At 39.0% G+C, this 72089-nt stretch overlaps 1 protein-coding gene and 1 non-coding gene across 2 annotated transcripts; one reads left to right on the plus strand and one right to left on the minus strand.

The window, feature by feature from the left end:
* Positions 1-36234: 36234 nt before the first annotated feature.
* On the minus strand, positions 36235-39651 carry LOC104218516 (uncharacterized). The gene is made up of 5 exons (XM_009769034.2): positions 38269-39651; positions 38024-38146; positions 37162-37331; positions 36919-37081; positions 36235-36820 (listed from the first exon to the last, which is right to left on the minus strand). The coding sequence occupies exons 1-5, from the start codon at positions 38938-38940 to the stop codon at positions 36653-36655; spliced, it is 1296 nt and encodes a 431-aa protein (XP_009767336.1). The 5' UTR covers positions 38941-39651; the 3' UTR covers positions 36235-36652.
* A 13950-nt stretch (positions 39652-53601) lies between these two features.
* Positions 53602-53675, plus strand: TRNAI-UAU (transfer RNA isoleucine (anticodon UAU)). The gene has a single exon. It is a non-coding gene; the product is annotated as a tRNA-Ile (tRNA).
* Positions 53676-72089: the final 18414 nt, after the last annotated feature.

Here is a 72089-nt window from a genome sequence, read left to right on the forward strand (position 1 = left end):
ACTATGTATAAATCAGATACATCATAAAAATTATGAAAGTTGAACAACATTGTATAAAAATTGTATTTAAGTGGTATTATATTATAGTTGTATATAACTGAGTAGAAATAATGTACGAAAATTGTAGATAAGTTGTATAATATATAATTAGTGGTATGAAATTTATGTTTACTATGTATAAATCAGATACAAAATATACAAAAGACATATTGTATAAAATATGTATAAAAATTGTGTTTAAGTTGTATGATATTGTAGTTGTATATAACTGAGTATAAATAATGTATGTAATTTGTAGATAAGTTGTAGATAATTTAATTTCCTATCTCCAGCTAGACACTAGTCATCCTCAGCAAGTCTTGGTTTAATTTCCTATCTCCAGCTAGACACTAGATAGTTTAAGTTGTAGATAATTAGGGTTGCTCTTGGTGTTGTAAACACCAAGAGCAACCCTAATTATCTTCCACAATCTTCGTTTTCTTGTTTTTCCTTCCCCGATCTCTATAGAAGAAACTTTTTGGGGGAGAAAAATGGAAGTCCATGTTTGCCTAAAAAAATTGAAAATGAAAATGTCCATGGTTGCTCACGGACCAAACTTTTGATTCTTTCTATGTTTCACTGCATCATCACGCTATCTATTCCTAAAAATAAACTCTCCTTCTGCTGAAAAGGTCTTCCCACTTACCCTTCTCTTTTTCTTCTTCTTCTTCTTCTTCTTCTTCTTCTTCTTCTTCTTCTTCTTCTTCTTCGTCAAGCATATCATATAGCTAATAGAATCAAGTCATCAATAGCTACAGCAAACCCTTTTAAGAAAAGAGTACCCTTTCAATTGTTTCAGAAAAATGGCGTACGTGGATCATGCTTTCTCGATTTCAGACGAGGATATGATGATGGACGGCTCTCATGCCGATAGCATTCGCGGACCGATGAAAGAGTTCGCTCTTGTCGTTTACCTTCTTGTCTTTGGTACCCTTGGTATTGTTCTCATTATTTTCATGGCCATCAATAAGGTTGGCGGCGATACTGCTCATGGTGTAACTAAATCCCTTAATTGAAGGCACCAATAATGGATTGAAAGCTTTTTAAGGTGGAATGTATATATTTTGTAAACAAAACTTGTGTAGGTAGGGTAATTAACTAAACATGAATATTTAGGGTAATATAGTTTACTATATGGCATAAGAATGTAAAAACTATAACAAAGGGAACGATATTAGAAACCAAGGACTTGTCTAAAACTGAAGCATCTAATATAGGTTCTGAGCTTCTTTTTCATTTTACTTCCATGAAATTAATCTGGCAGACACCGCTTTAGATAAAGGTGTCAATGCGACCCCATTTTGCAAAATATGTATCCAACTATTATATGTATCAAACAATATGTAGGGGTGTCAATGGTTCAGTAAGACGGTTATTTTATAATATTTGTACCATAATAATTTTTCGGTTATTCTATTTTATATAACCATAATTAGACTTTTTGAAATTGTCCCAATCATCTCCGTTTCTCTTCGGTATTGGTACGATTCGACTAATTTGTCAGTATTTTTTTAGAAATATCATGCAAGAGTCGCTAGTCGAAGTTAGAATGTGATAAATGCGTATTTGTATAGGACTTTGGCAAAACACTCAAGAGATTTCTAACTATTTTAAAAGTGATGATCAAAGGACCATGAAATACATCTATAATAGAGATTCATCCCACTATTCTATGGTAGTGTAAACCAAATTAGGCAAAACACAAGAGAAATATAAATCATACGAATGGAAAGATACTAATCAAGTTGGGACTCAAGAATAGAGCTAATAGAAAAAGAGTATCCAGCAAGAGAAATTCATACGAGAGGAAAGATATTCAATACCTTGTGGCTTGCTACTGAAGATTGTTGGAATACCTAGTTACTTGCTACTCAAGATGTTGGAACTAATTTAGTTTTGATATGATTAGTAGAATAAGTTTGGAAGTTGGGACTTTGGATATTATTTATTTGGTCACTTGTAGCCATTTCCATAATCCCAAGGCTCAAGAAAAATAATTAAAATAATTAATGCTTTGTTAGTTTTAAATTTAGTATATAAGATATATTTTTTATATATAAATTTTTCGGTACGGTTCGGTAATTTTTTGGTTTATTTTTATAAAATTTAAAACTTACACTATTATCCGGAACGATAATAAATTTATATAAAAAGAAACGGTTTTATTAAAAGAAACCTAATAATCGGTTCGGTACTGTTAAGTTTAGTTGCTTTTTAAAGATCCATTGACACTCATTACTGTACGGGATGAAATTGGTTGGTTACGGGTGGCTGAATAGCGAAGTGACACATGGAACTGAGAACAGACGGAAGTTGAATCGGTAAATAATTGACAATGATCACGAGGTACATAACCGATACAAAGTGAATCCCGAAGGAAGCATAACCGTTGGAAAATATTCGAAGGCTTGACATCGAATAGCATTAAATGAGCAGCCATTACAAAAAACAATATTAGCATTCAAAGCCAGTTGTTATGCACCCATCAATGACACTTTTATTCGCATTCAAGAACAGCTTGATTTTAGGATCTTCTCTCCCTAGGAATGGGTATAAATACCAGATTCACAACTCTTGTAAGGAGCGACAGATTTTGCACAAAAATGCTATAATATACTGTTTCAATCTCAATCAAAAGCATTTTAATCATTGTTTTATCATTGTTACTATTCTTGCTCCAGGAAAGACCGAGCTCATAATCGGGCTCGCTATCTTTCTTTTGATTTCAATCGCTAATCCTATTTTTGGTATATTTCTTTATTTTTTTGGATCAAATTGATTCGCTTGTCTATAAACCACGTTACAAATTCAACTGTACCATTTTACGGGTAAACAGTTTGGCGCCCATCGTGGGGGCACAGACAACTGTGTAATTGTTTGGATACATTCGTTTACTACTAACAAGTTTGGTTTCTTTCCTTAGTAACAACTAGATATGGCAGCTAACAATGTCAATAACACACACAACATTGAAGCACGCGTTGAACAGGAAGAATTGTCCCAGCATGACGACTTAATCAGCGAGACCCACAACGAAGAGGCGAGACAACCCTAGTTCATGAAGATCAGTACCCTTGACATGTTCGGGACCCAAATCCTGATGATGCAGAGGAGGAACATGTCATAGAGATGGTCAAACTCTTGAGGGAATAATAGAGAGCAATCAAGGATCACCTCTTAAGGCAGGATCAGGTGATGATGGAATTAAAACAAGCTTTGTCAGGTGCTTCCAATACCGAGCATTCAATTGATTCTTTTGAAATTCTTTTAGATTCGTTCATTAAGTCCTATGCTGGAGCAAGAAAGGGTCATGCTAGAAAGGCAGACATATTTAGAATTTTGGAGGGGAAATCCGAGCTGCTGTGCAAATTTGTGATCCGGTTCCAAAAGAAAAGAATGTCGCTACCGGCGATTTTGGACGAGTGGGCAGCAGAGGCATTCACGAAGGGTCTAAACCCACTAAGTTCTAATGTCTCCCGAAAACTGAAGGAGAGTTTGCTCGATTTTCACCACATGGGCAGATGTCCACAACCGCTACGAGTCAAAGATAAGGATAGAGGACGACCAACTTGGCTCTTCGGTTCCAACCAAGGGATGGGGTCATGATAAAAATCAGGATAAGTTTAAAAATGACTCGAATGCAGATCGGAGGTCCTCTAGAGGTCGTTTCCTACCATATGAGAGGACGGATGGGTGCAATAGTAACGAATTTCAGTCATCATATAGGTTTGCTCCCGATAGAAGTGTAGATCGAGGCCGAAACAATAGGCCATTCCAGGAAAGAGAGATGTCGGGGTCCTGAGACTCCGCATATCCCAGGTTGTCAGATTACAATTTTAACATTAGCTTGGTAGAATCGGTGTCGGCAATGAGAAATATCAAAGAAGCCCGGTTCCTGAAGCCAATCTGATCGGACCTAGCCAGAGGGATCCTAGTTTATGGTGTGAATACCATAAGACTCATAGCCATAAAAATGGGTACTGGTGACATCTCTGTGAGGAGGTGGAGACGTTGTTAAAAAATATCCATCTTAGAGAGTTTTTGAGTGGCCGCGCCAAGAATATTTATGATCGAAATCGAGACAATGCGGAGCCCTCAAATATAGTAGTAGAGTCACCTCGGATGACATTAACATTATCATCGGAGGAAGCAAGTTCAATGGGGTAACTTTTTCAGCAACAAAAAAAACAAAAATATTGGTGACTCACGGAGAGAGAGACCGGGAAATCTCGGAGGAGGACATAACCTTCACGGAGGAGGATGCTGGCGAACTTTCTGCCACACAATGACGCTTTGGTAATCTCTTTCAATGTATTAGATTTCAAAATTAAGCGTGTTTTGGTTAACCCAAAAAGCTCAGCCAACATCATTCAATGGAGAGTTCTGGAGCAAGCGAAATTAACCGGGAACATCATTCTGGCGACAAACCTCCTTGCTAGCTTCAACTTGACAAGTGTGACAAACCGATGAGAGATTTTGTTACCCACTCACGCCGAAGGCGTAACAAATACCACCATGTTCGAAGTGGTATATGGCTATATGGGCTATAACATGATCCTCAGAAGGCCATGGATACACGAGATGAAGGTCGTACCCTCGACATATTACCAATTGCTGAAATTTCTGACTCCAGAAGATATTAGGAAAATAAGAGGAGACAAACTGGTGGCAAGGGAGATGAACGCGGTGACCATTTCCAGCAGCAAGAAAAAAGAGTCCAACATATAACAATTACAGAAATTGATGCCTTTTGCCTTTCCAAATGAATATGATAAGGGAGAGGAGTCATCAGAATCTTACCAGGTTCTGAGATATTTCCAGGTACAGAGGAGACCAATGCGACCATGTCGACCGCGGAGGAGCTTGAACAAGTGACTTTGTTCGAAAAGTTTTTGGAAAGAAAGTTTCATTTGGGAACGAGGTTAAATCCCGAGCTCAGGTTAGAGTTTATAAAAAAAATTAAAGCTAACGTTGATTGTTTTGCATGGTCACACTGGGATATGACAGGTATCCCACTGGAGGTAATAGTCCACAAGCTCAGCTTGGATCTGAACTTCCCACCGGTTAGGCCAAAGAAACTCCTAATAGCAGAGGTCAGGAACAGATTTATTAAAGAAGAGGTAACTCGACTACTCAATATCGGTTCGATCCGGGAGGTAAAGTATCCAGAATGATTAGCCAACGTAGTTGTAGTACCTAAAAAGAATAACAAATTTAGGATGTGTGTAGACCATAAGGATTTAAATAAGGCGTGCCCCAAAAACTCATTCCCGTTGCCGAACATTGATCAGATGATTGATGCTATGACCGGGCACGAGCTAATGAATTTCCTTGATGCTTATTCTGGGTACAACCTTATTAGGATGAATCCGAAAAATCAAGAAAAAACTTCTTTTATCACAAACTTTGGCACGTATTATTATAATGTGATACCTTTTGGGATTAAGAACGTCGGAGCCACTTATCAGAGGCTCGTTAATAAGATGTTTGAAAAGCAGATAGGAAAAATGATGGAAATGTATATTGATAACATGTTACTTAAGTCTTTAAATGCAGGAGATCATTTGAAACATCTCCAAGAAACTTTCGACATTCTAAGGAAGTAAAATATGAAACTCAACCCCGAGAAGTGTCCCTTTGGGGTCGGCTCCGGAAAGTTCTTGAGGTTCCTTGTCTCATAAGGGATTGAAGTTAACCCTGATAAATCCATCGAGGACATCCCGGATCAGCTAACAAGCATGAAAGAAGTGTAAAGATTGATCGGAAGGTTGGTAGCTCTAAGCAGGTTCATCTCAAGGTCTTCGGAGAAATGCCACCATTTCTTTTCTCTTTTGAAAAAGAAGAATGACTTAGTATGGACTCTGGAATGACAGCAAGCATTGAAGGACCTAAAAAGGTACTTGTCTAGTCCTCCGTTATTGTCAAAATTGGGGGAAGATGAACAACAACTAATTAATTTAGCGGTCTTAGAGGTAGCGGTAGTGTTGTTCTGGTCCGAGAAGATAAAAGTATGCAATTTCCTATTTATTACGTAAATAAAATACTGTCGGGAGTAGAGAGGTGATATCCGCACCTAGAAAAAATGGCCTTAGCTCTCGTGATTGCTTCTCGAAAGCTTAGGCCTTACTTTCAATGTCACCCAATAGCCGTTGTGATGACCTTTTCCTTAAGGAACACCCTTCGAAAGCCTAAGTTGTCAGGCCGTTTGGCTAAATGGGCAATGGAAATTAGCGAATTCGACATTGAGTACAAACCCAGGACTGCAATCAAGTCACAAGTTTTGGCCGACTTCAGTCAGGGGGTAATGCCTTTGGCTGCTAAAGAAGCAGTGTTGGTGTGGGTAACGACATTAGAGTTTGGACCTTGTTTATGGACAGAGCATCCAATGTAAAAGGGTCCGGTCACAGGGTCGTTTTGATCACTCCTTCAGGGAAGGCCCTAAGGTAGACCATTAGAACTGTACCGTTAACTAACAATGAAGTTGAGTATGAGGATTTGGTTGTAGGACTTGAACTAGCTTGGGGGATAGGTTCTAAGGTCATTGAAATAAAGTGCAACTCCCAGCTGGTGGTAAACCATGTGTGATTTTCGACACAAAGGAGAAATGCATGCAGCAGTACTTGAACAAGTTCCAAGCGTTACTTACACGATTTAAAGAATAGAAAATTGTCCACATTCCGAGGGAAGAAAATGTGGAAGCAGATGCATTGGAAACTTGAGGTCATGCACGAAGATGAAAGGATCTGATTCCAGTACGGTCTTCCAACTACTGCATTCAGTGTTGGATGTGGACGAATACTACGAAGTCAATTCGACCAACTTAATTTAGGAATGGATGAATGAGTTAATTGAATATCTCACGCATGGTACATTAACCGAAGACTCAAAGGCGTCTCGAGCACTACGAACCAAAGCAACTCGCTACTACCTCGTAGATGGGCAGTTCTATAGGATATCGTTCCAAGGACCATTGGCTCGGTGTCTATGGTCCTCGAAGGCAGACTACGTGATGAGATAAGTCCACGAATGAGTTTGTGGAAATCATTATGATGCAGACTCATTAGTTCTAAAGTTGATCAGGGCAGGTTATTACTGGCCTCGGATGGAGCATGACGCAAAGGCATTCATAGAGAAATACGACAAATATCAACGTCATGCATAGTTAGTGCACCAACCATCAGGGCTTTTGCATTCGGTGGTGTCTCCACATCCATTCATGAAATGGGGAATGGACATAGTTGGACCTTTACCATCAGGCCCCGAAAAGGTAAGATTTCTCTTGGTTTTAACTGATTATTTCACTAAATAGGTTGAGGAAAGTCCATACCAAAATATTAGAGAACGCAAAGTAAACTTCATATGGGACCACAAAATCTGCTAATTTGGAATATCGAAGGAAATCGCATGTGACAACGGGCCGCAATTCATAGGTTCAAAGGTTACAAAGGTTTTCGAATGGTTAAAGATCAAAAGAATCACTTATTCGCCGTACCACCCAAGTACTAATGGAGAGGCAAACCGACAAGGTAATTATTCAAAACCTTAAAAAGAAGTCAGAAAATGCCAAGGGAAAGTGTCCCGATGAGATATCGAGTGTGCTATTGGCATATCGGACAACGGCGAAGTCAAGCACGGGAGAACCTCTATTTTCTCTCGTATACAGCTCGGAAGCTCTGATACCAATGTAAGTGGGGGAGCTGACTTTATCGTTTTCTCGATCAAACAAAGAGGTAAACAATGAAGCGTTGCTGGTGAAGTTGGACTTGCTTGAAGAACACTGATACCTAGCATACGTAAAAATGGTGGCTCAAAAGCAAAGGAAGAAAATGAATTATAATCACAGGGCAAATCTCCGTTATTTCAAAGTGGTGGATTTGGTTTTGAGGAAGGCTACTCAGAGCACTCGGGAAGTCAACACCGAGAAGCCAACATGGGAAGGTCCTTACCGGGTTTCAACTATTACCGATAAAATATCATATGAATTGGAAAATCAAGACGGAGTCAAACTACCTAGCAATTGGAATGTGACTCACCTCAAAAGGTATTACTGTTGATGATTTCTTCCAACACTAAAAGTATGTGCTGCACTTATTTTCCCTTCGACAAGTTTTTGTACCAATCGGGTTTTTTTGGCAAAGTTTTTAATGAGGTAGCAACGAAAAGCATACTACGAAGGAAGCATCATCGATAAAAGCAAGACCTTTAAATATCAAGGAACTAAAATTCTCACATTGATGGAAAACAACTATGTGGATGGTTAAATAATCTTTGGCTCGATGACAAGCCTCACCTTCCATTGTTAAAAAAGAATTATTTAACCGTTCACAAGTTGTCTCCACCAATGAAGCAGCAATATGGATACAAGACTTCCAGTTTTCGAATTCGCATACTTCACATTTTGAACATTGGGGGTGGGGGGATAATATATGATACGATACCAAGAGTGCCACAAAAACCGAGGGTTAAAATTCTCACATCGATGGTAAATAACTATGTGGATGGTTAAATAATCTTTGGCTCGATGGCAAGCCTCGCCTTCCAATGTTAAAGAAAGATTATTTAATCCTTCACAAGTTATCTCCATCGATGAAGCAACAATATGGATACAATACTTCCATTGTTCGAATTTGCATACTTCGCATTTCAAACACTTGAGAGGAATAATATCTGATATGACACCAAGAGTGCCACGAAAATTGGGGACTACGAAAATCGAGATAAGTGTTTCATCAAGACCGGGGACTACATGATCAGCCTGCAGTTATAAGTTGTACAAGTAGCCACATGTATTGACAACTTTATTTATTTAAGCAAATGAATGACAATGTACTTTTAAAGATAGTGGGAATACAACAAAGTCCTTTTATTTTTATCTTATTTCTTGTCCAAATGATGAGTTAACTTTATCGTTTGAAAGTTAACAAAAACTTCAAATGCTTGTGTCGGAATGAATATGAGACGTCCTCTTCAAGAGCACTATAAACATAAGGGTCCTCTCTTATGAAATACTCACAGTAAAAGGTTGATTCTAAAGGAGATTATGTTCGGAATCAAAAGTTATCGGATGAAGAGATATACCCCAAGCTTTATCAATCAAACGAAAAAAGGATATTTTATGCACAATAATTAAGCAAAAAATTCTTTTATTAAAGTGCCAAACTCAATAAAAGTTTTGGCATGATTACAAAAAATTTAAAAAAAAAAATTATACATCATTCATTATCGGCAGAACCCGAGGGGAGAGAAGGATCTACATTTCCCCTGGTAGAAGAATGTGCATCCACTACCGGTTTGGGGCCTTCATCTTTTTTAGTCTCCCCTTCGGTTCCCGAATACTTGGAGCTGGTATTCGAAGAGTCAGTTGTAGTGGGCCGAGCAGGAAGATTTTTGTGAGCAGTTAACTCCAGTTCCCAAGCCTTGGCAATGCAATCATCAATATCAGCAATGCGCACTTTGGCCTCCTCCAAAGTCTTTCTCTTCGTATGATATATAGCATAGGTCTTCTTGAAGATGAAGGAATCTTCTTGATCCTATAGTTTTGCTCGGAGCTTATCGGTTTCGGCCTGGAGCTCCTCTCTTTCAGCCTTTATAGCTCTAAGACGGGAATCAAGTTTAACGTTGGTACTTGAGTGAAGCTGGTTTTTCTCCATGGACCTCTTAAGCCTCTCTTCCATTTTGGCCCTCTTCTCCTTGGCGGTATTGGCCTCCTCGGTTTTGGAGCATAAGTTGGTCTTCAAGTTGTTAATTTGTTCCTCGAAGGCATACTTGCGCTCGGCAGTGGCGATCATAGCATCATGAAATTCGTCCACTTAGCCTTATCCTCTTGAAGCTTTTCATGTAATTGGGAACCTTCTTGTTTGTGGGCCAATCTATCTTTCTCGGTTTGATGCAATCGAGCCTCGAGCTCTCCTATCTGGTGAACTTTAGCCTCCAGCACTGGGAGACGCATGGCAAGTTGACTCCTTTCAACCAAAAGTTTATCCTGCTCGGAAGAAAGTCCTTGTTTATCAAGAATTAACCTTTGCAGGCCCTCGAAAGTAAGGAGGTTGGTGATAACTAGGGATTCTAGTATGTTTTATGCTCATTTTTGCTTGAGTTTGGACTAAAATGTGTACAAGTATTCCCCAAAAGCTAACTTTTGTGCTTGTTTGCAGTGTTTGGTAAAAAAGGGACAAGGATGTCATAATCAGCTCAAAAAAGGAGTGAAACCTGCACAAGTTCAAAACCAAGTCAAAACAGTGCTACAGCGGAAAATCCACTGCGACCGCAATCCTTTTATCGCGGTTCGCGATGGCAAGGGTTCAGAGAGTTGTCATTTTTGGAATTCAAGCTACCGTGTTCCGCAGTGATTTTATGCAGTAGCGGTGCCTGCACCACGACATCGGTTAGTTTACCGCGGTCCGCGGTGAAGGAGTTCAGAGAACTTGCAGTTGAGACAAACATTGAAAACCGCGGTTCGCAATGAATTTTATGCGGACGCGGTAGCCTCGCCGCCGCAGCGGTCCAGTTTTCGCTGTCAGCGGTACCTCCGTCAGGGACATTTTTGTCTAGAAAATTTAGCTGTGTATAAATACTTTCTTTTCAGATTTTTAGGGTATCTTACGCTAGCAGAGCACGTGAAACACCGTATTTGACTATTTTGAGTAATTTTGTAGCTTACTTAGCAATTAATCTTAGTCTCTTAGCTTGTAATTACAACTTATGGATTATTCTTCATATCAATCTATGATTTCTTCTTGAATTATGAGTAGATATACCCATTAGCTAGGGTTATGGCTCAACCATTGGTATTTAATGGGTCTTTTATTTTAGGGCATAGATTTTTATGGGTTAATGTTATTTGACCTCATTTATGTGTTCTATGTTGAATTAGTGGTTGCAAACACTAATTTGTGACTTTTTGACTTAGGCTCTTTTTGAGAAAGAGAGACAAAGTCTAGGAATTTCAGGCCAACAAGGAATTGGGGTGTATTTAAGAGATTGATAGCCCCAATTAAAGGGTTAAACCTAGAGATAGTAATACCCAACTTGAGCCAAAATTGCTTGCACAAATTAAACACCCAATTGAGCTTGAGAAAGCCAATTAGGGCAAGGTCACTCTTACTACCGAGAGGTGTAGAGTGAGTAGCTTCGTGCATTGGCTATATCATGATCCCAACTATAACATTATTGCCCTAAGTTCTAGATCCCGTTAGATACTCACCTAAGAGTAAGTCACTTCCCTAGTGCCTCTTTACCTATTTAGAAAACCCTACAAACATATATACTTAGCTTAATTTCATACATTATTAGCATAAAATTAGAAGTAGCAAACAAACAAACAAACAAACATGATTGGAAGTGTAATCAAGAGCACTACACACTGCTAGATTAGATATGGATCCAACTTCAAACATTGTAGTAGCTCCATGTGGATTCGATCCTGACCTTCTCGGGTAAAAGTTGTATCGAACGCTCTCGTCACTTTGTAGTGGTGTAGGGTTGGACCCGATCAGTTGGCTTTAAAAGGTTTAGGGTTAGAGTTAACATGGCAACATGTAAGAGATAAAGAAAATAGAAGGGAATTAGGATAATACCTGCACCGCACTATGCATGTTGGTGTTTATCAGGCACTCCCCAAAAAGGGATCCCATCTTCTTCCAATCCTTATCTGAAGCCAGCGGCTTTAGATAATTAGCAAGCTCCACCAGCTTGGATAAAATATGACACCCTTTCAAAACCGAAAGAGTGGCACTTCGCCTCCCTCGAGGATCTTGGGAAGGGGTTGAGTAATTATTCCCCAAGTTCCCGTGGTCAGGGGACCGAGGGGGAGAATCATTCCTTTCGTGAGCAGCTGGTACCGATGGAGGTGATGCAATTAGAGCTGGTGGCGAAGAAGCAGCGGGTGTTGATGGGTAGGAAGCTGCCAGTGTAGAAAGAGAAGAAGCAGATGGGGCAGAAGGGTTAATGGTTGTTGCTAGCTTAATGGTTGAGGGCAGAAGAGACTCAGGGTTCGAACCCCTTAGACTGAAGACAGCAATAGGGTCCGAGAATCAAGAATTGGTATTCTCGACCAGGTCCATCTCACCCCCAAAGTGCCTGAATTTCCTCTGATGGTGGGTTTTGAAGCTCCCCCGGTTGAGTATCTGGTTGAGCTGATAAAGATCCTTTTCTCCTTTGAAGGGAAGCATCTTCATCATTAGCTTCCCCTTCGTCAACGAGGATCACTGTGGCCGGCTCAGTTGGTGTCTTCTTCACCCTCTTCTCCTGAGTCCCAGCCGAAGAAGAACGTCTTCTATTTGATTTCTTGTTCGTGGACTAGGGACTTTGAGAGGAGGCACCCTCACCAGAGGCTCGGGCAGATCCACGAGTTATGCTCCGGGCAAGGGAATTTTGAAACACCTCCCTATCCTTCTCGAGGTCATCTAGGGCATCAACTTCGAGGCAGGTGACGAAACCCCTCGGAAGCCCTATGTAAGGCAAAAATGGAGTTAGCAATTTATTCATGAGAATTCTTGTGTTCAAACAAGGATAAAAGAAAGAAATACTTTGGCTTAACATGGTGTTTGTCCTTCCACCAGTATTTGTGAGTCATTACCTTCCACCGTCGGGATTCCGAAGTTGTAATGCCTAACATTTTTTGAACCCATTGGTCCAGACCCGGAACCCATGGTAGTTCCTAGAAGGTAGCTGAAACTAAGGGTGTTAAATGGGTGGGCCGGGTTGGTCCGAGGTGGGAAAAAATGAAACCGGACGGGTTTAATCCGGGCCGGTTACGGATTAGGGTCTACCGGGCTTAACGGGTCCGGGCCCATCCGGGTAAAAAATAAACCGTAAGGGTTACGAGTCCAAGGGGCTGGGTTAGTATTTTTTTTTTGTATTTTGTATAACTATTATAATTTATATTAATATAAAGTAAAAATATAAAGAATACAATAAAAACGGAAAAAAAATTGCACTTATAAATTGCAAGTGTTACTTGATTGCACTTTAGGTGAAGAATGAGAGAAAGATAATTGAGAATATGAATTTGAGAAATGAGAGATGAGTGAAGAAATAAAGAAGAGGGGGTGTATTTATAGATTTTCAAAGGGCTAAATTAGTAATTTCAAAAAGTGTTAATTCTAAAAAATGGCCCAAAAAGGACTATTTGTGCAAAACAGCCATTGGGCAACGAACTCTTGGCCTAGCTGACCGTTGCCAACAGTCAGAAACATTAAAAAAAATAAAAAAAATTGAAAGACTAGCCGTTAAACCGGTCTGGTCCGGGCCGATTAACCGGTTCTACAATGATTAAAGTTGACCAGGTTTGACCAGTCCGGTTTACCGGTTGAACCAATGTGAACGGACCAACCCCTTTATCCCAGTAACCCAGCCCACCCGGCCCCCTATGTACCGGTCCGGCTTTCAACCGGTCTGGGCCGGTCCGAAAATGGATTGACCCGGCCCGTTTAACACCTTTAGCTGAAATGAAGGAAATAGAAATCAGCAAAATAGAAAATTATATTTTTACGAAGAAATGAAGCAAATAACCAAAGACTTACGAAAAAGGTTCCACGACTCGAGAAAAGTTAGAGTTGTGGTCGAGATAATATATCTGGTAGCAATAACGACGTACCGTTCCATCCATCTACGGTCATTGTAATTATCAACATTAGTGAAGAGGGCGTGGTGACCACGCTTGCTAAAGTTTAATACTCCCCCACGGAAAATCTTGGGAGACTAAAGGTTCATCATATGTGCAAGAGTTAGGGATTTCCCTAGTTTCAGTGCGCAATTGACGAAGGCAAGCCACTGTCTGCCATATAGATGAGCCTATTTGTGCTAAGCAGGCCTGATATCGGTGGCAAAATTCTAAAATTATTGGGTCAAGCCCTTCACTCGACCCCAAAGAGAATGGACCCAAAGTAAAGGGATACATATAGACCTGCGTGAATCCCTCCTTTGAGTAAGTAACTTGCTCTTCCATATCTGGGGCGTGGATTTCAATATTGGGGCAGTTGGAGTCCTCCTTCATAGTTGGGATACTAGAAGGACGAATGGAGGAGGGGTTCCTACGAACTGGCCAAAACCGGCGGCCTTGAGAAGTTGTAGGAGGGGTTTTTTCTTGAAGGTCGTTTGCTATGCTGAGATAAAGTGGTATGATGGTGTTAACAGTTGGAGAATCAAACTCAACGCCAGCCTCCTTAGCTTTGTTTTTCTTCGGACCTCCATGGAAGAGAATGTGAGCACGTGTTTTTTGTCCTATATGAATTACTCCTATAAAATTCAAGAGAATAAATTTTTCCATTATTCGCAATTTTATAGGATTTTGTGAGAGTTGCGCTAATGTTTGCATTTCTATGCATGTTTATTTCTGTTAAAAATCATGAAAAAGACAAAAATACCACGCATTGCATTTAGGGTTTATTTTTACATTTTTGAGGTTAATTAGTGAATTAGTTGCATTATTAAAATTAAAAATAACAAAAAATTTGGCTTACTTTTACATTTTAGCCTTTTAATTTAAAATTAGTGATTTTCTCTCTTAATTTAGGAGTAATTAATTCTTATAAATATTATAGTATATACTTAATTTTTTCAAATTAATTATTTTAGGAGTTTTTATTTAGATTTTAATTAATTAAAATAGGAAAAGAGAAAAATTGAAAAAAAAAAAAAGAAAGGAAAAGAGGATTAAAAATATGGCTGATTTTTATTGGACCAATTGCTAAAGCCCAAACACTTTTTTCTCACCAACCCGCCCCAGCCCAGCTAGTAACCCGGTCCAATTTCCCCCTGTTAGTTGAACGACGTCGTTTCTCCCTTAAAATCCCGGCCGTTGATCTCCATTGATCAAACGGTTGGGAACTAAGGCTCCCTTTGATATTTAAGTGTCAGAACCGGTACCCCCCCAGTCAACCCCCTCTCACTTCACCTTCTCTGCAGAAACCCTAGAGACGCCGCCTTGAAACCCTCTGTCGGCGGAGACGCCTCAGACCATCCCAAACACCACCAATTTAACACCCTAGATTCCCCGTCACCACCTCTTTTATAATATCCAAACCGATTCCCTCAAATCCCCGCATAGGTGTTCGAATCTTAGATCTAAACTCTGACCCCAAAAACCCGAATTCAACCAAACCACCCCAAAACTATACCCCACACTCTTCACACTCCTCTGAAACCTAAACTACCATCACCTTCCCAAAAAACCCCACCCGTTTGTCCCAATTTGGAATCTGGTTCCAAGAAGAAATTGAAAACCCTATTTTGCTTCCCTTCTGAGTTCAAGAGGATTTGAGGATTGATTTGGGGTCAAAATTTATGCCAGATGATTGTTCTTATCAAGAGCAATTGATTAGTACCAATTCTGGCACATTTCAAAGTTCACCAAAGTTCACATATCATCAAGAACCGGCAAACTTTGTTCATACATGCAATAGGTATTTATTTTCATTTCCTCTTCCCATTTTTATCCTTCTTCTCTTCGTCACCTTTTCTCTTCTACATCACTTTGGTTTCCCCTCATTTTTTCTGTTTCTTTGATCAACAAATGAAGCTTTAGGTTTTAGATTTTGTTCTATTCGTATGTTTAATCAGTAGTGTTAAGGCTCATTAGTGTAGGCATCTTCATCAAAGTTCAAGTGTTCCATTTCTTTGGCTGGGTTTTGTTTTTGTTTAATTACATGACTTAGATTTCGGATTTTAAGTTTGTTAATTAGTTTTTTTGCTTAATCTTTAATAATAGTCAGTTAGTTTAGGGGTAATGTTTGAGTTTGCCATAAGGTCATTAGGGTTCCAGTTTTCAATTTGGGTTTATTTTGTGTTTAATGCAATTGAAATCAGCATGTTAGTATCATTTGATTCCCTGTTAATTGGCTGGTTTAATTGCTTCAAAGGTTGAAATAGGGCATTCATTGGTTGTTTCTTCCTAAATGTCAGTTTCAATTGCTCAATTGTTGGTTAATTTCTTATTTCATTTCATGTTAAGTCTATTTAGGTTTTAGAAATTGACACCATTTGATTATGTTTGCCTATGGTTTCTGTTAGAAGATTGTTTGCCTTGGTTTGTAAATGCATAGGACTTTTAGAGGGTTAATTGAATAACTAGGAACTTAAGGGGGTAATTTGGGGATTGTTAACCTGAGAGAATATTTAGTAACTGATTGGAAAGCTTCTTAAAATGTACAGGTGCCCAAAATTGTTAGCATAAGAGGCTAAAAAATGAAAATATCTGAAAGGAAAGGGGCAGCTGTACATAAGTCAGTTTTAAAAGATGCCCTATGAGAGGTATTGGAAAAAGAACCTATTTCCTTGACTTGGAAGGCACACAACAGATTTCTGTTGTATAAATAAGGCTTTCCCCTCACTCTTCATATACGAAAAACAGACCTGAAAATCTTTTCAAAAAAAATCTCTCAAATAGGAGGCTTTTCTCTTATTCTGGGTGAAAAGAAAAAAAAAGAAAGAAAGAAAAAACTGAACAATCTTGTTGGTATTTCTGGGTTTTTGGAGTTCTTATTACTTGAGGCTGAAGCTGTTTGCTGACTATTTGCTTCCTTGCTCTCTATTTGTCGAAGTAGCTGTGTTTTATTTGATATTTTGGAGCAGAATTTCAGGCACTAAGGTACACATCATGGCCTTATGCCAAAATACTTTTAATCTTGACCTCACATGAATGCTAGAAGTGTTGTTTGAATGATAGAGTGTATATCTATGTTGATTCTTGTTTCATATGCTTGAAAACATGCTTTTCTTGTGCTTCAAATACCTTAGTTGATATCTGTTAGGCTTGAGCTCTAAGTACACTGTTTTTTATCATTCATGTCTAACATTTTGCTTTATGGTTTGAGTTGTGAGTATTGGCCAGGGGTCAGCATGTGTGAAGTATGGCTCTTGTTGGATTTGATCTCAACATAATCAGATCCATGAGAGTTAGAAGCTGAAATTGATATTATTCCTATGTGGGAAGAGCTGGCAGCTTATGGAGGATTACAATCTAAATGTAGATTTGGTTTTAGTGGTGTTGAGTAATTTTGTTTGTTATTTCATAGGACAAGGCTTATTAATCTCCATTTACTAGTTATTTGTTCTTTAATGATTCAAAATTTTGTTAAAATAGTACTGAGCTTACATGTAAATTAATGTTATGTGTATAAAAAGTCGTAAGGGTCAGAGGTGAATGCTTCAGTTAGTTTATTTGGTGTTTAAACATGCTGGTAATACCAAATGAGTTGTATAATGATTTAGGTACTGTTGACTTTTCCAGATTTTGCCTCTATGTTGTTTTGCCATGTTTGGGCCTAATGCCAGGCCCAAGAATATTCACCCCATCCCTTTTTCTTTTCCTTGCACTTTTTGTTTAATGGATTGGTTTGGCAACTAAAGCCCATCGTCCTACTGGATCTTTATTTGGCTTGATATTAATGTTGTGTGTAGTTGGCACCCATTCTGCGAGATGGGCTCAATTTCGAGCCCAGTCCAATGCATGACTCGTGAGTCCCAGTTGGTCTGCAACTGGTTCATTCTCTATCGAGCAATCAAAATCACTTAATTGCCTCAATGTGTGGCTGTAACTAGGACCTTAGATTAAAACTTCGAGTTATATAAATTTTGAGTGGATTCACCAAGAGCCTTATAGTTTACTAATTGGACGTAGTTATGTTAGAGCGAGGTGTGCCATAGTAATTAAATCACTTATGGCCCTCATTAATTTTATAGCCTAGATATAAAAGAAATGAACTTCGTAGTTTGCTTTAGGCGCGTTGATTATATAATTATCACGGCTATACTAAAATCCGGGTGTACATTTCATGTGACCCGGTTCTAATTTTCGACAAGGTTAAATAGAACGTGCCGTGAATCACGGGTGCATTTCATATAGCGTGGTTTTCGACGTGTTTTAAATAACCTTGAAATAACTCTTTAAATAAATAAAAGCGGCAAAAAAGTAAAAAATGCACGTATGTTTAAAATGTGTAATTAATCAGATAATTAGGCCAATGTTAATAGTTGAGCGACCGTGCTAAAACCACGGAACCCGAGAATGCCTAACACCTTCTCCCGGGTTAACAGAATTCCTTACCCGGATTTCTGTATTTGCGGAATATAAAACAGAGTCAATCTTTCCTTGATTCGGGATTTTTAACCGATGACTTGGGACACCATAAATTATCCCAAGTGGAGACTCTGATTTAATAAATAATCTCGTTTCGATTGTCACTTAAATTTGAAAAACTCCCTTATACCCTTTCGGGTGTAGGGAAAAGGAGGTGTGACAGCTCTGGCGACTCTGCTGGGAACTGAACCCAGAACTTTTGGTTCAGGGTTCAGAATTTGAGCTTAGAATAACTGTTATAGTTGGCTTTTATTTATTATCTGATTTTTTATATGTTTGGGCTTAATGTGCTAAATGTTGCCTTTTACCGCTTTGATATTGTTGAATTGTATATAAATTGTTATGAATCCCTCCTCTCTCTGAGTCTTCTAAATAATTTGAGAAGGGTGCACTTCGTGTAGCTTCTCTTCTGTTAGATTCATATCCCAATTTTAGAACGAGGTTCGGACAAGTTGCGAAGCCGGTAAAACTTCTGTATTCCCGGTACGCTGCCCCCCCCCCACCTCCCCGGCTCGAGTTGTCCGCTCATGTAAGCCAGGTCTAGTAACAAATAAAGCCAGGTTTTCAAACCTAGTATAACATAGCCTCATGTCGGATCCCTAGTAGGAACGCTTGTTTGCATCACGTGCATTTGACTTTGGGGACTCAACACAGGGGTTGGGTCCATCTAGGACAAGTGCACCCGAAATCAAAAGATCATCCTGATGCATTTTACTTGCTACTTGTACATTTATTTGACTCGGATTACATGCTGATCGACTTTTGGAATAGGAAAAAATTAAGAAAAACCAAATTGAGGGGAGAGAGAGGAAATTACCCGCATGTGAAAAAAAACCTGGTGTCCAAAATACCCCGAAACTCTACCAAAATTTTCAAAAAAAAAAGGAAAAAAGGCTATTTCAAATGTTTATGCTTTCTGTTGCGTCAAAATTGATCGAACTTTGCAAGTTTTATTCTCACCGGATGTGGGATACGCAGACAACCCTCATCGGGTCCAACTCCATTTTTGCAAAATAACCCAAAAAATATGAAGTGTCACTATTTTGTCATAAATGAATTAGGTGACCCGTTCTTGTCTAAAATAGCCAAAATTCCCCAAAAAGACGCCGAAAGGTTGTTTTTGCAAGAATAGCCACCTAGGGTCCTTTTCAAATTTTGGTTGATTAACAAACACAACCCTAAAATTTTGTTTCTTGAGGTGCTGAAGGCTGTGGTCGCAAAAGTGTTTTGTTTCAAATTGCAGTTTTCGAAAATTGGTATTTTCTCTTGGGTCAAAGTAAAACGTGGTCTTTTAACCAATCACTTTAAAATAAATGTGCAGGATGAGCACGATTGAAAATGAACATTTCACAGTCCTCGAGGAAATCCCATTAGAACTCCATATGTGGTGGAATGATTTGGGGGAAGTCAGCCGAGATACTGTGGTAAAAGCCTTGGGCGGTCTTGTTGGTCTCCTGAAGATTAAGTCGAGAAAGGATATAATTGAGGCGTTGATACCCTTTTGGGACCCAGCGCATAATGTGTTCCATCTTGCTGATTTTGAGCTAACCCCTACGCTTGAGGAAGTATGGGGCTATGCTGGTTTTGGTGCGAATCTCAGAAATCAATACCCAGTGGCACTTAGAACGGTGACTCCTCATAAGTTTCTGGATCTTCTAAGCATCAGTCGGGAAGTTCAAGACAGAAATTTGGCTAAGGGATTCTGCACATTCTACTTCTTATACCGACGTTACAGAAATCCGTGTGGTTTTGAGATGCCAGATATAGGTTTTACTCATTCGGGGAACAAAGATAAGTGGGAAGCTCAGCGGGGACTGGCTTTTATAGTGGCATTCCTGGGTGTTTTGATTTGCCTAAGATAGGATGGAAACATAGAATTGGGGCTTGTGAGAATAGCCGACGTCATGACTAAAAGGTCTAATGGAACCATTGTAACGATGATCTTGGAGGAGATTTACCGAGCTCTAACTGTTTGCCGAGAAGGAGGAAAGTTTTTTGAGGGATGCAATATGCTTCTACAACTCTGGATGGAGGAACACCTCTGCCACCGTCCGGGGTACATGAACTATGGCATGACCGGTCTTAAATGTATTGAAAAACATGAAAAACGGGTGGAGGGCCATGAGTTTCCGGATAGTACGGAAGCATGGTTCGCACATTTGAGCTCCCTGACCGCAAACAAAGTTGAGTGGACATTCGGGTGGCTCCCGGTCAATGAAGCCATTTACATGTCGGCTAAAGTATGTTTTCTTCTATTAATGGGTCTCCGGAGCATTCAGCCTTACGCCCCGCACAGAGTTCTACGCTAGCTAGGTAAGTACCAGACTATTCTGCATGATGAGGATTTGAGTCGGCAGGTCATCGAACTGGGACCAAAAGCAGCTTCCCCGAAAGAAAGGGTGCGTCGGATTTGGCATCAGTGTAGGTTCTTAGAGCCAAAAACTCAGGTACGGGATCTGCCCAGAGGCGAGTTGGAACCTAGTTACACAACTTGGTACGGTAAAAGGTTTCAAGTCCATCAAGAGCCCAAACGGCCCGCCAAAAGGCCCCATGTCCATCAATTCATTGATGGAGCGCAAGAGCAATGGGATTGGTTGGCAAAAGAGGCAAGCTATAGAGCCACAATAAGCAAATTGGAGGGACATATTCGAGACCTTAAATTTGACAAAAGAGTACAAGTCGTTGCTGATGAAGGGGAGAAAAAGAAATTGGCCCAAGAAAACAAGGCCCTTCAAGCACAGATCCAAAAAATGAAAATAGCTGCTGAGAATCAGGAAAGGAGCTGAAAGGATGAAAGACTCATAAGTGGTCTTAGGAGGAAAATAGCTGAGTGCGAAGATGATTTGGAAAAATCCGAGGGTAATCTGGTGAGAGCCCGGGCACAGTTAGCGAAGAACGCAGAGGGAGGAGCAGAGTTTGTCCAGCAATTAAAAAGGAAATATGAGGGAGAAACCACCAATTTGAAGGAAAAACTAACTACCCTTGAGAACGAGATGGCCAAACAAACAAAAAGCTTCAAAGCAGAAAGAGAACACTGCTATGCCCTGATGTTGCAGTTAGAAAAAGACCTATAACAACTTCAAGAGAAAAGTCATACAGCTGAACAAGTTTTGGGGGCCAGGTCTCAGCAGATCGGATGGTTGCTACAAGAGAAGGGTATTATCAGAGAAAGGGTTAGGAGCATTGCGGACTACATTGTGATGAAGTGCAATGAGTGTGAAGACATGACCAGGTCCATGTTCTTCGCTTCTGTTATGATTTTTGTCCGACAGATCATGGATGACCTATTCCGCCTTCAAGAAGATATGGCGCATAGGCTCGCGGCGAGACTGACTGATGTCCTGCGGGCCCCTGGAGAAGTTGAGGCACTTATGTATTCATGATTTTCATTCGATTCTATATTTTTATCTTTCTTCCAGAGTCTGTTAGTCCATTTTTCGAGTCTGTATTTTTATTTCTTTTTTTGGAGTCTGTTAGTCCCCCTTTTCGGGTCTGTTAGTTTTTATGATTAAATTCTGTAGGAGAAGTTGTTGTGATCATGATGTTTTTTATTTTATGAAAATTTGAAAACCCCAAAATATTTTTTTATTTATTTTATTTTACACTTATTCCCAGAACTACGCTTGGTCTGATTCATGCGGCGTCATGATATGTAGGCAATTCCCATAGGATTCGATCATAACCGTGAAATGAAAAAAAAAGTAGAGGAGAGAAAACAAGAAAAACTGTGGGGAAAAAATAATGGCAAAATAAGAGAGAAAAAGTGAGAGAATAAAATAAAAAATAAAAAATAATAATAAAAAAACAAGAACCAAGCAAAGAAAAGCAGGAATGGAAAAGAGAGAGAAAGAAATTGCAAAACAAAAATTAGTGAAAGCCGGGATAATGCAAGCGGCCGTTCAAATGCATAATAGAAATGGTTAACTGCTTAGGTGCATTGCATCCCCAACGTGCGGTTACCTATCTGTTAAGCTCTAATCGCTAACGAGTTTGATTGTTGTCATCCAATCAAGGCAGGTGGTTAGTTTGTTTGGCATTCTGGAAACTCACCCGTACAACACCAGGTCCAAAGACAAGTTGCTCATGGCTGGCCAAGAACTGGATGCAAGTGTCATTGATCCGTCAAGGGAGGGGGAAGAGTCTGATGTTAATCTGAAAGAGGAGTTACATAAGTTGAAACACCAAATGGTAGAGATGTACCAGGCATGGGTGAAAGGGCATCCACCACCATCATACCCTGCTAACCTTGCTTTCGTCCCGCCACTGGCTCAATCCCAAGAACCTCTCACTACTGATTCATATCTGGGCTTCTCCATTTACCACCACTACCAAGACACCACTTTCCAAACCACACAAGCACCACCAGCTAAACCAATCCCATACCCCCCTCCACCAGCTACCCCTATTTTCGTGGAACCCCTGCCTGCTACACTCTATCGATCCTCCAGTGAACCCTTATTCGAGACCCAAGATAACCAATACTATCCCCCGGAGCCTACTTTCAAGGCCCCAGAGCATTACTCCTACACTCCTCGTTTCGACCTCCCTACTGAGACTGAGAAACCACTTAAAACCCCAGAGCAGGAGGAGATGTTCAGGAAGGTAAGAAGCCTGGAACAATCATTTAGAAATATGTAGGGATTAGGAGGCCAGGTGAGCGTAGCCTACAAAGATTTGTGTCTATTTTCCGATGTTCAGTTGCCTGTTGGGTATAAGATGCCGAAGTTTGACTTGTATGATGGCCATGGAGACCTGATGGCCCATTTGAGGGGATTCTACAGTAAAATGAGAGCAGTTGGTGGGAAATATGAGCTGTTGATGGCGTACTTTAGCCAGAGTCTGAGTGGCACGTCATTGGAGTGGTAAACTCGTCAGGATCATAGCATATGGTATACATGGGATGATTTGGCCCAAGCATTCGCTCGTCATTTCCAATACAACATCGAGATTGTTCCAGATCATTTTTCTCTTACTAAGATTGAGAAGAAGCCTAGTGAAAGTTTCAGGGAATACGGTTTTCCCTGGAGAGAACAAGCGCCAAGAGTTAACCCCCCGATGGAGGAGAGCGAAATGGTAGAGTACTTTCTGCAGGCTCTGGAGCCTACCTACTTTGGCCATCTGATATCGGCCATAGGAAAGTCTTTCAACAAGGTAGTGAAGATGGGTGGCATGGTGGAAGAAGGGCTCAAATCAAGCAAAATCATGAGTTACTCGGCCATCAAAGCAACTACCCTAGCCATTCAGAATTGTACTGGAGGAGTGATCGGAAAGAAGAAGAAAGAGGATGTGGCAACAGTTGATTCAGGATCATGGTTTAGACCCAAGGGCCCGTCACACCATTATACCCAGCCTCGACCTCATTACCGAACCTACACCCAAACCCTAGACAATCCACCCCAGCATTACTTCCCATCACCAGATCCTCAGATTTTTGTCCACCATGCCCAGACATATACTCAACCTCCTGCCTATGCACAATGGCGTGCCCCACCACCACAAAACACCTACCCAGCTCCATAAAATGCTTATCTACCCCCTCCCCCCCACGAGCCTACAGAAACCCTAACGGCCCAAGTTTCTGACCCAATCTAGCATTCAAAAATGAGAGGTTGCAATGAAAGAAAACTTTCACCCCGTTGGGGGAGTCTTATACCAGTTTGTTCCATAGATTGAGGCAGTTGGATATGTTGAGGCCAATTGAGTTGAAATTGCCAAACCCTCCTCCAAAGAATCTTGATTACTCTGTGAGCTGTAAATATTGTTCTAGTGCTCTGGGGCATGATACGGAGAAGTGTTGGCAATTGAATAATGCCATCCAGGAGCCCATTGACACAAACCGGATTGAAGTCCAAACTCCAGAGGCACCCAACATCAACCAAAACCCATTGCCAACCCATGAGGGAACAAACATGATCGAGATAGTACACAAGGGGGGAGCCCAAGAAGCTTTCACAGTCTGTCATGATGATTTGGTCCAGTGAGGTCAAGCCAGTCAAAAAACCAATGGTTGAAGGATCAGTGAACAAGTTGAGCATGACAAACGATGAACCATCTATGGTAGTTAAGAAAAGATCCCCAAGTGATGTTGTAGCAAAGCAAGAAAAGTCAAAAGTGGTCGTGCCAGGGTTGGCAAATAAGCCCATCATAATTGTAGAGGGTGCCCGTACAGATCCTGTCATCATTAAGCCTGTAGCCCAATTGTCGGTAATCAGCACCAAGGCTATCCTATGGAACTGTGAACGGGTGATAGTGACCTATAAGGGAAAGGAAGTGAAAGAGGAAGTCAATGAGGCCCGGGGATTAACTCGTTCAGGGAGATGCTTTGCCCCAAAAGAGTTAAGGAAAGCTAAAACATCCAGAGATAATCCAGTTCTAGTAAAGAAAGCAGTCACTGAAGAAGAGGCGGAGGAGTTTTTGAGAAAAATAGAGGTACAAGAATACTCCATCGTGGAGCAGCTGAGAAAGACGCCTGCCCAGATTTCTTTGCTATCGTTGTTGATCCACTCAGATGAGCATTGTTGGGCCCTAATGAAAATTCTAAACGAAGCTCATGTCCCCGACAAAATTTCAATGAACCAACTGGAGAAGATCGCCAACAAAATATTTGAGGTGAACAGGGTCACCTTCTCTTATGATGAGTTGTTTGTGGAAGGTACTGAACACAACAAAGCTCTCTATCTTACGATAAAATGTGAAGATTCTGTGGTCACTAGGGTGTTAGTTGACAATGGTTCCAGTGCAGACATCTGCCCTTTTTCTACTCTGAACAAGTTGAAAGTTGATGATGAGAGAAATCACAAGAACAACATATGCGTCCGAGGTTTCGACGGTGGAGGAAAAGACTTGGTCGGTGATATAGTGCTTGAATTGACAATAGGACTGATGGAATTCACCATGGAGTTCCAGGTACTGGATGTAGCCGTATCTTAAAATTTATTGTTAGGTCGGCCTTGGATACATGCCGCCAAAGCAATCCCGTCCACTTTGCACCAAATGGTCAAGTTCGAGTGGGATAGGCAGGAGATCGTCGTGCATGGTGAGGAGAAATTATGTGCTCACAGTGATGCCTCCGTCCCGTTCATTGAGGTTGAAGATGACAAAGGGCCTTGGGTCTATCAAGTTTTTGAAACAGTACCGGTCAAGAAGGTTCCAGAAGGGAAATGAATTCCAACTCCAAAGATAACCTCTACATCAGTCATGGTGGCCTCTGAAATGCTAAAAAATGGCTTTGTGCTAGGTAAAGGTCCGGGTGCATCCCTGCAGGGTATCATACAGCCAGTGTCCCTCCCTGAAAACTTGGGTACATTCGGTCTTGGTTCAAACCTACAACGGCAGATGTGAAAAGGGCTAAAAGGTTAAAACAGAAGGTGTGGGAAATTCCAAAGCCTATTCCGCGTCTCTCCAGGTTTTTTGTCAAGCTTGGTGCCAGGAAACGCCCAGTGACGACAGTTCCAAGTTCTGTGGTTGGCATTGATGAAGAGTTAATTGAAAGGTTCCAGAGGTTGTTTGATGATGCAAACATGGTAGAGGTTGGAGAAGGTTCTAGCAAAGCAGACGTGCAGTTTGTCGGGCCGAATGTAAATCTTAACAATTGGAAAGCTACTCCTCTCCCTACTCTAAAGGAGTCTTGGTAGTTTGTTTTGTTTTCCTTTCTATCTGGTTCATTCCAGGGTTGTGACCCAGATTTTTATTTTCCGCTTGTTGATGTACAAACTCTGTTATCCTTTATTTTTCAATGAAATGCAATTTCCCTTTTCCATCATTCCTGATAGTTTCATATTTGTTTTCTTTTCTTCTCTGTACAGTTCTTTTTATGCTGGTTTCAATGACATGACATGCATGAGGAATCTTTGGCTAGTCTTAAAAGTCAATCTAATTCTGAAATAATAATCCAAGAAATAGAGTGTGATGATGAATCGGAATATGATGAGGATGAGGCCTTTGAAGAGATTAGTAAGGAACTAAGTCATTTTGAAGAAAAACCCAAGCCTAATCTGAATGAAACGGAAGCAATCAATCTAGGGGATCCAGATAATGTCAGATAAACTAAGATAAGTGTCCATCTTGAGCCGCAAATCAGGGAAGAAATAATTAAAGCATTGTTCGAGTATAAGGATATTTTTGCATGGTCGTATGATGACATGCCAGGCTTGAGTACCGGTTTTGTGGTCCACAAATTGCCAATTGATCCAGCATTCCCTCCCGTTAAGCAGAAGTTGAGAAAGTTCAAAACTGACATGAGTGTGAAGATTAAAGAAGAAGTCACAAAGCAGCTTGATGAAAAAGTCATTCGAGTCACGCGGTATCCCACGTGGTTAGCCAACGTTGTGCCTGTGCCAAAGAAATATGGTAAGACCAGAGTGTGTATTGATTACCTTGATCTCAACAAGGCAAGTCCGAAGGACAACTTCCCACTGCCAAATATCCACATTTTGATTGATAATTGTGCCAAGCATGAGATTAGGTCTTTTGTAGATTGTTATGCGGGGTATCATCAGATTTTAATGGATGAGAAAGATGCAGAAAAGACGGCATTCATCACGCCATGGGGAACATACTGCTACTGGGTCATGCCTTTTGGTTTGAAAAAAACTGGGCAACTTACATGAGGGCAATGACTAACATATTCCATGACATGATACACAAGGAGATTGAGGTTTACGTGGATGATGTGATCATAAAGTCCAAGAAGCAGTCTGATCACGTCAAAGATTTGAGAAAGTTTTTTCAAAGGCTCCGTAGGTACAATCTCAAGCTCAATCCTGCAAGTGCGCATTTGGTGTTCCATCGGGAATACTCATGGGGTTCATAGTCAGTCGGCGGGGCATTGAGTTGGATCCGTCAAAGATTAAAGCTATCCAAGAATTGCCACCACCAAAGAACAAGATCGAGGTGATGAGTCTGCTAGAGAGGCTGAACTACATCAGCAGGTTTATTGCTCAGCTCACTACAACTTGTGAGCCCATCTTTAAGCTGCTAAAGAAGGATGTTGTGGTCAAATGGACTGATGAGTGCCAGGAAAAATTTGATAAGATCAAAGAGTATTTGTCGAACCCACCTGTGTTGGTCCCGCCAGAACCTGGAAGACCTTTGATTCTTTATTTGACAGTCTTGGATAACTCATTTGGTTGTGTGTTGGGTCACCAGACTTCACTGGCAGGAAAGAGCAAGCTATCTACTATCTCAGCAAGAAGTTCACATCTTATGAGGTTAAGTATACTCCCCTTGAAAGGACATGTTGCGCCCTAACTTGGGTAGTACAAAAGTTGAAGCATTATTTGTCATCTTACACTACTTACCTCATTTCTCGCCTGGATCCTCTAAAGTATATCTTTCAAAAGCCGATGCCTATAAGAAGGCTTGCAAAATGGCAGATCTTGCTCACAGAGTTTGACATCATATATGTGACTCTGACGGCGATAAAAGCCCAAGCTTTGACCGATCACTTGGCCGAGAACCCGGTCGATGAAGAATATGAACCATTGAGAACTTATTTTCCCTATGAAGAGGTGATGCATATTGACAAAGTGGAGCAAGTTGAAAAACCAGGTTGGAAACTTTTCTTTGACGGAGCCGCTAACATGAAAGGTGTCAGAATAGGGTCTATGCTTATTTCTGAGACAGGTCATCATTACCTTGTCACGGCCTAGCTTCGTTTCTACTGTACCAACAACATGGCTGAATACGAGGCATGCATTTTGGGATTAAGGATAGTCGTGGACATGGGAATCCAGGAAGTCTTGGTCTTGGGAGACTCGGACCTTCTGGTGCACCAGATTCAAGGAGAATGGGAGACACGGGATTTAAAGCTTATACCGTATCGAAAATGTCTACATGATCTTTGTCAACGATTTCGATCAATAGAATTCAGACATATTCCAAGGATCCATAACAAGGTTGCCGATGCTTTTGCTACATTGGCGTCAATGTTACACCATCCGGACAAAGCTTATGTTGACCCTCTGCATATTCAAGTTCGTGATCAGCACGCCTATTGTATGTGGTTGAGGAAGAAATCGATGGTGAGCCATGGTTCCATGACATCAGGATGTATATTAGGATGGGGGTATATCCGGTACAAGCCGCAGGTGATCAAAAGAGAACAATTCGGTGTTTGGTTAATGGATTTTTCTTGAGCGGGGGAGTCTTGTACAGAAGAACTCCAGATCTTGGGCTGTTGAGGTGCATCGATGCAAAGCAAGCCACGACTATAATGACCGAAGTACATGTCGGAGTTTGCGGGCCACATATGATCGGGTATGTTCTGGCGAAGAAAATTCTTCGAGTGGGGTATTATTGGCTCACCATGGAACGAAATTACATCAGCTTTGTGCGCAAGTGTCATCAATGCCAAGTACACGAAGATTTGATTCATTCTCCGCCATTTGCATTACACACAATGTTCGCACCATGGCCCTTTGTTGCTTGGGGTATGGATGTCGTCGGACCAATTAAACCAGCAGCATCCAATGGACACAGGTTTATTCTGGTAGCCATTGACTATTTCACTAAGTGGGTGGAATCTAAAACTTTCAAATCTATAACCAAGAAGGCAGTGGTCGATTTTGTTCATTCGAATATCATTTGTCAGTTCAGAATCCCAAAGGTGATCATTACAGATAATGGTGTTAATCTTAACAGTCATTTGATGAAGGAAGTGTGTCAACAGTTTAAGATTACACATCGAAATTCCACCCCGTACCGCCCCAAGGAGAATGGAGCAGTCGAGGCAGCCAATAAACATATAAAGAAGATACTTCAAAAAATGATGCAAGGTTCCAGGCAATGGCATGAAAAGTTGCATTTCGCATTGTTGGGTTATCGCACTACTATTTGCACTTCAGTAGGTGCAACTTCTTATTTGTTGGTATATGACACTGAAGTAGTGATACCCGTGGAAGTTGAAATTTCGTCCCTTCGGATTGTTGCTGAAGCCGAAATCGATGATGATGAATGGGTCAAAACCCGTCTGGAGCAATTGAGTCTGATTGACGAGAAAAAATTAGCAGTAGTGTGTCATGGACAGTTGTATCAAAAGAGAATGGAAAGAGAATACAAAAGAAGGTGCGTCCTCGGAAATTTGAAGTGGGTCAGCAAGTATTAAAACGCATCCTTCCACATCAGGCTGAAGCAAAAGGCAAATTCGCCCCAAATTGGCAGGGCCCGTTCATTGTAACAAGAGTATTGTCCAATGGTGCTTTGTATTTAACAGATATAGAGGACAAATGTGTATATATGGCTATCAATTCTGATGCAGTCAAAAGATATTATGTATGATTTCTTTGGTTTAAACTGTGTTTGTTTGTACTTGGCATGTTTTGAAGATTGAAATGATGAAGGCATTTTATTCTGCTATCTAAACACTTTATCCTTTGTTACCTCTTTAAGCCTTATTTATTTCCTTTATACCCCCCCCCCTTGGAATCAGTAGCAAAATTCAGAAGCACGAACGCAAAAGGAAAGTAAAGAAGAAAAAGAGAAGAGAAAAGAAAAAGAAAAGAATGGAAAAGAGTGGAAAAAAAGAGAGATAAGAAAAAAGAAAAGAAAAGGAAAAGAAAGAGAAAAGTACCAAAACAAAGCAATTCCTATGACATAAACTACGTTCGACCTGATTCTTTTTAAGGATACGTAGGCAGCCTCACGGTTCGATCCCATCAAAATAAAAATTCAAAAGTCCCCAAGCAAAGAAACTGGGGCAGAAGTTGTGGTTGTTGCAAGAGATCTGATTCCAAAAGTTGTAATTTTGAACTCATTCAAATTGTTTTGAGCCTTTCTATATCCTTTCTTTCTAACCCTATCCAAAAGCCTACATTACGGCCCAAAGAAAGACCTTCCGATCAGTCTTCGAGAGATGCCAAGTCGAGCAAGTAGAGGTGTGATTCATATCAGGGGAAACACTCTAGTCTAAGCAATAAAAATGAAAATGAGAGAGTCTTATTGGTGAAAACCTTCTTGGGTACCGTAAGGCAATGGAAAACTGAGAGAAATTAAAAAATGAGAGAGTCTTACAGGTGAAAACCCTCACGGGCACCGTAAGGCGACAGTAGGTTTGGGATGAATAAATGAGAGAGGGTTGCTGGTGAGAACCCTTCAGGGCACCGCAAGACGAATAAGGTTGTTGACTTTGCAAAGGAATCGGATTATGGGAACCCCAGGGATAAAGTGTGAAGACTGAAAAGGATTGACCGAATGGACTAGGCTGTTTAATCCGAAATGCATGTCATGATCATTGGTTCCAGCAGCTTCACTCAGATAAGTCCCTTTTTCCTTACTTCCTCAAACAGTCCTTCTATTTTGATTTTTCTTCCCTACTCATAACTCTCGAAGTCATTGCATTTCATTTCTTTTGGGTTTATATCTCTAAGGTTTTTCCCAATGTTAGCCTTGTTTAAGCAAGTAAGAAAGGATTTCAAAGCTTACTACCAACTTCCAAAATTGCACAAAGCAAAGTGCGGCCACAGCTTAGCAGAAATAGCATGATGCGAAAGTGAAAAATAAGGTGTTAACGAAAGTTCAGGCGGTCGAGTGGTTTGTGAACCTTGTGGGAGATACAAAGGTTCAGGTAGAAAGGTCAGAAATGTATAACAACGGGTTGGGTGTAGAGCACTCAGGTCATCCAGGGTCCTGCGGTTGAGATTCAGTCAGAAGTTAAACAATTCTTAGCCAGTTCAAAGCAGCCAGAGTAAAGCACGGCAATGGGGAGGCCACCTTCAGCAAGAAAGCCACAAACTAGTCACCATGTTTTTCAAACTGATAAAGTTTTTCTTTGATTAAAACAGGGGCAGGAAATCTCGTTTCTCCGGAGGAACCCTCCATAAGGAAAGCATGTACCGGACAGGTTCGATCGTAAATTCTTAGAACTCTCATGGACAATGGGATTTAGTTAAAATTCAGAACATTCATAAGTAACAAGATCTAGCATAAGCTCTACTTTAAGTAACAAAAATACAACGCATTACATTTAGGATTTATTTTTACATTTTTGAGGTTAATTAGTGAATTAGTTGCTTTATTAAAATTAAAAATCACAAAAAATTTGGCTTACTTTTACATTTTAGCCTTTGAATTTCAAATTAGTGATTTCCTCTCTTAATTTAGGAGTAATTAATTCTTATAAATATTATAGTAGATACTTAATTTTTTTAAATTAATTATTTTAGGAGTTTTTATTTAGATTTTAATTATTTAATAGGAAAAGAGAAAAATTGAAAAAAAAAAAAAAGAAAGGAAAAGAGGATTAAAAATATGGCTGATTTTTATTGGACCAATTGTTAAAGCCCAAACCCTTTTTCTCACCAACCCACCCCGGCCCAGCCAGTAACCCAGTCCAATTTCCCCTATTAGTTGAACGACGTTGTTTCCCCCCTTAAAATCCCAACCGTTGATCTCCATTGATCAAATGGTTGGGAACTAAGGCTTCCCTTGATATTTAAGTGTCGGAACAGAACCGGTACCCCCCCAGTCAACCCCCTCTCACTTCACCTTCTCTGCAGAAACCCTAGAGACACCGCCTTGAAATCCTCTGCCAGCGACGACGCCTCAGACCATCCCAAACACCACCAATTTAACATCCTAGATTCCCCGTCACCTCCTCTTTCAGAATATCCCAACCGATTCCCTCAAATCCCCGCCTAGGTATTCGAATATTAGATCTAAACTCAAACCCAAAAACCCTAATTCAATCAAACCACTCCAAAATCACACCCCCACACTCTTCACACTCCTCTGAACCCTAAACTACCATCACCTTCCCAAAAAACCCCCACCCATTTGTCCCAATTTGGAATCTGGTTCCAAGAAGAAATTGAAAACCCTAATTTGCTTCGCTTCTGAGTTCAAGAGGATTTGAAGATTGATTTGGGGTCGGAATTTGTGCCAGTTGATTGTTCTTATCAATAACAATTGATTAGTACCAATTCCGGCCCATTTCAAAGTTCACTAGAGTTCACATACCATCAAGGACCGGAAAACTTTGTTCATACATGCAATAGGTATTTATTTTCATTTTCTCTTCCCATTTTTATCCTTCTTCTCTTCGTCGCCTTTTCTCTTCTACATCACTCTGGTTTCCCCTCATTTTTTCTGTTTCTTCGATCAACAAATGGAGGTTAGGTTTTCGATTTTCTTCTGTTCGCATGTTTAATCAGTAGTGTTAAGGCTCATTAGTTTAGGCATGTTCATCAGAGTTCAAGTGTTCAATTTCTTTGTTGGGTTTTGTTTTTGTTTAATTCCATGACTTAGGTTTCTGGTTTTAAGTTTGTTAATTAGCTTATGTGCTTAATCGTTAATAATAGTCGGTTAGTTTAGTGGTAATGTTTGAGTTTGCCATTAGGTCATTAGGGTTCCAGTTTTCAATTTGGGTTTATTTTGTGTTTAATGCAATTAAAATCAGCATGTTAGTATCATTTGATTCCCTGTTAATTGGCCGGTTTAATTGCTTCAAAGGTTGAAATAGGGCATTCATTGGTTGTTTCTTCCTAAATGTCAGTTTCAATTGTTTAATTGTTGGTTGATTTCTGATTTCATTTCATGTTAAGTCTATTTAGGTTTTAGAAATTTATACCATTTGATTTTGTTTGCCTATGGTTTCTATTAGAAGATTGTTTGCCTTGGTTTGTAAATTCCTAGGACTTTCAGGGGGTTAATTGAATAACTAGGAACTTAAGGGGTAATTTGGGGATTGTTGACCTGAGAGAATCTTTAGTAACTGATTGGGAAGTTTATTAAAATGGACAGCTGCCCAAAATTGTTAGGATAAGAGGCTGAAAAATGAAAATATCTAAAAGGAAAGGGACAGCTGTACATAAATCAGTTTTAAAAGATGCCCTATGAGGGGTATTTTTGGGGAAAAAACCTATTTCCTTGACTTGGAAGGCACACAACAGATTTCTGTTGTATAAATAAGGCCTTCCCCTCACTCTTCACACACGAAAAACAAACCTGAAAATCTTTTCAAAAACAATCTCTAAAATAGGAGGCTTTTCTCTTTTTCTAGGTTAAACAGAAAAAAAAAAACTGGACAATCTTGTTGGTATTTCTGGGTTTTTGGAGTTCTTGTGACTTGAGGCTGAAGTTGTTTGCTAACTATTTGTTGCCCTGCTCTCTATTTGTCGAAGTAACTGTGTTTTATTTGATATTTTGGAGCAGAATTTCAGGCACTAAGGTACACATCATGGCCTTATGCCAAAATCCTTGTAATCTTGACCTCACATGAATGCTAGAAGTATTGTTTGAATGACTCTAGTGCATATCTATGTTGATTCTTGTTTCATATGCTTGAAAACATGTTTTTCTTGTGCTTCAAATACCTTAGTTGATATCTGTTGGGCTTGAGCTCTAAGTACACTGTTTTTTGATCATTCATGTCTAACATTTTGCTTTATGGTTTGAGTTGTGAGTATTGGCCAGGGGTCAGCATGTGTGCAGTATGGCTCTTATTGGATCTAATCTCAACATGATCATATCCATGAGAGTTAGAAGCTGAAATTGATATTACTCCTATGTGGGAAGAGCTGGCAGCTTATGGAGGATTACAATCTAAATGTAGATTTGGTTTTAGTGGTGTAGAGTAATTTTGTTTGTTATTTCATAGGACAAGGCTTATTAATCTCCATTTACTAGTTATTTGTTCTTTAATGATTCAAAGTTTTGTTAAAATAGTACTGAGCCTACTGTAAATTAATGTAATGTGTATAAAGAAGCCGTAAGGGTCAGAGGTGAATGCTTCAGTTAGTTTATTTGGTGTTTAAACATGCTGGAAATCCCAAATGAGCTGTATAATGATTTAGGTACTGTTGACTTTTCCAGATTTTGCCTCTATGTTGTTTTGCCATGTTTGGGCCCAATGCCAGGCCCAAGAATATTCATCCCATCTCTTTTTCTTTTCCTTGCACTTTTTGTTTAATGGATTGATTTGGTAACTGAAGCCCAGCGTCCTGCTGGATCTGCATTTGGCTTGATATTAATGCTATGTGTAATTGGCTCTCATTCTGAGAGATGGGCTCAATTTCGAGCCCAGTCTAATGCATGGCTCGTGAGTCCCATTTGGTCTGCAGCTGGTTCATTCTCTATCGAGCAATCAAAATCATTTAATTACCTCGATGTGTGGCTGTAATTAGAGCCTTAGATTAAAACTTCGAGTTAGATAAATTTTGAGTGGATTCACCAAGAGCCTTACAGTTTACTAATTGGTCGTAGTTATTTTAGAGCGAGGTGCGCCATAGTAATTAAATCACTTATGGCCCTCATTAATTTTATAACCTAGATATAAAAGAAATGAACTTCGTAGTTTACTTTAGGCGCGTTGATTATATAATTATCACGGCTATTACTAAAATCCGGGTGTACATTTCATGTGACCCGGTTCTAATTTCCGACATGGTTAAATAGAACGTGTCGTGAATCACGGGTGCATTTCATGTAGCGTGGTTTGCGACGTGTTTTAAATAACCTTGAAATAACTCTTTTAATAAATAAAAGCGGCAAAAAAGTAAAAAATGCACGTAGGTTTAAAATGTGTAATTAATCAAATAATTAGGCCAATGTTAATAGTTGAGCGACCATGCTAAAACCACGGAACCCGGGAATGCCTAACACCTTCTCCCGGGTTAACAGAATTCCTTACACGGATTTCTGCGTTCGCGGACTATAAAACAGAGTCAATCTTTCCTCGATTCTGGATTTTAAATCGGTGACTTGGGACACCATAAATTATCACAAGTGGCGACTCTGATTTAATAAATAATCCCGTTTCAATTGTCACTTAAATTGAAAAAACTCCCTTATACCCTTTCGGGTGTAGGAAAAAGGAGGCGTGACAGAGAAGACAAGTGTTTCTGAATGAAGCAGTATAAGAAGAAGACAACATAGTGGTAAAAGGTTGGCAAAGATGTTCTTACTGAGAAAGTTGAATGCTGTAAATAAGGCTCTAAGAATGTTCAAAGAACGAGAAGAATTGTGAGAGTAAGTAAAAATGATGAGTAGTGGAGAAGATATAGACGGCAAAAATCGTGGTCATTATTACCTCGAAACCCGACGGAAATACTTGCTGAATTACGGGGCAATATGTGTTCGGGGTATTAAATGCGAAGAGACGTGCATCTCTTCAAATGTCGGAGACCGTTCACGAACTTTCCCGCTAAGAAAGGAATATTCATCTACTTCCCGATAATACTGAGTTGCGTCACCGGAAAGTAGGAGGCTATCTGTATGGGGTGAAATTGGTTGGTTACAGGTGGTTGAATAGCGAGGTGACACGTGGAACCGAGAATACATAGATTTAAATCGGTAAATAATTGACATCAGTTATGATGTACATAACCGATACAGAGTGAATCTCGAAGGATGCATAACAGATGGCAAAGATTCGAAGGCTTTACATCGGATAGCATTAAATGAGCATCCATTACAGAAAATATATTTGCATTCAAAGCCAGTTGTTATGCACCCATCAATGACACTTTTATTCACATTCAAGAAGAGCTTGATCTGAAGATCTTGTCTCCTTAGGAATAGCTATAAATACCATATTGGCAAGTTTTGTAAGGGGGCGACAGATTTTGCAGAAAAAAGCTATAATATACTATTTCAAGCTCAATCAAAAGCATTTTTATCATTATTTTATCATTGTTATTTTCTTGCTCTAAGAAAGACCAAGCTTAGAATCAAGCTTGCTATCTTCCTTTTGATCTCAATCGCTAATCCTATTTTTGTTCTATTTCTATATCTTTTTTGGATCAAATCGATTTACTTGTCTATAAACCACATTACAAATTCAATTGTACTATTTTACGGATAAACACTAACTATATGCCTACATATAATAGACCAACACTTCTTCAAAATATAAAGTAAATACTAATTTGAGACAGAAAGCAAGGTTTTAGCTAGTTCTTAGACCAAAACTTAAGCCGGCTGAGTAGTAACACTTACCTGACATAATCGCTTAAAATACTGTATACGCCATTATCTAATCCTAGGGATAAAAAAACCAGTGTTCCTAGACCCAGCAAGTGCAAGACATTATTGAACTGCTATTTTGAAAAAGTATTATTCTGGAATCCTACACATTTCACTTGCCTTGTGTGACTTGAGATAAGTAAAACTTAATAGCCAAATGAATCAACGCGTCATGCATAACATACTAACAGTTTACCAAAGTTGAGACATACAAATCAATTGTACCAGAAAGACTAAGTCCACGCGTCCCACTTGAAAAATCTCTTCAAAATCTCACTTCTCATCGTGTCATAGACCGAGAGGCTAATCCACACCTCTCCTATATGACTTTTCATATTATCATGCGTATGCGGCCAAGATCATGGCATATTTTTTTCATGCTCAAGCTTGTATATGCAGTTTAACTACAAATTAACCCAACAAACGGTGAAGACATTCATCAGAAAGAATGTTATTCTACCGCACAGAGGAATAGAAGTGCTGCAAGCACCTTAAGACTTGAAGGAGCCATTTCTCAAACAGATGTTAAAAAACCATTCTCCAGGCAAAAGAACCACGGATAAATTTACCAAATTTCTATAGCTTCAGATTGAGATCAACAGTTTCTGCTACTTCAGCGTGGCAGTTGCTTTTGTTCGTTCCTTCTTGGCCGAGTTGTACCTTTGCAGATGGGAAGAATCCGAATATGGGTTGTTGAACTGATCTGTTTAAACCTGAACATGTCGTGGGCTCTTCAGCCACTCCCTGTGGATTTATCAAAGGCAGAAGATCCTTAGACCAAATTTAAGAAACCAATAAGTACAGGTATCAGAACATACATAATTAGACCTCTTGTCGCTGACCTGACAGTTTGTGGATTCCAATGTAAGTGTCTCTTGACTCTGATATGGTGAAGCAGTTGAAGGAGGAGCCAACGTGAGAAAATCTCCATTAAGAGCTCTATTTTGTCCGAAGACATTCCTTGGTTTGGACTCGGATATAGATCGTGATCCTGAAGGAACTTCTCTGGATAGAAGTGCCAAAAAAGACTCTTAGTAGGTATTTGAAACACTAAGATTATGCAACAATCACAGGAGATATCAAACCTTTTAAGTCGATTGCCTGATTCTAAACTGGCTGTGCATTCATTGCTGCAGGAAGCTGATTCAGGCGATCTGGATGCAAGGCTAACATAGCCCGGCGGAAACTTGCAATGAAATGAAGGGACTGGTGGATACTCTGGAGAGAAGGGATATGGCCTTTTCATGCCAACCATCTACATGACATCATTAATAATAAAAAATGTAGCCATCAATCAAAATACTTAAGGATAAACCATCTAGAAATTTAGTGTTGTATCTTTAGATGTGAGCTCCACTTTGTCCCCCCTGAAGTAATGGTTGGAGGACATTTTATCTCACCAATCTAAGTTTATGGACATATCGTCCACGACATAAGTTCTTATCTAGCAAGAAAATCTTCTCATCAGGAAAAAATAAAATACCATACTCAACCTCTCCAACATCCCCTTTGCAATCAGTAATTCAGTAATTGTAACATATGTTTTTTGGTGTTTGAATCATTATTCTTGGATAGCTTGTTTAGATGCAAGCACATAGAAAACATTTGAGCGATAAAGGGACAAAAGTTGATCCATACTAAGTGTAACACTGGGTTGAGTGAGCATATCTTCTACAACAACAAGAAATCCAGTGTAATCCCATATGTGGGCTATGGGGAAGGTAATGTGTATGCAGCTTACCCCTACCTTAAAGATAGAGAGGTTGTTTGCGGTAGACCCTCGGCTAGTGAGGGTATCTTCTGGCATGGATATTACAGCATTTTATTATTCTGGCTTTTGAGGCAACAAAAGCCAGAATGTCATGTCTATTTACTTTAGCAACAAAGTGAATGTCAATTGTCAAGTCTATTTACTTTAGCAACCAACTGACACAATAAAAGAATTACCTTCACTTCTTCAGGCCACAGAGGTAAATAATTACAGCAATAATAATTTTGGTTTGAAGGGGGCTCCATCTGATAATTTAACACAGATGACGATGATGATGAAATCCCTGATGAGATATTCACCTGCAGTTTCCACAAAGTAATTCTAATCAGCATTTCAAATACATCAAACAAAATTTTTAAACGCGCTAAGACAATGATGATCTATATATACATTAAAGAAAATGATCAATAAGCTTGCTTACCATTGATGAAGAACAAGAAGGTTGCTGATATTGTTGTGACCTTTGCAGCACACTTGGTAGAGGCAAAATGGGGTTATGCAGTTCATTAGGCAAATTTACATTTGGCCCGAAAATAACACCATTGTGATTTCCCTGTTGGCTTTCTCTTTCAGGACTGTACTCACAACTCCATAATTTAGGGGAATTATCACTCCCTGGACTCAAAACAGAGGACCAACTTAACTCACATCCACTCCTGTTCAATGGTTTTGATGATTGTAAAGTCTTAGGACGAAAACCATCAATAACAGGACCAGATGGATTTGGTCTAAAGACACAACTTTTCGAAGTTCGTAGATCCATTTTTGATGGTGGTGGTAAAGGGATTGAAGAAGGGTTGATTGTAGGCCTAAAAGTAGGACATTCAACTGCTAAGTTTTTGGACATAGTATTGGTTGAATGCACTAAATTTGGTGTCAAAATTGAATCTTTTTTATGTTGTTCTTCTAACATCCTCTCAAGTTGAGCAACACCAAGTCCTCTTTGTGGGACTTTTTTTTGCTTCAACTTTTTTGAGGCTCTACTACTAACACCACCACCCCCACCACCAGAACCACCCCCACCACCACCCCCACTGCTATTACTATACCTATGAGTATGTTCCTCTATAGCCATTATAGTCCTATGCATCATATATCAAGAAAACTATATATTATATAATACTCAAGTAAAACCTAAAGGGCAAATATTTATAGACTATGTAACCCATGTTACTCTTTAAGATACAGATAATCTAAGGGTTTTGAAAGAACCCCAGATGGAAAAAATTCAAGAAAATCAGAAAGAAGCCAAATTTAAAGGAAAAAAAAACCCAATTCCCCATTTGTACGTTACATGAAATCTTGTATGTCATCAAGTCAAGATCTGCAACTTAAATAACACCCATAATTCAGCAAAGATTGCATCTTTTTCAATATATATGGAATTCATTTACATAAAAATGTACAAAGATTTAGTGTTGAAAGCTATAAAGAGCAGGTTTAAAGGAGAAAAAGGAAGAGTATCTGAAAAGTTCGGATTTTTCTCATAACCAGTTGTTTAAAGTTGTCTGAGAGACAGATCAGATCATTAAAAAGGGAACCAACATTTCAAGAAAATTTAAAAGTTTAAATTGCAAATCTAAAGCTTCCTATAAAAATGCTATTTCTCACATTTATTCCATCAAATTTATCGCCAAAACTTTCGGTCCACTCCTCATTTTTCCCTTCCTAGACCGACTCTCTAGTACTCTTCTTTCTCCTTTCCTCTTACCCCTCTGATCCCCCCCTCTCTCTCTCACACACACACTCTCTCTCTAAGAAATTGCCGCGCTCTAGCTAAGCAAGAGTTGTAATATCTTCTTTTATTACCAAGAAATTGAATTATGATCTTAATGGTATGTTCCAAAATAGAAAGTGCACAATATAATGCCGCGCTCTAACTAGGCAAGTATTAATATATTCACCTTTTATTACCAAGAGAGACATTGAATTATTATGATCTTTTAATTAGACGTTCCAAAATAGAAAGAGGGTTGATTATATTGGATAATTAATTCTAACATGTTATGAAACAATAAAAGAAGAAGGTATTGCTTAGAAAAGTAGGGAGAGAGAATTTTTATTGATTTAGGATAAATTATAATGGAATAAAATTCCTCTATTTAGAAAGAAAAAGTGACTTAGCCACCAAGTAACAAACCCTAGAATCTCTCTAGAATATAGACATTCACCTTAAATAGAATTCTATTTATAACACTCCCTTTGAATGTCTATTCAACAGATAATGTGCCTCGCTAAAACCTTAACTAAAATAAAACCCAATGGGAAAAAAATTCTAGAGAAGGAGAAAGAGTACACATATCTAACAATATGACTTTTGGTTGTCTCATTAAAAATCTTGCAAGGAAAATCCAATGGGACAAAACTTTACAAGGGAAAAAGAGTGCAACGTGCATTAACTCCCCCTAATGAGAGCATCAATTCACATCCTTGAGCCTTCACATTCCAATCTTGTGCACCATCTTCAAGAGATCGTTGATAAAGATTTGATAAATAAATCAGCCATATTAACTTGAATGAATATTTTGCACCTTGAAATCATCATTCTTGATAGAGATGAATTGCCTTCATATGATTTTGTTGGAATCGTCATTTCAATATCATCACATAGGGGCAAAAACTCTTGCTATCATATCATCATGCTTGTAAATATAGCAAGATACATTTGTGTACAAATTGCACTGAAGATGTGGTACTTCAAGATCAAGAATTGTATATGTTTTAAACAATTTAAATCCTTCAAGGATTGTCGTATAAGTCATATAATAGACTTTAATTTGATGCATATCAAGTTTTCATGTCATGCTAGACAAATAAGATATCGAAAACTGATTGCACATATTATTGACTTTATACTTTCAAGTGTTTGAACTACATGTCCAAAACAACATGTCTTTCATATTAAACCAATTCTATTTGAATTGTGTATCGTCTATGTCACGACCCATTTTTCATAATAGGTCATGATGGCGCCCAACACCGTTGTCAGGCAAGCCAACGCGGAAATATTAGTGAATTCTTATTTTACTTACCCAAAACAGTTACAACATTTTTTTTAATCTGCAATTAAAAGCTGGTGATAATATGCAACATTCATTAATAATTATACGATCCAAAAGAAACGTCTACTAATGTGTGTGTCAAGACCTGGTGTCACAAGTTGTAAGCAACTAGTAGAATATACAAAATAATATATCTACCCTACTGTCTGAAACAGAATAGACAGTCAAAAGTAAGGAAGACTCCATCCAGCTGTTGATCGGCACAGGAAGGGAAGCAGCTCGCCGTGGAAGTCTCGGACTATGATCAGGGACACGCACCGGTCTGATAGCCAGATGAACCCGCCTCAGATCCTGTACATTAAGTACAGAAGTGTAGTATGAGTACATAAACAGTATGTACCCAGTAAGTATCCTGTCTAATCTCGAAGAAGTAGAGACGAGAAGTCGACTTGACACTTACTAGGGTCAAATAATATGAGAGATGAATTATATTGAGCATGGATAAAACAAATAATTAGCAGTGTATAGCAAGAACTAAAAAGTCTTCTCCTAGATAATGTCACAGCTGGCAACTCCCATTCCAGAACAAAATAATAAACTCAAGTCATAGAATAATATTGAGTAAAGCATGAGCAAGTAGTGTCGAGGTCGTACGACCTGATACAACATAAAAGTAAATTGTGCACTGTCGAGGGTCGAACGGCACGAACCATAGATGCATCTATTACCTCGCTCGCAAATCAACCTTGCGACGCGGTCAATGTAATTAAACACAGCAACAAGCAGACAATAACACATAACTGGGGAGAAATTACTCACTGAGTTATCAACTTCTCTTTAAAAAGACCAAGAAAGATCATGTTCCTCTTAACTAGTCTCATTTATCATAATCACCATGATTTAAGCAATCCAAATTAAACATAGTTGCAAGAATACTTCATAAAGCATGCTTCTGGGTCCTAAACTACCCGGACTAAGCATAATAGTAGCTACGCACGGACTCTCGTCACTTAATGCGTACGTAGCCCCCATATTTAATGGCAAATTATTAGATTACATCACCTATGGGGACAATTCCCTCTTACAAAGTTAGATAGGAGACTCACCTCGCTCCAAAGTGCACTTCCAATGACAAGAACGAGCCTGAACTCTCAATTTGGAGCCGAACGATCCCAAACTAGATAAACGAGGTAGGAACTAGTCAATACAAGCTCACAAGATCACATCCTAACTATTAAAGCAATTTCCCAACCTTAAACACAAGTTTCCTAAAATCCGAACCCAGGCCCACTTGCCCGGATTCCGAAATTTTTCGAATAAAGTTGTTCTTTGTAACCTAAGGATCAATAATATATAATTTATACTTCGCTTCATACCAAATTTCGTGGAAAATCTAAGTTTTATCAAAACCCTAGGTTTTGCTCTAACCCCATGATTTTACCTAAATCCTAGTGTTTAATCTACTTAGGACACAAGTATTAAACTAAGAATAGGTGGGATAAACTTACCTCAAGATGCTAGGTGGAAGTCTTCTCTCAAAAGCTCCCAAAATCGCCAATGGAGGAGTGAAAAATGGCAAAAATGACTTAGAGCCCGTATTAAATGAAGCTCACTGCTTCAACGATTTCCGCATCAGCGGTCAAGTGCGGTCCCGCTTATGCGAGAAATTGGGCGCATCTGCGGAACCGGCCAAGCGGGCTGCGACCGCTTCTGCGGCTTGGGAGCCACTTCTGCGGTTCTGGGCCTAGCCTACCTTGGTCGCATCTGCGATAGGCGGACAGCTTCTGCGGTCTCGCACCTGCGGTCGACCAACCACAGGTGCGGTTATGATAGAAGCAGATGCTTCGGCACTTCTCAACATTTCCAACTTCACTCGAGCCTTGTCCAATTGACGCTCGGGGCTCCCAGGCCCCGCCCGAATATACCGACAAGTCTGAAATCATGAAACGGACCTACTCGAACCTTCGGAACGCCCGAAACAACGCTAAATCTAAGAATCACCCCCTAAAACCAATTGAATCAAACTTATGAACATCAAGTTCTTAATTTTCCTCTAACGAGCCGAAACGCCCTTAAACTACTCGGATTGACACCAAATTATGCGGGCAAGTCTTAAATGCTATATTGGACCTGTACCGGGCTTCGAAACCAACATACGAGCCTGATACCCATGTGATCAATCATTATTTAGTTTATTTAAATCCTTAGAATTTCAGTTTAACAATTTCTAAAAAAAATCATTAATCGGCCTAGAGACCTCGGAATTCGATTCCGGGCATACGCCCAGGTACCATATTTTCCTACAGACCCTCCGGGACCATCAAAATACGAATCCGGGTCCGTTTGCTCAAAATATTGACCAAAGTCAAACTTAGCCTTTTAAAAAAATTTTAAGGAATCAAATGAGCATATTTCAACCCAAATTCTTTCAATTCCTGAACCAATCATCCCCGCTGGTCGTAAATTAATTAAAGCAAGTGCAGGAAATTTTATTTAGGGAAACGGAGTTTTAAAAAGTAAAACGACCAGTCGGGTCGTTACAGTCTATTTGGCCAATATTTTTGTGTTTGTCTCGACAACCTTAAGATCCTCATCTATACTTAGTGCTATGATAGATGTCGTCGACGAACATTTTATATCGGTTTCAATATTTTTTCATAAAGACATAACATATAGATCTCTTCATTCATATATTCAGGTACTTGAATCTCTCATGAGAATTTATGAAGTGTTATGTCATGTGATCTTCTAGATCACTTGCCTCCTTATTATGATCATTTTGATCATTTGCTCATCTTCTTTATCAAGAAGTTATTTGAAACCGATTTGTCTATATGCTTTAAGCGTACCATAGACTTTGTCCTTCTAGGACTTAGTATGAGCATTTGCAATGAGAATATAGTTACTTTCTTTGGGTCAGCAAATGCGTCTAGCTTGTTTTGCAATATATTGCAAATGAATTATCCTTTATTGAACTTCAAGTTCATATTATTTTATTCGAGGATTTAGATGTACACATGATAATTCATTCCACGTAACATTTTCTCAAATGTTTATCATCTCCCCCCTCATGTTAGAAAAACTAACTTGCTTCCTCAACTTTAGAAATCCATCTTTGTGTGTTATGGTGCTAATCAAAATATACACCGCACATCAATAATAATAAGATGAAATTATTCGGTTCTTGACCCCGAACCACTTGTGAGGGGAGAATGTAATATACTTTCATATATAACCTATATCAAACTAATATAGATAACTTTGTTCTCATAAGCAATAGTTTAGCTATTAAGTGGAGGCACTCAATAAATCATTTTGCTAAACTAACTGTAATGTAAACTAACTTATCAAGATGAACTGTCTTGGATAGAAATCTGGAAATTATGCTCTAAATTAAATTATTGAGAAAATTACCTCGCAAACATCAAGTTGCGGTTAATAATAATTGCACATGTAATCATCTCATAGATGCATCTTATGTGGATGGCAGGTGAATGGGCTCATATTCACCTTTGATATTTCCAGCATTCATGGGATTCAATCTCAATTTTAGTTGGTCTATTAATTAATAAGAATAAGCAATGTAAGAGAATTCATAAAGAACTTTCTAGTTCTTTAATATTAACTCATGTGAACTCTCTTTTATTTTTGCGTATCATACTTAAGTTAGCATGGCTAAAACAATTATGCCAACTGAATAAATTATCAATATTAATAAACTTCAGGTTTACACCATGACACGTGCAATTATCAATAAAACTCCAAGTTTATTATGATATGGGTTTTATATCAATAAACTTCTACTTTATTATGACATTCTTTTATTTATGTAGTTCAAACTGGAGAATAAAACAGGTAACTTTTTACATAAATATTACCCCGCTACAAGTTGTAGTAATAGAAGATATTAAATCTTTTCATTATTTATAGTCTCAATAAACCGACCGCTTTCACAAATACTTTAGAAACTCCATAAGTTTCTTTGAGACTTACTACAACACAATGCCTTATTGATAATCAATTTTATTCCTCCAAAATAGTAATAATTGGCTCTTCCAGAGCTCTCAATTAATTTGGTACTACCGCATATTTATCAACATCCATATGGTGAATATCTCTTTTAAAGAGAAAGTTATACCATTATGGTTATGGTCAAAATTATATGCAAGATATGTTTCTTGTTTAATGTTATTCTTTAATAATCACACTACCAAAATATTTTGGCGTGCAATAGGTACGTGACCAATGATCATTCATGCCATAATAATGACATTATTTTCTTATATCATCTCAAACCTCCATCTAGAGGTGAGTGTGGTATATTCACTACCACTAACACGTTCATATTCTTTCAGGAATGAATATGTATTCATAAATCACATGTTGTCACATTCACATCATGAATGGACCATAATCATCTATATGTGCTTTATAAAATCTCATGTCAAATCGATGACAAATATTACTTCCACAAAGTGAAAGATTATTTTGAGAATCCTTATTGTTCTCATTACTGCAATGATGAGGATTATAATTTTATCTATTGCCACGTCCACATCCATTGATACCTTCATGGTAATAATTTTGTCTTCTTTCAGACTTATTACATACTGCTATCACATTCTCTTAAGGGAATGAGAATGGAGCAAATTCAATGGGACGGGTTTTCACTTCTTGTGCCCACAATCATACATGAAGTTGATAATGGCAAAACGTAGAAATTTTACCACTTCGGGTAGTTATAATTTCTTACTAACTCCACTGAAATTATAATCAAAATTTATTTTCTTTACTGTATTTAAAATTAAATTATAGATTAAAAGAGAAAAATACGTTAAAATACATACCTTAAATTCAGAATTTAATCATGAAGGAAGCTCTTGAAACAATTGACAATCATTATGCTCAACCCAAAGGTTTTACTCAATTGGTTATAGTCTCGTGCTGATAATGTGTTATGAAACAATAAAAGAAGAAGAAGAGTATTGCTGAGAAAAGTAGAGAGAGAGAATTCTTATTGATTTGGGATGAATTATAATGGAATAAAATCCCTCTATTTAGAAGGAAAAAGTGACTTAGCCACCAAGTAACAAACCCTAGAATCTCTCTAAAATATAGACATTCACCTTAAATAGAATTTTATTTATAACATAACATAAATTTTTGTATAAAATAATAGGAGTATAGTGTGTGATTGGTCGTCTAAGATAAAATAATTATTGCATAACTAAATGTTAAATAATCATTCGTTATGCAAGAATTTATGTATCATTTTATTCCTAGTAGAATGTGAAATAAAAATACATATTATTAGCAATATAATGATTAAACTATTTAAAGAAAAAAAATACTTTTTAGAATGAGAAATTCATGTATTACAAGTATCGTTATTAATTTATTACATAACAACAACAACAACAACAACATACCTAGTATTATCCCACATCGTGGGATCTGGGGAGGGTAGTATGTACGCACACCTTATCCCTACCTTGTGAGAATAGAGAGATTGTTTCCAATAGATCCTCGGCTCAAGATAGTATAAGTACCACATTGATTATTACATAACAATATTTTTATTATTAATTAATACATAAATAATTTCAACACTATAATCCTTGCATAACTATTATGTGATCCAAACAACCCTAATGTTATTACTTATATAAATTGGACGTATTAGTTTCTTTATGGGTTTAAGTTATTATATACATTACTATTAGCATAATTTAAGATGACATAGAATATCAGTTATTTTATTTTCTAAATTATCAAATTATATTCAATGTCTCAAGTATCACAATTATGAAGTCTTGATTATTTTTTATGATATTGGTATTAGGGCTAGTTTATGCATCTCAATTATTAAAACATTACCTCATATCTTTCACCAGCACAAGTACAAGTGTTATGCAATTTTGTCTACCAACATTTGGACATATAAAAATTATCTAGTGCTTTTTTTCTTCCGCTTGAAATTGAACCTAACAACTCATGTTTCTCCTCCCACTTTATTGATAATATGAAATCTTATTCATTGCATAGTATCTTAGAAAATGATTGATGAACCAAATTACTTTTCGAAATTTGTTTACTAACATGCGGTGTCAAAATAAAATGAATAAATATGTAAATATGTGGCATTTGTTATATACATCTTATCATTTAATCATAATTAATTAATATATATTATCACTTTAATTTGTAACTGCTAAATTTGTCCGTTTCGTACAAAATAGTCTAATGTCACTATGTAGTGAAGCAAATATAATTGGAGCCGGTACATACTTAAACCAATCTATTTAATCTTAGCAAATAAAAAATAAATTAAAAATACACGTTATTTAATCATTGTTAAGTGATGAATATGTATATTAAAAAGACACATGCTTTGTTCTTATTGGTTTAATGTAAAGACCGTAAATTTTCTACATAGAAGCTTCAATATAAAATCTTAACCAGATTTGGTCAAAATAATCAATATAGTTGGGAAGATTCTTGTTCTGTTGTCCATATTACAAGATTTCCCCATAACAAGTTTTGTCCATATTATTTGTATCTTAAAATTTTGTACACCTCTTAAGTAAGATTTTACTAGCCTTAATCATAAGAATATTTAAGTAAGATATCTTTTATCTCTCTTTTAAATGTTGTACTTAATTAATATTCTACTAACTAGAGCAGTAACGGTAGTCGGAAACAAAGTAATACTCCCTTCATCTTAAATTAATTAACTCGAGAGTTAATTTGACTAATTTTTAAAGTTAAATTAGATTATATTAATTTAATATTTTAAAACTACAATTTGATATTCAAAAACTGTTAAAAAAAAGCTACAAGTTGTAATTTTACATATGTCAATACGATGAAAAATATATTTTATAATGGTGGTCAAAGTTTGCAAAGTTTGATTCTCTAGAAGCGAAATATGACAATAATTTGGGAATGGGGGAGTAAATATTTTTTTTATTTCTAATATGTCAAATATTTTAAAACACGAGTCACCAGCTATTTAATGGAAGAGGACACATAACACTGTGATAAATGATTTCCTTGTAGTTAATACAGTGCTTGATACACTTTTCACATTTATTGAATGCCTATATTTTAACAGTTGGAGTATAGTGTTTGATTTCCATGTATAGATACTTTCCAAGCTATACCATATTATAGAAATGTAATATATATACTTATTAATTAACTTTGTGCAACATAACGTATGTATAGTAATGATGCCAATAATAACAAATTTACGAACAAATGTATGTGAAATGTCCATAAGGAGACAATTTAATGGTCAAGAGATCACAATTTGATTAACAAATTTGAATCCAATAACAAAGAATTATTAGAGATTAATACCAGTTTTGACTAATAGAATGAAAGAATAAAGGGTTATTTTGTGTGTGAACAGCCATTTAATTATATCCTTTTTCAGGCACGTGAAATGGATTGAGGCTAGATTTGTCCAGGCAATTTATTAAAGCCCAACCCAAGCTGTTTAGCAAATTTGAGCAAAGATTATAGTGGAGAAAATTTCCTTTTATGAAAACGAGACATTCTCTTTTGGATCCTTTCAAAATCCCAAACTACCACTTTGGGCTGCCCTTTCCTCATTTACATAACTACAAAGTAACAAAAAGACTTGGATCCAGGTGAGCCAGAAGGGTATGATAAAGAGGGAAAATGAACAAAGTTGAAATCTCTTCATCCTTAGCCAGATATTTCGGATTCGAACTCTAGGAAGAGAAAACTTTACTCCTTAGTGAACCTATCCGGTATGAATATAAAGAAATTTTCAGAAATCACTATATTTTAGTGATTATTAGCTTGCTATAGTTATCATTTACTAAATTACTTTCTATAGCTATGTTTTCAGTTGTTATAGACTCTATTCGATGTATTTTTGCTACTGTATCCATGAATACAGTAGCAAAACTCGACGGAAAATAGGGGAGTCCAGCTAAGCAGAGAATGTATTCGACTATATTCGCGAGCTGTATTCGTAAATACAATAACAGAATTTACGAGAAAAAGGTCTTCAGCTGTTTAAAAACGGTAAGTGAATCAATTAACGCGATAGACTCCTAATATAATTCAACAAACCCAATTATAACACACAGAATTTGTATTTTCAGTTATAGAAAAGATTCTCAACCGATAAACACCCCAAAAACAGAGCAATCCTCAGAGATTCAATCCATCCTTTTTTTTTAGTGGTATCTTTACTAAAATATTTTTAATGGTATATTTACAAATAGATTTATATATTAAAATTATATAATTATATTGAATACAGTTAAATATATAAAAATACATTGAATACAAGAAATATAGCAAGTCATCTATACCGCAAATACATATGAATACATACTACAGATATATTTGAATACATATATACATCTCAATAAATAAATTTTATTAATTAAAAAAATATATGAATACATTCTACAATACATTGAATACATACTGCTGGACAAAACAGTGAAACACAGTAAAACTTTAAAATTATATAATTACATTGAATACAATTAAATATAGTGGATATATTGAAAAAGTTAAAAAACTAAAGACAATGAATACAATGAAATACATGGAATATATTGAGATACATTGAAATACAATGAAAAAAAAAGGTAATAGACTCTTCAAGTTCCTTAGCCCCAAAATCCCTCCCCAATCCACCGATATCCAGGCTGCCGCCATGTGGGGCGTCGCCGCCGGTTAAATGAAGACAGTTGTTGAAGAAGCACCAATTTAAAGGATCAAATGGAAACTAGAGACATGACTTCTTCAGATCTCACAAGGCAAACATGAACAATCAATGCAAAATCTAAGAAAAATTTCGAATGTTTAACACATGTGTGTGAAAGAAATCGCCAGCCGGAGGAGGGGGTTAGGGGTGACATAACAAGGAAGGGGGGAAGTGGTCGCCGGCTGGATCTGTCGTTGACGGAACACAGCCCCTGCTAGGGTTTCTAAAAGCAAGGGAGAAAAAAATCGGGGGAAAAAGAGAAGAAAGAGGAAAGAGAAAGGAGGAGAGAGGTAGAGAGAAAAATAATACACAGCGTATTTAATGGCTTAAAGGTAGGAAGTGACCATAAATAAATATTTTGCTATAAAAATTAAAAGGTAGCTATAGGATGTAATTTTTTAAAGGGGTATTTATTTATAATAAATAAGGTATCAACCTTTACTATAGGAGGTAAAATTTTCATCTAAATTAGGTAAAAATAACATGGGCTAGCCAGTTTTTGGACTTGTAATTGAAAAATAGCCAGTATTTGTAAAGTCATTGAAAAATAGCCACTATTTTACAAAAAAAGGAAAGTTCCAGCATAATATGTTGAATTATGGAGCTCATGCGTATAAACTTCCAGCATATTATGTTGGAATTTCAGCACACGAAAAGTTTTAAGTATAATATGCTGGATTGTGGAGCTCTTACATATAAACTTACAACATATTATGTTGGAAATCCAACACATTATGAAATTTAAGCACATTACGGTGGAAGCTCATATGTAAAAAAATTCGAACTCCAGCATATTATTTTGGAATACTTCCGGATTTTTAAGGGTGTTTTTGTTCAGATTTTATCTTTACTTGAAAAAGTGGCTAGATTTTAATTACTTTTAAAACTGTGGCTCTTTTTCAATTATCAGTTATAAATCTGATTATTTTTTATTTTTTCCCTAAATTAGTCAAGATAGTGAATTTCGAATATGAAGTGATTAAACCGAGAAAAAAACAAAATTGAGAGGTGAAGGGTGGGTGATGCAATAGAGTCATCGAGATCTTTATTTTCAAATGCCAATGGATTTTGCCTTTCAAAAATGGCCCACCTTAGCATCAACAAACTATCGGTGAGTAATAGGAAACAAAACAAAAATGTGTGTGTAGAAGAGGGGCCTAAGACAGGCAGAAAGCCACATTCAATGGACCCCACTTTTAATGACACCATCTGTTTTGGTATTTATGGTGTCAAGATTTTGTTAGATATGCAAGATATACAAGGCAACAACATTAACAATATATTGCATCTATGCACAAGATTCTCTTTAATTTCCTTTTTTTTGGTTTTACATCCAGGTGTCCGGTACTCATATTGGGATCCGACTAAATCCAGATTCGTGCCGGAAAATCCCACATTATGGGGGTAAAGTGCTCCTTAATAAAGGCGACTCCATATCCAGGGGCTCGAATTCGAGACCTCTGGTTAAGGATGAAGGAGTACTTACTAATCCACCACAACCCTTGTTGGTCTCTTTAATTACTAGCTACACAATATTCTCATACTTATGTCCTTATTCTAAGTTTTTAATTAGTGTCACCCTTCAATCCTTTATTCACATATGCTCCACCAATATAAGCAAATTTTAAAGTATGCGCAAACTGGTTCGGACATTATAGTTAAACGTTGATACGAGCCTCTTAAGTCGACTACTCTAGACCTGAGGGCTCAAGCGTAATAGCAAACAAAGTCGGGGAAAGCGTTAGCCTGTACCCGAATTTTTTGAGCAAATAGATTTTTTTGAAAACAAGGCATTTAACTTTCATTTCGTGTAAATATGTTATGTTATTTTCTTTTTATGAAAGGATTCGAATTCACATCGACAAAACAGTTTTGGGCTTTATAAACTCTTTTCGAAAGATATTTTCTGTCCAAACACCAATACTCAATCTTGTTATCATTAGATTTCTTCAAATTCTTTTGACAGAAATAAATGAACTAATACTATTTTTTGAAATTCAAAATTCCAATAACCATAATATAGGAAATAATTAGGAAACATCCAAAATGAGGATTTTGGTCGAAAGTCATTTTGTTCAGTATCACCTCTGAATTCTTTCGATGCAGTTTTATAGATTTTTCAAATTTCCCCATTTATTTGCAAGATACATAAATCATCCTTATCTTTTTCCCTCAGTTTAGTTGTGGGTTGATATATGGATCCATGAATTCACATACTTAACTTTAAATTATCAGAGAAATTATAATACGTTTTTCATCTGCCTGAGAAAAAATGAGAAAATTATAACAGGTTTTTGCGTCGTGTTAATTTAGTTTAACTTCTCTATAATAATTGTATAAAGAATTTTATATTATCATAAAAAACAACTATAGGTAATAAAAACAATTAGTAACTTGAAAATGAGATATTATATCTACTGAAATAAATATATTGATAGTGTACAGAATTTTGGATACCCTCTCATTGTATACTACTAGTCCGTGCAAACACTAGTTATAAGTAAATTTTTCCTGTTAAGAATTCTGATCAAAAATATCAACAAACAAAAAAATCTCCCAGCATATTTTTTTATAGTAATTGAAGGTAAATGTATTTATTCACACATTGCAATGATCAGAATTAAAATTTAGCAACAATTGGGAGTAAATTTCACAAACGATCATATAATATCAAAGTCATATAATTTTGTTTTCTCACACAAAAATCATAAGGCTCTTACTAACTCACACAAAAATCATAAAGACCGGAAAATATAACTTTTATATAGTTTTTTTTTATTCCACGATTCTTTCTTTTTTATTTTCAGTCTAATAAATAATAATCTAATTTATAATAGGAATGGTCCAAACCAGCCTGACCCACCCAACCCAATACTCATATATATATATATATGAATTAAAATAATACTAAAAGTTAGTCTTCCAAAACATGATACCTTTTTTTTTTTAAGATTTTCATTCAAATTGATAGTAGCATTTTTGTTTAAAGCTCTCTTTAATTATACCTTTTATTTCTTTCTTTTTTTATTAGAATCTCATGCATTCCGAACAAATTTTTTTGTGGGAGAATGATTCACTTTTAATATTAGTTTAATCTATGTATATGAGTATTGAGTCAGGTTGAGTTGGGTCATTCATATTTTAAAAAAAAATATAAAATTGATCGGTTGACGGAAACTAATTTCATTCGCTAACCAAAAAATATATAAAATATGTATATGACCATTTGTGAAATTTACCCAATGGGCCAAAAGCCCACCTCATCCCTATCATAGATATACTTAGTTTGACTTCTTTTTCCTTTCTTTCTGGAAACGATAGATTTTAGAACTATATCAAATAAGATAGGAGATAAGAGCTAGAATGATTTTTGGTTCAGCCTTTATTACTTTATCTGTCTTAAAAGCTATAATGTTTCACCAAACACTTGAGAAAAATGATTTCAGTATTTCGAATCGACTTTCTCTTTTCCAATCACTTGATGGAACTGATATTCTCAAATGTATAGTTTGGACATCTACCAATACTTCTTTGGAACATCAATTTGAGAAACTTCAAAAGAGGAACTCTTGTAAGACTCATAAAATATATATGTTCCAAAAAATGAAAGCATTTTGGTTAAATATTACTACCATGTGGTTGTATAGGTCATAAATTTTGCATTTCTTTTTTGCAGATTACGAAAAGAAAATCCTAACGACCAAATACTTCCGCACCAAAAACGGAGATAAAAGAATTGCTAGGTTGTCGATAACACCTATGAAGAGCACTACATCTTTAGTGTATACGAAATGAATTAAATAAATAATTGAGGTGGGCTTTTTTGTTCATTAAGGGGAAAGTACGAACACAAATTCATCAAGTACAACAACCTTAAAGCACAAAAACATGAAAATACCAAAAAAAATAAAAAACTGAAACCAAGGAACTGGAAGGATACGATAATATTTGCGATTTATTGTTGTAAATAATTTGTGACAATAATATGCCAATTCTTGGTCCCGTAGCTCAGTTGGTTAGAGCGTTGGTCTTATGAGCCGAAGGTCGCGGGTTCGAGCCCCGCCGGGACCAACTCCTAATAATTAATATACCTTGCCCTTTTGGTTTTATTTTTCTTTATTTAGAGTACTTTTATTCCTTTTTTTCCCCCTTCCTGCTGGACAAAATTGGGTTAAACCATATTTTCTGTCCAAAAATGCAATTCATTTAAAAGTTAATTCCACACCTATAAATCAATCAAATATCTTTATAGATACTCAACTAAGGAAACCTTTAGCAAAATAATTAATTTCATAGTACCACATGTAGTCAACAAAACAAGTTCTCCTTTTCCCAATTGATAAATATTAGCTCCATATCTTTATAGCTAATCAACATAAGAATCTGGAAGAAATAAACCAAAGGTAAATTAATTTGACAATTCAAGAAATTATAGGCAATGACATGCTCTTACAGCGGTTCGAGATCGGGTTCTATATCGATGTGCAATCTACTTCTCAAACTGACTAATTTATGACTTACTAGTCTTAATGTAACGCATTGCGCATGTTCCTCGCAAAGAGGATAAACTTTTAAAAGCAACATAAATATTAAACAAATGTGTTTATAATATAATATAAAAATTAACAGAAAACAAGTCTTAAAATGATAACTATGTTAATCATGTTTATGGTTTGATCCACTCTAGTGGTTCTACCTTCAGTTTGTTCTAAATTGTTTCATGTACAAATGTGTATAGGAGTAACGTTTGATTGAAACGTGAAAATATATTTTGTGCTTACCGTCTTGGAAGTTCAAAATATTGCGGAAGCCAAATGTATATAGTGTGAATAAGTCACAACTACTATACCAAAAATTATGACAGCCACCAAATAATAAATAAGACAGTAAAGCAACAATAAAGGGAACACCAGAATTTACGAGGTTCGGCTAATTTTGCCTACTCCTCGGACACAACCAATATTTTATTCCACTCCAAAAATACAAGTGAAATAATACTAAAGAGAGAAGATACAAATGCCTTAAACAGATGAGAAGGCAAATGAGAGGTGTGTTTCAATCCTAAACATTAGGCCTTCTTTTATAGGGGAAAAATCCCCCCCAAACTTAACTAACCCACCGATGTGGGAAGCTGAAATATTTGACATTTCAACAAATCTCCACCTTGGCAAAAATTCCACGTCTTCAATTTTCTCTCTATAACAAATTTTGGTTGTGTCTTCATCTTCAATCTTCAGTGTTCAACAATGTTGATCAAATCCAAACAATGTTGAAACTTGACCGCAGTCACCACCTTTGTCAGCATATCAGCAGGATTCTCCGTAGTATGAATTTTCTTCACTGTGACTCCTCCTTCTTCTATGATTTCTCGTACGAAATGATACCGAACATCAATATGCTTCGTCCTTGCATGATAAACTTGGTTCTTCGCTAATTGAATAGCACTTTGACTATCACAAAAAATTGTGATACCTTTTTGTTCAACACCAAGCTCCTTTAGCAATCCTTGAAGCCAAATTGCCTCTTTCACAGCCTCTGTAATAGCCATGTACTCTGCCTCTGTTGTAGACAAAGCAACTGTTGACTGCAAAGTAGACTTCCAACTAACTGGTGCCTTTGCAAAAGTAAACACATAACCAGTAGTTGATCTTCGTTTGTCCATATCACCCGCAAAATCTGAGTCACAATATCCAACTACAAACTGATTGTCTTCCTGCTCAAAAACTAACCCGACATCTACAGTATTATGAATATACCGTAGAATCCACTTCACAGCTTGCCAATGCTCCTTCCCTGGATTGTGCATATATCTGCTAATAACTCCAACAGCTTGTGAAATGTCAGGCCTTGTGCAAACCATTGCATACATCAAGCTACCAACAACATTTGCGTATGGTACCTTTGACATATACTCTCGTTCAGCTTCATCCATTGGCGACATAGTAGTACTTAGCTTAAAATGGGGAGCAAGTGGAGTACTAACTGGCTTAGTCTTGTCATCTATGCCAAAACGTTGTAGTACTCTCTTCAAATATTCTTTCTGAGATAAACAGAGTTTCTTTGAACGTCTATCTCTAATTATCTCCATGCCAAGAATTTTCTTTGCCTCACCCAGATCCTTCATCTCGAACTCCTTCTTCAGTTGATTCTTCAATTTATCAATTTCTTCCGAATTCTTGGAAGCTATCAACATATCATCAACGTATAGGAGAAGATATACAAAGGAACCATCTTTAAGCTTGCGCAAATACACACAATGATCGTATTTGCTTCTCTTGTACCCTTGCCGCAACATAAACTCGTCAAATCGCTTGTACCATTGTCTAGAAGATTGTTTCAATCCGTACAACGATTTTTTCAAGTTTGCACACCATATTTTCTTTTCCAGCAACTTTGAATCCTTCTGGCTGAGTCATGTAGATTTCCTCCTCCAAGTTTCCATGTAAAAACGCAGTTTTTACATCCATCTGAACTAGTTCCAAATCCAATTGTGCTACCAAAGCCAACATAATTCTAATGGAGGAATGTTTTACAACTGGAGAAAATACTTCATTGTAATCAATTCCCTCCTTTTGAGCATATCCTTTGGCCACCAATCTTGCTTTGTAGCGAACATCTACTTGGTTAGGAAATCCTTCCTTCTTTGCAAATACCCATTTGCACCCAATTGCTTTCTTTCCCTTCGGGAGATTGGCCAATCTCCATGTATGATTCTGATGAAGGGACTGTATTTCATCATTCATGGCAATCCTCCACTTATCTTCTTCTGAACTTTGGACAGCGTCTTTATAAGTAGTAGGAACATCATCAGCTACAATTGAGGTTGCACAAGCAACCGTCTCTATGAGACGAACAGGTTTCGTTATTGTTCTTTTTGGCCTGCTGGTTGCTATTGATTCAAGTTGTTGTTGAGGTTCCTGAGTTGGAATCTCCTCTACTGGCTCTCCTTCCAGAGGGTAATCTTCATTTGTTTCCTCCTCTGCTTCTTGTGTAGGAAAAATAAATTTTCCCTCAAACTCCACCTGCTTAGAAGCACCTTTATTTTGTTTGGTATCTTCTGTTACCTTATTTACCATAGATTCATCAAAGGTAACATCCCTGCTGAATATTACTTTCTTTGTCATAGGACACCATAAGCGATATCCTTTGACTCCAGAAGTAATTCCCATAAAAATAGCCTTCTTTGCCCTTGGATCTAATTTTGACTCCGTCACATGATAATATGCAGTTGAGCCAAACACGTGCAAAGAGTTATAATCTACAGCAGGTTTTCCATACCATTTTTCAAATGGTGTCTTGCCATCAATAGCAGCAGATGGTAAGCGATTAATGAGGTGGCATGCATATGTAATTGCCTCAGCCCAAAATTCTTTGCCCAAGCCAGCATTGGACAACATACACCGTACCTTCTCCAGCAAGGTCCGGTTCATACGTTCTGCCACTCCATTCTGTTGTGGTGTATGTCTAACAGTGAAGTGTCGGACGATGCCATCATTTTCACAGACCTTATTGAAATGATCATTTTTGTATTCACCTCCATTGTCTGTGCGAATACACTTGATCCTCCTGCCTGTTTGATTCTCCACCATCGTCTTCCATTTGAGAAAAATTCCCAGCACTTCATCTTTGTTTTTCATTGTATACACCCACACTCTTCGAGAAAAATCATCAACAAAGGTTACAAAATAGTGCTTCCCACCCAATGAAGGTGTTTTGGAAGGACCCCAAACATCAGAGTGTACATAATCCAAAATGCCTTTAGTATTATGGATCGCTGTACCAAATTTAACCCTTGTCTGTTTCCCTTTGACACAATGCTCACAAAACTCCAAGTTGCAAGCCTTTACTCCTTTTAACAATCCTTGATCTGATAGAGTTTTCAAGGATTTTCCTCCAGCATGTCCCAAGCGCATGTGCCATAGCTTGGTTGCTTCTGCCTCTTTGTCGTCACTGGATGTCACTGTCGCTGTCCCAATAACTGTACTGCCACGATAGCGGTACATATTATTATTCTTCCGATTAGCCTTCATTACCACTAGTGCACCGGAGCATACTCTCATCACTCCATTTTCTGCAATGATTTTGAACCCTTTTGATTCTAGGGCTCCCACAGAGATGAGATTCTTCTTCAAATCCGGTACATATCGAACATCTGTTAATGTTCTGATCATTCCATCATGGTTCCTTAATCGTATTTTAATCCCGAATCGAGGAAAAGAATGACTCTATATTGTAGTCTGCGTACCAGAAATCCGGATAAGGAATTCTGTTAACCCGGGAGAAGGTGTTAGGCATTCCCGAATTCCGTGGTTCTAGCACGGTCGCTCAACTATTATATTCGGCTTGATTATCTGATTTTATACAAATTGAACATATGTGCAAATTTTAACTTTTAACCGCTTTTTGTCGTTATTATTATTTTACAAGAATTGCAACGTCGCGAAAACATATCTCGAACCACGTTACATCAATGCACCCGTAGTTATCGATATATCTCGACTCGGTTGAGATTTGGATTTGGGTCACATAAATGTGCACCCGAATTAAGGAAAATAAATTGTTAAAGGCGCGCCTAAAGCAACTAGCATCTTGTTATTTTGGGGAAGGTCGTAAAGATCCGTTAAACGGCACATCCCGAATTCTAAACACTTTAATATATACATACATTTAGAGGGCCCCGTAGCTTTGTACATTTTTGTTTGTAGAGGCTCGTCTCATTCTTACTTTTAAAAAGGAATTTGCGACGTCATGGACATGCATCTCGAACCACGTCACAATCAATGTACCCGTGATTAGAAACATATCTCGAATCCGTCAAGATTTGGATTTGGGTCACATAAATGTGCACCCGAATTTAAGAAGGTAAAATTATTAAATACGCTCTTAAAGAGGCTATCGCGTTATTATTCTGGGAGGGTCGTGAGATTTGCTAAACGACCCACCTTGGGGACTGAATGCTTCAATATATACATTTAACGAGGGCCCCACAATTTGTGCGTTTTTCTTTATTTTTGTCGAGGCTCATCTCGTCCTTATTTTAAAAGGATATCCTATAGCAACTACGTTTCTTGTCGTGTTTGTCTCTACTAATAGAAAACAGAAATAGTCCTAGTTAATTACATGCTTGTAGGCTTATTTATAGCAGGATTCAAAATGCTTTTACAGAATAAGTAAACGTCATTACGCACACGGACAACAGATTGAACATTACGGGCCCAAATCCAGCTCATGCGGAATGGGCCAGACCTGGGCCACTGTTTGTTCGATGCGGGCCCGCTTGGTCTGTTTTGACCTGGGCTCGACCTTCATGAGGTTGAGATTGCAAGCTTTGTGTTCTTTGTCTTAACGTGTGGTTTACCAGTTATATGAGACAATTTATCAGAAGAGAAAGAGCTTAGCTAATAATGTACAGTTTTCATGCTTGGCATACATTACAGAATATACCACACAATTAAACCAAATCTAAGATTCAACCTACTGCATTGGGAATACTTTTATCTACTAGCCTGCATATACAACTATCATTCAATCCCCTACATTGACATCAGCTAGGCTTGTAAGCTACCTTCAGTATCCCAAAAAAAAATGTGAGCTATTAGACAGTACATGACATTTAACACAACAGTACATGTATATAAACAACATCTGCAGATCTTCTCTTTTACACTCATTGCTCAAACTTTCGAGTTACATTGGTAGTGTAATTGTGTACCTGGTAAGGAAAGCAAAGGAAGAAAGGAATGATCAGCTGAGTAGTATGCAACAAACACAGCAACAGCAGATACACAGCAACAACACAGCAACAACAACCAGCCAACAATGATGAAGCTCAAGAGCAGTCGAACAACAAACAAACAATCCCAGAACCAGAGTAATGAACCAACAGAAATAACAGAGTATTCAATACAGCAACACCAGCAGTTCAACAATCACAAGCAGCTCAATCAGGGCAAGCAACAGAACTTGGCCAAGACAACTTGACCAATGTGAACTCTTCTGTAGTTTTCAGACAGTGTTTGGTTACAATATTCTCAGAATTTATGTTTCTTTCTTTCAGTTTTTTTAAGAAAACCTTCTCTTTTTAGGCTCCAAAAAAGAATCCCCTTCTAAATGGAAGGTCTGCCTCTTTTATAGCCTGAATTCAGCACTTTACAGGTTGTGTGACAACTCAAAATTCCCCCTCCCCGTTGTTTTTACACTCAGTTGTTTTAAATAACCAAACCCCCATGAGATCCCTGACAACCCCCTTTAAACTAAAACAGGCCATGGGCAGCAAGAATATAATCTGACAGCATGTGCTGTCAGACTATTTTAATCCAAAACAGCTGACCATACGCATGCTGCCCACAATCTGAACTAAATGAACATGGCATCCATTTAATCTCAAAGTCTGAACTGCCATTATAACCCACCCCCTAGATGTTCTTTAATTCAAATTGAACAAAACCAATAGGCAATACAATTCAGTTCCTAATGGGATTCAAATACGATCACAGCAGAAATAAACAACACGAATCAAGTTGTTACCATTAATGACTGAAACTAATTGACGACATACATCGACTCGACTATATTAATCGTAACACATAACAATCAATCGTTCATATAAACAACACGTACAGAGTCCCGAATGACTTCAGACAACTTTGTTCAATCACTGGGAACCTATATGAATTAACTCATTTGACGACTAATCTAATTGATGATCATGTATACCACAGAATACATTCAGAACACACAGAAAATCAACTGACCAAATAAAAGGTCTTTGACAGGGATGGAAGAAATCCGAATGAGAAATAACAAAAAATAACAAACAAACACAACGAAACATGCTGACAACTTAATTAGCAGTTTGAATAAAACAAAAAGGACAAGAAAAACTTACCGGAAAATGTCCAAACCAAATTGACCCAAATTTGACTCAACTTTGAACCCTTGAGGCCGAACAAACTTTAATCAGGGTGTTCTCACACGAGAACACCTTGATTAAAGTCTATTAGACCTCAAACCCTGTTAAGACTGGCCGGTTTCCAAGGCTATTCATGTTCTAGGTTTTGGATTCTCAGATTTGAGATTCTAAGAGTTGTGGGTAGATTCGGACCAAACCAAGCCTGGTTTGGTCATGAGGGGGGTTGGAGGAGTGTCTGGTATGAAGATAGTGAGGTTTGGCATTGGTCAGAGTTCGACTCGAATCTTCAAATGAAGATTCGAGACGAAGGAAGGTGATTCGAGGCTAGGGGTAACACATCCATGTTCAGGAGAGTGAGGTGGTCCTAGGGTGTTCAGGAGGGGGTCATCGGCGTTCATGCCGCCGGGTTCTGGTGAAAGGGAAATCAGGGCGGCTACTAGGGTTTGGGGTGTTTCAATGTTTGGTGAGGACGATGAGTGGAGGGGGGGTTCGGATAGGGGGCGTGGGGTATGATAGAAAGCTTATATATGGTCTAGGGGTTTAGATCCTGGCCGTTGGATCAAATGAAATATATGGTCAGGATCCATTCACTTAGGGAAGACGGTGTCGTTTGGGTTTTGGTAGTGGGTAAGACCGGGTAAGGCTGGATCGGGTCAAAATTGGACGGGTTTAGGGGGAAAGCCTGGGTCCGTTGGATCAAGGGGTTGGACGGCTTAGATCAATTGCCTAAGACGACGTCGTTTGGGGTTGAATGAGTGGCCTGATCAGGACCGTTTGTTTGAGTCGGATCAACGGCTCCAATAAGGACGCTGATACGGCGTCGTTTGAATCAATGTTTGGGCAGGCCGGATTTGGACTGGACTTGAGTGCCGTTTTTGGGCCTATTTTTTGTTTCATTTCCTGGGCCCAAATCGATTTTCATCACTCTTTTCTTTGTTTTCTAATTTCAAAACAAAAATGAAATAACAAATAAATAAATAAACAAATGAAATTAAAACAAACAACAATGTAACACTTCAACACAATTATCACACCAAATTAAAATGTTTAAGTAAGTTAAATCACAACCTAGAACGAACGATGCACATATATATATTTTTTGAATTTTCTTTCAACGACCGAATTACAGTTTGATTACCATAACAGACGTACTTTGTATTTTGATCGATAAGATTAAATGCAAAATAGACCGAGCCACAAATGACTAGCGGTACATGTCATGAAAAATTGAAAATTTGTACAGCGAGGTCACTGGTCACTTTTTTTGTTTTCTTTTGGAGTGATTGTCCGTGAAACAAAAATCACGTGCTTACAGCTGCCCCTCTTTGCCCGAAGACACGAAGGGTTTTCGCGCAAAGATAAAGCGGGCGATTTTTGCTCGTCCGAGTACTCCGTGTGAAGCATTTTTTTTGAAAAAGACTTGACCGAACCTCTGCTTCAGAGGTTTCCTACATATCCTGGGCTGAACAGGAATCAGGTCAATGTAGTTCGGGAAATTTTGGTAGCTGGGACTACCGTGTGACTGTAGTGCTCATTGCTGTTGTGCGCTGTTGCATGCTGCTGTAGGATGCTACCGCTCACTGATCTCCTTGTTACATTGTTCTGAAAGGAAAAACAAGAAGCTAAGCTAGAGTATGAGATCTCATCTATCTTCAACTTGTTCTTGTTGCCTTGCTTTCTTGTCGATTAATGCTTTCCTCCGATGCCTTTATTTTGTGAACTTGGGGGATGATACTGGTCCTTCGCCTTTTCTGAATGCCAGTTTTCACCACTTCGCTTGATCTGTTGGGAACATGGCCCTCTTCTTTAAGCCTTTCAATGGTTTCTTCAGTGGTATGGCTTTCTTCATCAAAATTGTTATGTTGGGCATGCTATAGCATTCCCAAACTGCTTCTTTTGAGACGCATTCCTTCTTCCTTTCGAATCGCGCGCTTGCCTTTGCAGCCTTCTGCTTCTTGGTGCTGGGGATTTTATCGTTTCCTGCTTGGGGATCTCTGTTGTAACCTTCCGCCTTCAGGTGGGGTTACTGATTCCAGAATCTAGAGCTGAAAAGTATTCCCGCATTTTACTGGTGGGTGGCCTAGAACTTAAATGTATTCCCGCATTCTACTGGTGGGCGACCTAGAACTTAAAAGTATTCCCGCATTTTACTGGTGGGCGACCTAGAACTTAAAGTATTCCCACATTTTATTGGTGGGCGACCTAGAACATAAATGTATTCCCGTATTATACTGGTGGGCGACCTAGAACTGAAATGTATTCCCGCATTTTACTGGTGGGCGACCTAGAACTTAAATGTATTCCCGCATTATACTGGTGGGCGACCTAGAACTTAAATGTATTCCCGTATTTTACTGGTGGGCGACCTAGAACTTAAATGTATTCCCGCATTATACTGGTGGGCGACCTAGAACTTAAATGTATTCCCGCATTATACTGGTGGGCGACCTAGAACTTAAATGTATTCCCGCATTTTACTGGTGGGCGACCTAGAACTTAAATGTATTCCCGCATTATACTGGTGGGCGACCTAGAACTTAAATGTATTCCCGCATTATACTGGTGGGCGACCTAGAACTTAAAAGTATTCCCGCATTTTACTGGTGGGCGACCTAGAACTTAAATGTATTCCCGCATTATACTGGTGGGCGACCTAGAACTTAAAAGTATTCCCGCATTTTACTGGTGGGCGACCTAGAACTTAAAGTATTCCCGCATTTTACTGGTGGGCGACCTAGAACATAAATGTATTCCCGCATTATACTGGTGGGCGACCTAGAACTTAAATGTATTCCCGCATTTTACTGGTGGGCGACCTAGAACTTAAAAGTATTCCCGCATTATACTGGTGGGCGACCTAGAACTTAAATGTATTCCCGCATTTTACTGGTGGGCGACCTAGAACTTAAATGTATTCCCGCATTATACTGGTGGGCGACCTAGAACTTAAATGTATTCCCGCATTTTACTGGTGGGCGACCTAGAACTTAAATGTATTCCCGCATTATACTGGTGGGCGACCTAGAACTTAAATGTATTCCCGCATTATACTGGTGGGCGACCTAGAACTTAAATGTATTCCCGCATTTTACTGGTGGGCGACCTAGAACTTAAATGTATTCCCGCATTATACTGGTGGGCGACCTAGAACTTAAATGTATTCCCGCATTATACTGGTGGGCGACCTAGAACTTAAATGTATTCCCGCATTATACTGGTGGGCGACCTAGAACTTAAAATTATTCCCGCATTATACTGGTGGGCGACCTAGAACTTAAAAGTATTCCCGCATTTTACTGGTGGGCGACCTAGAACTTAAAGTATTCCCGCATTTTACTGGTGGGCGACCTAGAACTTAAATGTATTCCCGCATTATACTGGTGGGCGACCTAGAACTTAAATGTATTCCCGCATTATACTGGTGGGCGACCTAGAACTTAAATGTATTCCCGCATTTTACTGGTGGGCGACCTAGAACTTAAATGTATTCCCGCATTATACTGGTGGGCGACCTAGAACTTAAATGTATTCCCGCATTATACTGGTGGGCGAGAAAATTTTTGACAATCGGCAGAAAATTTTCTGCCCCGGTTTTTGGTGATTTCCTTGGCGTTGCATCTCGCTGCCATCATCAATCCTTTGTTTTCCTGCAGCAGACAAAAGGATTTAATTAGTTTTAATCGTGGTGGTAGAGGGTGCCTTTCCGGCGGATGATTTTTCCTCTCTTCCCCTTTTCTTGCTCTATGTCCCCATAATTGGTTAGTGGACAAAATTGCCTGCTGGGGGTCTCTAGCCTGCTGGGGCTGGTTTTCAATTTGTTCCCTTTTCTGCTTTCTCTTTAAGCACATGCTGTGGGAATCTGCTTTTACTCCCGAAACCATTCCCTTTAGGAGCTTACTTTCTCCAAAACTACCAGGCGCGATCATTGCATTGCCTGAGGCCGGCCTTTAAGTCTGTTTGTGTTATTCTGCATTGACTGAATTCCCCTTCGGTCTCTGGTAGTAAGCTTGGAAAAAATTCTTTTCAAGACAAATTTTTAGGAAGAGAAATAAAAGATAGAAAAAGGAGAAAATTTTTCTGAACCAATATTTGGTGGGAGAAGAAATTCAGAAGAACTTATCTGGAGGACATGACTAGTCCCCGTGATCATGACATGTACCATAGATTCCCGACCCAGTCTATTCGTATCAATCGATTTGCCCGATGGTCTGACTTGCTGGGGATGATAAATGAATGTCCATTTTGTTGCGAATGTGGTCGCTTTTTGTTGATCTGTCTTGTCGCCTCATAGTGCCCTTCGAGGGGTTTTCACTAATGAGACTCTCTCTTTTCTCTCATCTCCCGGCGCCTTATGGTGCCTGTGAAGGTTTTCACCAATAAGACTCTCTCATTTCATATCTCTCATCTTACGTCGCCTTTCGGTGCCTGTGAGGGTTTTCACCGATAAGACTCTCTCATTTTATTTTTTATCGAGGAATCGGGGTGTTGTCGATACGACCCTCTCTTCTGGAGATTCCTTTGACCATCAATTCATTCCCAGTCTTACGATCCTCTTCTTTGCTGGGGATCGGTGCATTATTCTCGGCCTTATTTGCCTGACTTGGCATCTCTTGGATATTGATCGGGAGGTCTTTTGGACGTCGATGTTGGTTTTGGTGTGGGGTTAAAGAAAGGCTATTCAAAAAAATGAAATAATTTGATGGGTGATCTGCTACAACTTTTGGAATCAAACCTTTGTTGGAACTTAAAACATAACCTCTGCCCCAGTTTTCTTGCTTGGGGAATTTTATTTTTTTACACTTATGTTGAGCTATGTGCGTTACGCACATTGTGCCTATTATGCACACTATGTACATTATGCATCCTATATTCACTATGATGCACACTATGACCGAGCCGTGAGGCGCCTACGTATCCTCTTTGAGGAATCAGGTCAAACGTAGTTCCCACGGTTTTGTATTTCTTATGATTTTATCTTCTTTTTCTTTGTTGTTTTTTTTTTCTTTTTTTTTCTTTCTCCTTCTTTTCTTTTCATTTTTCTTTTTCTTTTCTTTTCTCTTTTTTTTTCCATGTCTTTTCCATTAGTGATTCCAAAAGAGGGGTATGAAAGAATAACTTAAGGCTCAAAAGGGGAAGCAAGGGTTAAAAGTGTTTGGATAGAAGAAAGAATTGCCTCCGTCATCTCATTATCCAATAAATGCCAAATACAAACAAACGAACCAATAATTGCCATAATTAAAGAAATTACGCATAATATCTCTTGACTGCATCAGAATTGATAGCCATGTCGACACATCTCCCCTCGATATCTGTCAAACACAAAGCACCATTGGACAATACTCTGGTCACGATATAAGGCCCTTGCCAATTTGGGGCGAATTTGCCTTTTGCCTCGACCTGATGTGGGAGGATCTTCTTCAATACCTGCTGCCCTACTTCAAACTTCCTAGGGCGCACCTTCTTATTGTATGTTCTTGCCATTCTCTTCTGGTACAGCTGACCATGGCACACTGCCGCCAATCTTTTCTCGTCTATCAAGCTTAACTGTTCCAACCGAGCTTTGACCCATTCATCATTATCAATCTTGTCTTCAGCGACAATCCGGAGGGATGGAATTTCGACCTCCGCCGGTATTACGGCTTCAGTTCCGTACACCAACAAATAAGGAGTTGTACCTATGGAAGTCCGGACAGTAGTGCGGTAACCCAACAAAGCAAAGGGTAATCTCTCGTGCCATTGTCTGGATCCTTCCACCATCTTTCGCAGTATCTTCTTGATATTCTTATTGGCTGCTTCGACCGCTCCATTCGCCTTGGGACGATATGGGGTGGAATTGCGGTGGGTAATCTTGAATTGTTGGCATACCTCTCTCATCAGGCTGCTGTTAAGATTCGCACCGTTATCCGTGATGATCACTTTTGGGATTCCAAATCTGCAGATGATATGGGAGTGAACAAAGTCCACCACTACCTTTTTGGTTACCGACTTGAAGGTTTTAGCCTCAACCCATTTGGTGAAGTAATCAATGGTCACTAGAATGAACCTATGACCGTTGGATGCTGCCGGCTCGATGGGCCCAATGACATCCATGCCCCATGCCACAAACGGCCAGGGTGCTGACATCGTATGTAACTCTGTTGGCGGAGAATGAATCAGATCTCCATGTATCTGGCACTGATGGCATTTCCTCACGAAAGTGATACAGTCGTGTTCCATGGTGAGCCAATAACACCCTGTTCGAAGGATCTTCCTTGCCAATACATACCCACTCATGTGTGGCCCACAAACTCCAGCATGTACCTCTGCCATAACCGTTGTGGCTTGACTAGCATTTATGCATCTCAACAATCCCAAATCCGGGGTTCTTTTGTACAACACTCCTCCGCTGAGGAAGAAACCATTCGACAGACGCCGAAGGGCTCTTTTTTGGTCTCCAGTGGCCTGTTCTGGATATGTCCCCATTCTGAGGTATTCCTTGATATCATGAAACCAGGGTTCACCATCTGGTTCCTCTTCTACGGCGTTGCAATAAGCGTGCTGATCACGGACCTGGATGTGCAGAGGATCAACATACATTTTGTCAGGGTGGTGCAACATTGATGCTAAGGTGGCCAAGGCATCCGCAACCTCATTGTGAACTCTCGGGATATGTTTGAACTTCACCGATCGAAATCACTTGCTCAGATCATGCAAGCATTGTCGGTATGGTATAAGCTTTAGATCTCGTGTTTCCCATTCACCCTGAATTTGATGTACCAAGAGGTCCGAGTCTCCCAAGACCAAGACGTCTTGGACATCCATGTCAGCAGCCAAACGCAGACCCAGAATGCAAGCTTCATACTCGGCCATATTATTGGTGCAATAGAAGCATAGTTGAGCCGTAACAGGATAATGGCGTCCTGTTTCAGAAATGAGTACTGCTCCTATTCCAACCCCTTTTGCATTTGCAGCTCCGTCGAAGAAAAGCTTCCAACCCGGTTCCTCAGTTAATTCCATCTCATTTGTATGCATTACCTCTTCGTCGGGAAAGTACGTTCTTAAGGGCTCGTACTTTTCATCAACGGGATTCTCTGCCAAATGATCGGCCAGCGCCTGGGCTTTCATGGCTGTCCTCGTCACATAGACGATATCAAACTCTGTAAGCAGAATTTGCCATTCTGCCAACCTTCCCGTGGGCATAGGTTTCTGAAAGATATACTTCAATGGGTCCAAACGGGATATGAGATAAGTAGTATACAAAGACAGGTAGTGCTTCAACTTCTGAGCTACCCAAGTTAGGACGCAACATGTTTTCTCGAGTTGAGTGTACTTGACCTCATGTACTGAGAATTTCTTGCTAAGATAGTAGATGGCCTGCTCCTTCCTTCCTGTGTCGTCATGTTGCCCCAGTACACAACCAAATGAATTTTCCAAGACCGTCAGGTAAAGAATTAAGGGCTTCCCAGGCTTAGGCGGGACCAATACAGGTGGATTAGACAGATACCCTTTGATTTGGTCGAAGGCCTCCTGACACTCTGCCGTCCAACCTACCGCAGCATCCTTTCTCAGCAGCCGAAATATGGGCTCACAAGTTGCTGTGAGTTGAGCGATGAACCTGCTGATGTAATTGAGTCTACCCAGCAAACTCATTACCTCTGTTTTGTTCCTTGGCGGTGGCAAGTCTCGGATGGATTCAATTTTGGATGGGTCTAACTCAATCCCCCGTCGACTGACGATGAATCCTAGCAACTTTCCTGATGGAACCCCGAATGCGCATTTGGCCGGGTTAAGCTTGATATCATACCTCCGGAGTCTTTGGAAAAATCTCCTTAGGTCTGCTACATGGTCCTCCTGACGCCAAGATTTGATGATCACATCATCGACGTACACCTCTATTTCTTTGTGTATCATGTCATGAAACACAGCAGTCATTGCTCGCATGTACGTTGCCCCGGCGTTCTTTAACCCGAACGGCATTACCCGATAGCAGTAGGTTCCCCATGGCGTAATAAACGCTGTCTTCTCAGCATCCTCTTCGTCCATTAGGATCTGATGATAACCCGCATAGCAATCCACAAAGGATCCGATCTCGCGCCCAGCGCAATTATCGATCAGGATATGAATGTTGGGTAACGGAAAATTGTCCTTGGGACTTGCTTTGTTGAGGTTGCGGTAGTCGACGCACACCCTGATTTTCCCGTCCTTCTTTGGAACTGGTACCACATTGGCCAACCACTCGGGATATCGAGTGACCCGAATGACCTTCGCCTGCAACTGCTTAATCACCTCTTCTTTGATCTTTACACTCATTTCTGTTTTAAATTTCCTTAGTTTTTGCTTGACCGGAGGGTATGCCGGGTCAGTGGGCAATTTGTGAACCACTAAATTGGTGCTTAATCCAGGCATATCGTCATATGACCATGCAAAAACATCTTTGAATTCCATGAGGGTTTTGATCAATTCTTCCCTGACATTCGGCTCAATGTGGATGCTAATTTTGGTCTCTTGGACGTTATCAGCGTCTCCTAGATTCACAGCCTCAGTGTCATTTAGGTTAGGCTTGGGTTTCTCTTCAAATTGGCACAGTTCTCGGTTTATCTCTTCGAAGGCTTCACCTTCGTCACATTCAGATTCATCATCACAAACGACCTCTTGCATCATTGAGTCGGATTCAGATTGATTTATTAGACTAGGTCGAAGATCCGCTGTGCATGCCATGTCATTAGAACCAGTAAAAAGAGAACTGTTCAGAAAGAAAAAGAACAAAGCAAAAATTAAAATAGGACAAAAAGAGAGAACTTTATTAAACTTGCGGGATAAAAGGGTTCACACTTTTACAAGACAAACGTAAAATTTGGATTACACCCTGGAATAATCCGAACAAAACAAAACAAACAAAACATAAATCAAAGCCTACTACCAAGACTCCCTCGAACAGGAAGATGAGTAACAATCCAATTGTTGGTTTTGGCCTCAAGCCCCACAAACTGTATCTCTGTTCTGCTGGAACCTTCTCCAACTTCTACCACACTGACATCAGCGAATAGCCTCTCAAAACTCTGATTCAGGTCCTCATTTATACCGATCACTGGTCCTAGAATCTTCAGGACCGGTGACCCCCTGGCACTTGCTTTGACAAAAGACCTTGAGAGACGTGGCACCGGCTTAGGCAGAAACCAGACCCTCTTCTTCATTTTTCGCGCTTGCTTCCTATCTGCTGTGGTTGGTTTGAACCCCAATCCGAAAGTTTCCAGATTTTTAGGAAGGGAGACAGGTTGGACAATCTCTTGAAGCTCGACTCCCAGGCCTTTTCCTGGCACAAATCCATTACCCAGCATTTCTGAGACCATCATGACTGTTGCGGCAGCTACCCTAGGGTGCGGGATGATTTCTCCTTCAGAAATTTTGTTGGCCGACCCTGTATCGAAAATCTGGTAGACCCAAGGACCTTTGTCATCAGCGGTCTCTATGAAAGGTACAATGGCTCCGCCCATGGTGCACGTTGTATCCTCGCCGTGTAACACGACCTCTTGTCTTTCCCACTCGAACTTCACCATCTGATGTAGGGTGGAGGGCACCGCCTTGGCTGCATGAATCCATGGTCGTCCTAACAGCAGGTTGTAAGATACTGTGGCGTCTAACACCTGGAATTCCATGGTAAACAGGACTGGACCGATGGTCAGTTCAAGTACAACATCCCCCACAGTGGCTGTTCCGTTTCCGTCGAACCCTCGGACACAGATACTGTTCTTGTGGATCCTTCCGTGGTCGATCTTTAGTTGATTCAGGGTAGATAGTGGGCAAATATTGGCACTTGAGCCGTTATCCACCAGTACTCGAGTTACCACCGAGTCTTCACATTTGACAGCTAGGTACAAAGCTTTATTATGCTCCATACCTTCCATTGGCAGGTCATCATCTGAGAATGTTACCCTGTTCACCTCGAAAATCTTGCTGGCAAAGGTTTCCAGGTGGTTTACAGAAATCTCATTGGGTACATGAGCTTCGTTCAATATCTTCATCAAAGCCCGTCGATGCTCCTCAGAATGGATCAGTAATGACAGCAGTGAGATCTGGGCCGGTGTTTTTCTCAGTTGTTCGACCACGGAGTAGTCCTGCACTTTCATCTTCCTCAGGAACTCCACAGCCTCTTCTTCGGACACAGGTTTCTTGGTTGCAACTGGGTTGGTTCTTCTTAGCTCCACCGGAGCAAAACAACGACCTGATCGAGTCAGCCCTTGCACTTCACAACTGACTTCTTCCACTTGTTTTCCTTTGTACATCACCACCGCCTTTTCATATTTCCAAGGTACAGCCTTGCTATCAATCATCGGCAGCTGGACTATAGGCTTTATGGTGACCAGTTCTCTATGTGCCCCCTTTAACACAACAGCAGGTGTGGGCGGAATCCCTGATATTACCAGCTTGTTTGGCTCGGGTTTGCTTGTTATGGCGGATGGGCTCTTTCCCAATATCACTACCGGCTTGACGCCTTCTCCCTGCGACTGTACACTCGTTCCTCCACTGGTCGAGACTTCTTTCGGGGCGGCCTGGATCATCATCACTGTTTGTGAGGGTTTTCTCAACTCTCCTCCCTCATATACCAACTCAATCATGTGAGTCTCGTGGTGCGCTGGTAGTGGGTTCTGGTTGATGTTAGGAGCCTCCGGTGTCTGGACCTCGATCTTATTGGTGTCAATAAGATCCTGTATGGCATGCCTCAATTTCCAACACTTCTCGGTATCGTGCCCGAGCATCCCTGAGCAGTATTCACAACTTATTGATCAATCCAAATTCTGAGGTGGGGGATTTGGTTCTCGAGTCTGGACAGGACTAACCAAACCCAATTGCCTCAGCTTGTGGAACAAAGCGGTGTAGGTTTCTCCCAACTCTGTGAAAGTTCTCTGTTTCCGCAACCTGTCATTCCTAGCATCTGGATTTCCCCGTAAGCCTGCCCCTGAAGGGTTTCTATACGCCCTCGGTGGAGGGTAGGTGTTTTGTGGTGGTGCATATATGTTCTAGGGAGCCGGCGTGCGCCATTGCGGGCGAACCGGAGGCTGAGTGTATGCTTGGGCCTGGTGTACGGAACAATGTGGTTCTCGAGGTGGATAGAAATTTTGTGGTGGGTTGTATGGGTAGTTTGACCTGTGAGGACTGGGTTGGTTGTAGTGTGGCCGGCCAGCCCTGGACCAACTGCCTGCCTCGATCGTGGCAACCTCTTCTTTCTTTCTTCTCAGCGCACCTCCCGTGCCGCTTTGAATAGCCTGGGTTGTGGCCTTGAGTGCCGAATAGTTCAAGATTTTGTCAGACCTCAGACCCTCTTCTATCATGACCCCTATCTTGACCACCTCGTTGAAAGATTTTCCAACTGTTGTCACCAAGTGGCCAAAGTAGGTTGGATCCAATGTTTGTAAGAAATAGTCCACCATCTATCCCTCTCTCATGGGAGGATCGACTCTAGCTGCTTGTTCTCTCCAATGGAATCCGAACTCGCGAAAGCTTTCCCCGGGTTTCTTCCCAGTTCTCAATAATGTGAGACGGTCAGGGACTATCTCGAGATTGTACTGGAAATGACCTGCAAAAGCCTGCGCCAG

This window comes from Nicotiana sylvestris, chromosome 6, assembly GCF_000393655.2.
Source record: "Nicotiana sylvestris chromosome 6, ASM39365v2, whole genome shotgun sequence".
Classification (NCBI taxonomy): domain Eukaryota; kingdom Viridiplantae; phylum Streptophyta; class Magnoliopsida; order Solanales; family Solanaceae; genus Nicotiana; species Nicotiana sylvestris.

Excerpts from the sequence above, each read along its gene's own strand:
- LOC104218516 (XM_009769034.2), bottom strand. The coding sequence starts at position 38,940 with ATGATGCATAGGACTATAATGGCTATAGAGGAACATACTCATAGGTAT. Across the intron at positions 37,332-38,023 it reads TGTGGCCTGAAGAAGTGAAG|ATGGTTGGCATGAAAAGGCC; the intron begins GTAATTCTTTTA and ends GATGTCATGTAG. Across the intron at positions 37,082-37,161 it reads TCAGGCAATCGACTTAAAAG|AGAAGTTCCTTCAGGATCAC; the intron begins GTTTGATATCTC and ends ACTTCTATCCAG.